At 32.8% G+C, this 72089-nt stretch overlaps 3 protein-coding genes and 1 long non-coding RNA gene across 4 annotated transcripts; 2 read left to right on the top strand and 2 right to left on the bottom strand.

Annotated features, from left to right (window-relative positions):
* The first annotated feature begins 3914 nt into the window (after nt 1–3914).
* LOC148271043 (uncharacterized) lies at nt 3915–9548 on the top strand. Its single transcript, XR_015825218.1, has 4 exons — nt 3915–4304; nt 4820–4882; nt 5106–5195; nt 9286–9548. It is a non-coding gene; the product is annotated as an uncharacterized LOC148271043 (long non-coding RNA).
* Nucleotides 9549–43167: 33619 nt separating this feature from the next.
* On the bottom strand, nt 43168–47931 carry eIF3h (eukaryotic translation initiation factor 3 subunit h). Its single transcript, XM_088241898.1, has 5 exons — nt 47792–47931; nt 47447–47667; nt 45771–45930; nt 44663–44867; nt 43168–43669 (listed from the first exon to the last, which is right to left on the bottom strand). The coding sequence occupies exons 1-5, from the start codon at nt 47867–47869 to the stop codon at nt 43317–43319; spliced, it is 1017 nt and encodes a 338-aa protein (XP_088098024.1). The 5' UTR covers nt 47870–47931; the 3' UTR covers nt 43168–43316.
* A 1264-nt stretch (nt 47932–49195) lies between these two features.
* On the bottom strand, nt 49196–51910 carry LOC148271041 (putative tRNA (uracil-O(2)-)-methyltransferase). Its single transcript, XM_088241901.1, has 4 exons — nt 51256–51910; nt 50991–51175; nt 50388–50636; nt 49196–50301 (listed from the first exon to the last, which is right to left on the bottom strand). Exons 1-4 carry the CDS (start codon nt 51755–51757, stop codon nt 49399–49401), a joined length of 1839 nt encoding a protein of 612 aa, XP_088098027.1. The 5' UTR covers nt 51758–51910; the 3' UTR covers nt 49196–49398.
* Nucleotides 51911–52173: 263 nt separating this feature from the next.
* Oseg4 (intraflagellar transport protein Oseg4) lies at nt 52174–72050 on the top strand. The gene is made up of 21 exons (XM_088241900.1): nt 52174–52267; nt 52793–52904; nt 53536–53675; nt 54216–54318; nt 55273–55433; nt 55847–55994; nt 56086–56216; nt 57327–57530; nt 57693–57807; nt 58058–58171; nt 58255–58474; nt 59244–59469; nt 60977–61146; nt 61887–62090; nt 63737–63880; nt 65987–66122; nt 66876–66992; nt 68684–68774; nt 69126–69343; nt 70231–70343; nt 71687–72050. The coding sequence occupies exons 1-21, from the start codon at nt 52244–52246 to the stop codon at nt 71856–71858; spliced, it is 3063 nt and encodes a 1020-aa protein (XP_088098026.1). The 5' UTR covers nt 52174–52243; the 3' UTR covers nt 71859–72050.
* Nucleotides 72051–72089: the final 39 nt, after the last annotated feature.

Raw genomic sequence — 72089 nt, 5'->3', positions numbered from 1 at the left:
TAGCCGAATGTTCTGGGGAGGTTTTGCAGTCAACGACCTGCCACTTCGCTTTTCATGTTTGTTTGTCCTTCAGCTGCGTTACAGCGACAAATCCATCGTTTAACAGTACTGACATCCACGTTTGCATCACTGTACACATTTTCCAGTCTTTCATGAATGCGAATGGGCGTTCCATCTTCAGCATTCAACATTTCAATCACATAACGCTGCCTAATACGAAGATTGATGTGGGCTATTTTGCAATCTATTGCAGTGCTGCCACGCAGGAAGTTCCTATTGCTGTAGATAGTAGAAAAAGGTTTGAGGAATAGAGTCAAATTCAAACTTTTCACGTAACTAACTTTATTTAAGAAAAAAAAAAGGAGGAACTACTTTTTGACTGACCCTCGTAATTATGCGGAAAACTATGAATGATAGGTGTATAAGGCTGAGGCAAACATTTTCGATACAATCAAGAAAGGAGCGCTGCGATGGTTTGGACATGTAGAGCGAATGAACACAGTGAAAGAACTGCTAATAGGATTTACGATGCGAATATTGATGTATACAAAAAACGAGCAAACCGAGAAAGGCATAGCTTCACCAAATTAAAACATACTTCATAATGGACATTTCAAAAGTCGGAATAATCGGCGTGCGTGCATTGTAAGAAGTGTGAGTGTAGAGGATGCGAGATGTGTATGCAAAAACATTGTTATTTGGCATTTCATCCTCTCTGCCTACCCCACGGGGAAAAGTCGTGATAGATTGTGTAGATATGTTCTCACATCCAGAGATTCGAAGCAAATCCTTAAGGTAGCTCGAATAAACGGGATTTATCACCAATTACAGAATTCTCGCAAAAAGAACTGGTAGCTTATAGGTAATTGATAACTTCAATACCAATAAAATATAATGAAAGCTCCCGATAATTATAAGAAATATATTGTTTTAATAAAAACTATTTATTTAAAAAAATATTGATACCGCAAGGACACGTTAATTGAAAAGTAACTTTCATTTTACTTATTAAAATAAGTGTATTAAATATATTTTTTTACTTATAAAAGACAAAACGCCGGGTCATAATAATTACCGAAATTGGATGGTTCTGGGTTTGATTCCCGGTCAGAACAAAAAAAACAAAAAGGGATTTTTTTCAAGCCTGGGTGTTTTGTACTGTAATTCACCACTATATGGGGCCTCCTAGCCTGTTGTGGTACAAAAAAAATAAATTAAGAAGCTGATGATAAATACGTTTTTATTTATTTAATTAATCGGTTTCCTCTTTCTCCTTTTTTTATTTTCTAATCCTTCCCTGTGTTTTTACCTTTTTTAGCTCCTGGTAATTTTGTATGACAGTGTCGGTTCAATTAAATTATGTAAAAAGGAGTTTTTTAATGTGAATAAAACCACATAAAATGTTCAACGTATACGGTATTTTAGCCTCCCTTTTGCACAGCAAAGGATGCGGTAAGATGTAACGTGACGAGAACCTTTAGATAAAATTACAATCTCTAAATCTCAATGAGTTCCGATCATAACAAGCTAATGAATGAATTTTGATGAGCACTTTAACGAATTTACAACCGTGCGTGTCCTGAGACAGTAAAACTCACCCCGGCTTTTGTTTTTTTCCATCTTAAGGTCTGATTCCCGTTAAGAGTAAGGTGCTATAAAGTTTCATTTGTTTATTTATTGTCTGCCTCGTGCAGAAGTGGTAAGCGTATTTGATTTCCATGCATGAGGTTCCGAGATCGAGTTCTGTGTCTTTTTTTATTTGTTAATAGACTATTAAGCTAAGCCGAAATTTTGTTTTTATTAATTTTTATATATCGTATTATCAGTTCTATGATTGTTTAAAGTTTTGTATTTCTAAAATAACTCCGCGTGTGACGTCATCTGTCAGTTCTCCCGATTTGTTCTTTACGGTAAGCTAACCGGATATCTTTACAGCTCTCATTTCATTGGTTGGTTCATATGAACCAGTGACATCATTCAAAGAAGTGCGTGTAATATTTTTAATATTTTTTTCGTACATTTTCAAGAAACTTTGCCGAAGAATTTAATGCTTTATTTTTTACAGCTCGCAAGAAAACATTTTTTGTATCCAATTTCCTGTAGTGCTGATGTTCCCCATTCTACCGTGTTTAATACTTTAACCCCAGATATCTCTTGTTTTTGTTTTTGTCAGAAAACACATTTATTCACTTATGTCTTCAATTGCATTATATTGTATTGACTTCTTCACATATTTTTAATTGTGAAAAAATATTTTTTTACAAATAAATAAAAAAAAATTACAAAATTATTAATCTTATGGAGATAATTTTTTTTTATAAAATATTTACAAAAATAATATAAATACTAAAAGTCCTGCTGAATTGCAATTTGTCAGAAAGTATATTTATACACATTTTACATAATTTACAATACAAACTTTACAATATTAATTTAGGTAAGTACGTTATTTTATTATGGTTCACAAATAATTTTTAAAAATACATACGACATTGGTATAATAATCACATTTTGTTCTTTTTAAATATTGTTCATCAATTATATGAGAACACAACATGCACAAATAAGTTTTTTTTTAATTTTTAATACATATATTTTTTTAATTGACTTGTTTAATTAAATTCTATTAATATTATGAAAGTTATGACGACAAATTATACTAACAGGTTATTACAAATTATTTTACCTAACTAACATCAGGGAATGTTTTACTTTGTACATTGCGTTACAGTTCTCCTATAATTATTTCATGTATCGTAAAATATATCAAAATTTGCATTACTTTCTACATAATTATATAATCAATGTTATGTACAATATACTGCCACATGCAAATATAAGGTAAAGGAATTAAATAATATGAACCGAGTCGTGGTGCTGTGGCTAGTGTCACGAAACTCACAAATGGTTCGAGGTTCAAACCCCACTCTACCACAACTTTATTCCCGCTTTCTTTTTTTTATAAAAAAGAGTTCTTAGGTTCTTGTGATTTACCCAAATATTTCAATTTTGGGGGGCATTTTTAAAGAGTTGTAAATAATTCACTTTTAGAAAATGGGAATCGTTGTGGTAGAGTGGGGTTCGAACCACGGACCTTGATCCGAGTCCGAGACACTATCCACGAGACCACAACCCGGTTAAACTAATAGTGAGTTATTTACAACTAGTTGGAAATGGCGCTTAAAATTTAAATATTTTGGTACGTCATAAGAAAGCAAATTATTTTTTTTTAAATAATAAAAAAAAAAAACCTTTAATTTTCTTGATTTTATATAGACAAAAATTAACATATTTTGCCTGAAATTACTATTGTTATTTTGAAAGCATCGCTGAATTTTTAACAAAAATACACATGCTTTTTAAAGTTTTTTTTTTCTCTTGACCATTGACATATTATTAATAAATAGACATGCTTTTTAAAATAAAATATTTTAAAAAGTAGTTATACGAAAACGTACCCATAGTTACTATGTTTGTTCGTTTATACCAGGGATGCATTGAAATATCATGCATGTTGTACCAACAATTTGAGGATAATGGAGAAATTTTAACGTTAACAATCAACATTCGTTTTTGGTGGATCCCAATCAGATTCTTTCCTAAAATTCTTTATAATTTCGACCCGTTTATTTCTTTTCATTGGATTTTGGGGAATGCAAAAAGAATATTAATTTTTAATTTAATGTAATGTACAAATGTTTATTTTTAAAAACAGATTCATAATAGTGCAACCCAGTGACTGAGAAGAGCTTCGCAATTGCGCCGCTAGGCGTAGATTGACGTTTACAAAAAATAATATTTATATTTGAATATTAATTGTTTTAAGCCTTGTTAATCACTCCAGGCAGTTTTCAGCCAATACAAGACTTTCTAGTCATTCTTCCGATGCCGCACAAGCCACTTGCTAGTAAATCAATACAGTTTGTGGCGCAACTGTCGGCGGCGTGTGCCCAGCCACGCCGTGCCGGCCGGCGTTCTTCTAGACGAACCGCCAATTTATCCGTTTCCATTCGAAATCGCTGTCACACTGCTCTCTGTGTTTTTGCACTTTTCCTTCGAAATACCGAGTTGTTGCGTACCGAATCGTAATTCTACGAAAAAACTACATCGTTTTCCGAAACGATATCCACATTTATTTAAAGAACGGATCAATCGTGTTCAAAGTCCCAAATTTATGAATTTATCCGATGACAAGATTAATCGACGTTGTTTTGTATGCATTAAACACTTCAACGCATTCAACTTTAGCCAATACAATGACATCCAGCTTTTATTGTGCTCTGTGCCTACCATTGGATTGCCAGGTAAATTACATGATATTTCATACATAATTATTTCAAGAATTTGTCTCATGTTGCACGTTTATTCGTCCCGTTTGCCTGCCCTGCAAATTTATAACTCATAGGGAAAGCATACTTTTATTAATCTGGACCCATTTTACAATTAAAGTTATTAGTATTTCTGCAAGAAAAATATATGTACGACTTAGGTTAGCTTTCCACTGTAATTGCACCTTATTTATCTGTCTTGTGTCTATACAATTGCAAGTCTGCTTTTGGAATGTGGTGTTTGTGATTTGTCTTACAGTTTTGCTATATCGTTCCATATTTTTTGTCTCAATCGGAGTTTATATTGTTTTTACAGTTGATTAATCGGGTTATAATGTATGTACAAAGTTGGCGTAGTGCCTTTTCCTGCAACTTCCGACATTTTTATTTGGTCATTATTTACAAACAATTACTAGGGTGGCATGGTGTGTATACAATTGTAAGGATGTGCTTTTACAATGTGGTGTTGGTAATTTGTATTTTTTTTACAGGGTTTAACAAGTCACCATCCAAAGAAAATAGTTTTCATTATTTACTTGGTGAACAGAGTTCGGGTATGTATTTCTATAATTTTCACATTTCCTTACACCCCTTCTTTCAGACTTATGTTCTATCTCAGTTATTATATTATCGTTAATGCTTTCTACACGTCCTAACCATCTCAGCTTATTCTTTTCTATTCGTTCAAGCCTTACTCGATCTTTCAAGGTTTTTCCTGAAATTCTTGCATTATGTTATCTGGTATGATGTTCATTTTATTTTTATTGTGAATTACAGTCGGCGTAGCTGTTACTGAAGAACTCCCCTGTGCACTCCCGGAAGGCGTTGCCAGTTGCAGTGGTACGACTTTCATCCAACCTATTTCTGGTTTGTAGTAATATTTTTTTATTTTTGTAATAAAAATTTACAGACATACATATTTATATATAAGAGAAAGAGAAACATCTTTGTTTCTTTGTTAAAAAGAAAAAAATAAGAAAAAATACATATAAATTCAGGAGAGTTCAGCGTGTGTAAGAGTTAATGGGAGATTTACATCTTGGTTTGCGATCTCAAAAGGCATGAAACAGGGATGTGTAATGTCACTATGGTTGTTTAATCTATACATGGACAACTGTATGAAAGAGATAGAATGTATGGGTATTGGAGCAAAAACTGATAATTTTTCAGTCAGCTGCTTGTTGTATGTTGATGATGCAGTTCTGTTAGCAAGCAGCAACGAGGATTTGCAACAAATAGTCTCTAGAATGTATGATGTATGCCTGGAGAGCCAATTGGCGATGAACCAAACTAAGTCAAAAGTGATGATATTTGAACGTAGTTATACAGAAAGCAGCCAGCCATAGAAAAGTGAAACTGAGATAATAGCCATTTTGTGAAAAGGGTGAATTATAAAATCTACACAACAGTTGGAATGTTTTTGACTAACAAATGATAACAATGAATACATAAGTTTTTTTAAATATTACAAACAAGAATCTTATTATGTATTTGACAAGTTTAAATGATTTTTATAGTACCATAAGATTTTTCTAGTTTTGTGGGTGTTTTCTGCAAATTTACAAATGCCGTTTTTGTGATCGACAAAGACTACAGCGTCTGAGCGTGGGCCATTCCTTTTTTAATTATTAAAAAGTTTATAGCACATTTATATCGTATGACATGACCATGAAAGTGACCCTCTCAGTTGAAACAAATTTCTGACCCATAATTTTCTCCAGCAAATCGGCATATTAAAGCTGTTTGTATTTTCGAAGAACTTAAAATGTATACATACAGTTACTTGTCCGACTCATTGACACATTGTCACATATTACTAATTAATAATGTTTTTAGATATCAACGCTGATGACATATCAGGCCCACTGCGTATTTCTGGTCTGAGTGCACTCCAGCAGAGTAATGTAGTCCAGTAGTCAATGTTAATATTTAGATTTTTCAATCACTTATATGATATTTGAGGAAAATAATTGTATTCTGTGCTTTCCCCGCTATTATACCCGACCCAGTGATTACGAAAATATTGATGTACTTCGTTGAATAACTAATTGAATATTTTAACTTTAATATAATAACTCCTATCTAGTGAGGTCCCAATATCACCGGAAAACCCCTTAATTAAGAATATAAACAAATAAGTAAAGAGCCATAAAACATAAAAATAATTTACCATGGAACCTAATGTTTGTCAATTAGGATGTTTGAATATTAAAAAAATAATTTGTTAATTTATTATAATGGGTACCCACAGTAATGGGAAATTAAAATGTTTTAGCTGTTCATTAGGTATTAATTATTACTCTACAAAAAAAACGTAATTATTATTATACAAACTCTATTCTACAAACTATTCTACAAACAAAACGTAATTGTGGTAAATGAGGTATATCAGCTCGATATTGATCCAAGAATACTTCAGAAAAAGTTTCTTCGATTTCTTCCTTAAGAGTCATATAAACTATCATCACATCACTTAGAAGTTGATCGTTATTGTCTAATTCACTTTCGGAATAGGTTGAGCTGCTAAGTCTCCAAGTTTCTCGGTGAGGTACTATTATTTCTATATCACTTTCACTATCCGTTATCATTTTGAATGATATATTTTGTAAATTTATTCACAATAAAAAGGACGCTTTGCAGAGTTAAATTGTTTGTTAGAGTAACAAAGTAAGATTAAATATATACATATATAAATGTAAAAAATATGTAATTTACCACAGCTGTTTGTAATTTCGGCAACTGTTGTCTATCTCGCTCAATCCATTATGCGTGAACTAGCTATTAGTGAAACGGAATATTTTTCTTGGAAGAAATATCAATTTGTGAGACAGTTGCACAAAAACTTTTTTTATTTTTTATTATATTATTACAACTACCAAGAAATAACATAACTTCTTAGTACATTTACCAGTTATCTTTAAGTTTCAATCTAAATAACTCCCTACAAACATTTGGACATACTCTTAAAATATTGTTGATTAAAAAACTTGCATAAAAAAATTAAAGTGTTTTTAAACATTACCTAGGAGGTGAAATAATTTATCTAGATGAAACTCACCGACATCAATAAAGGTTTGATGCCGCCCGTCAATTAAAAAATGCGTTTGTAGTGTCTAGAGGCGATTATTGTAATGGTATCTATGCAGGTCTACCAATGAACAAAATGACTCGCCTACAATCTGTATTGAATACCGCAGCGAGACTTATTTTCGGAATCTCTAAGTTCAGTCATATCACTCCACTACTTCAGGAACTACACTGGCTACGTTTTCCACAGAGGGTGGAATACAAACTCTGTTGGCTTATGTATATGTCACTGCACAACTCTGCTGTAAATAAAATAAATATCCTGAAACAGGAAACCTGTGAATTGTACCTTCGGGGTGGTACTGAATATAAAGTTCACGGGTTTGAAATTGAAGGCCATGAAATCGTACAAATGTTTGATGTGCCACATCTTTTGAAGGGATTTAGAAATAATATGCTAGTAAAAGATGTACATTTTATTCAAAATTCTGTATCAAAAATAGCAAAGTGGTCCCATATTGTACAATCATACACATACGATCAAGCAAGAGGGGAAGACTTTTTCCAAATGCACAAATTAACAGATTGTCATATTTTCCCTGATAAACTTAGAAAAATGAAGGTCAAGGTTGGTGTTCAGCAGGACAGTAGGAACTACCATGAAATCTTTGGCAGATACTGTGGATGATATTGACGATGGGGCATCGCAGACTGCTGATCTTGTCTTATTTATAAATAAACTTATCGACAGTTTAAATGGCAGTTCTCTCAATGCTGATAGTATTATTTGTAAATACCGTTGTGGAGTCAGATTAACATCTCCCTACTGGAAATTTTGGCAGGAAGCTATTTCCATCTTAAAATCAGTAAAATTTGTAGATTCCTAAAACCAAAAAATATCAATACCACCTACAGTGCGTAACTGGATTACAACTCTGGAAGCAATATCATATTTGAGTAATAAATTACTTACATGTTATAAATTTACTTTTGTGCTTCCACGTAACCTTAACCAAGACCCCATTGAAAACTTTTTTGGCATGGCAAGAAGTCAGGGTGCACGTAACATTAACCCCTCTAGTTCAAATTTTATAGATGCTTTTAAGTCGCTTCTCATATCAAACTTATCTCATACTCGCTCCATTGGAGCAAATTGTGAAAATGATGACGGTGAAATTTTAGATTCATTAAAACTTTTTTTAACATCGGACATCGAAGTCACTCCTTACCAACAAGTTCTTCAAGACAGAAAAGTAGTCAATATGTTGCGGTTTGTAAATATATAGCTGGTTATGTGGCAAAACGGGCTCTATCTAAATTTGGATCTTGTTGTGAATGTAGACTGGATCTTAAATCTAAAATACAGTTACCGGGGCATAGTTTAATAACTTCTAGGGCATGTGGTCCAAATACTTTAATCCACCCAACAATCAAAATCTATAAAGTTTTTAATACCATTGTCAATCACTGCAAAAATAATTTACCGATTATTTGCCATAAGTTTCATGTTATGTCGAGTTTGAAGGAAATAGTACTATCTAAATTAAATCCAGCATGTTTATCTTCCAGCACATAGAGGCCATCTTTTTGATTTTATTGTTAACTTAGTATTACGATTATATATTTTTTCTTGGTGTAAACAAATGAACTTTCTATTAACTGGGCGAAAAAAATTAGAGTCTTGCATTGTTGATCCTCTCAAATTACAAGCTAGAAAGTCTTATAATAAAAGACTTAAGAATAAGAAGCGCAGACAATAAAGTAGATACATGCATACCCTTTTCTTCTTACCTGCCATATAAGCACTTCATTTCATTACTTAATAAGCTTATAAGTGCTTCCTTCTTGTTTTATTCCTAAGCAGCAGCCTAGAAATGTCAATGTGAAATAAAATAAATTATCCACCATTAATAATATTCTTTTGTTTCAGAATGGTGATTGTTGATGCCATGGCTCTTAATCTGCACGAAGAAAATATTTTTCATCCAGGAATAGCAGGGATCCAATGCTGATCACAATGCTGCACAATTTTTAAATAATACTCAATTGTAATTTTTGATAATCCAATATACTAACCACACATGTATATAATATTATTTTACAAGTGTCAGTTTTCTTTCTCGATTCTTTCTGACGTATATAATAGAATCGAGCGATTTATTTTAACAGTAAAATAAAACTATTAAAAATGTTTTTAAAATTTTTTATTTATGTATTCCTATTCCATAATAAATTTATTGTGCAATATCAATATAAAATTGTTTTTTTTAAATACAAGACAGAAAGATTAAATTGCGTGCTAATACTTGTATTTAATTAAGCAATTTTGTATTGATATTGTACAATAAATATCAATATATAATGCAACGCAGTGATTTGAATTTTCGCGCCATCGTCAAGCTTCTTGTATGCCACACTAGAAAGCGCTGCGATCGACGCCAAAAGTACTTAGATATAGTACCATAGTTTCCTGTCTAAATATATCTGTAGTCTGTGAATCACTCAAGAACAAATTGTGGCGGGTCGACAACGACGGCACGAGCCGAACATTGCCGAACGCCGACGTAGAGCGTACGAACGGGCCAAACCGGCCGAGAGAAAACTACCGGATTCCGACCTCACCGCACGCGTCTTCGAGGCACAAAATTACCGCCAATTTAGATTTACCAACTTCATTTTATTTTGCCTAATATAGTTATTAGAATCCTTCTTTCAATGTGTTAGCTTCAGTAGTTTAGTTTCGTGAATAAATCTTTGTGTAAAACGTAAGTACCCTGTTTTACTTGCTCTCATTCTGTGCACCCACATAACTTTGTACATCACAAAATTAGGCCACCAACTAGGTGCCTACATAAAGGTGGTAACAACACCACTAAAGTGGTATACCCCGACGTTTGAACACGAAAACACAACATTAAACAATCAATCACGGTGACCCCATTCAAATTCCATAAAAATTGCGCAAAATTTCAGACAGAAATATCTTCGCTTGACAAAATTGTACAACAATTACTTTTTTTCGGTCGGTACATGAAAAATTTAAAATTTCATTTTTAATTTGATTGCACTTTTAATTTATTTGTAATTAATCAAGGTTAATCTATTTCAAGGTTAACTTATTGTAAGGTTAATTAATTTAGTATAATAGAATTATATTATAATAATTATAATATATAATAGAATTAGATTTTTCAAAGACCGAGCGAATCGAGTGAATTTTTCTGTCGGTAACAATCTTCAATGTAAATGTAACTAATGTAAATGTAATTAATGTAACTAGTGAATTGATTAAACTGTGATTAATTTCTTAACAATATTACTCGGCCGGGATTAATTCAAACAGGTGATTCATAATTTAACTAAAATTATTATAAACAAACATAATATAATACGTTCGAGCGACTCGCTCACCAAAAATCGCACGCCGAGTAATACATTCCTACAACACATATAAATTTTATTTTTTTTATTTTTCTTGAGTCGAACACACAAACAATTCACACGAACATTTACATAGGGTGCCAGATTGAGTAGAGGTACTTACAGGGTACCGGAAAATAATTGTTATTTATAGTTCTTAAATTTTGTTTTTTTTTTTTTTTTTTCAAAAATCCGGTACATAATTATTTTTGACAAATATTATATGGCGAGACAAGCGTGACGTAGGCATCCGAAAGTTTTCTCCTTGTGAACGCACTGCGGGAGTAAGTTTTTTTTTTACCAGCGAAATCTATCGGAAATATTTTTCAGCTGGCGCAGTCGTTCACAATACTTGCAATTGGTAAAATTTTATTTTTGTAAACAACTTGAAACTATCAAACAAACAGATATTCGGGCGGCTAAGCCGACGAATGTTTAACTTAGTACGTGGACATTAGTATCCATACTTTTTTTCTATATACATTATATTGTGTGACTGTACTATATATGTTTATATTTTTAACCTAGGCTATGCATGTTATTATGTGTTACAGATTTGAAGTTTTACCATAAACATTTTTAAACTTGATATATTGTACAACGGACAATCAAAAGGAATATTAATATTGAGGGGACCACTCAGGCTTGGAGAATACAAATACCTAATAGTTGGAAAATGTGTTCCGCCGTATGGTAAAATAATTATTTAAATTTTCTGTTTTTAATTTTCTTTTCTATAACTTGCACAGTACATACATAACAAATAGTGACTCTGACATTTAAAAAATAAATATTTTTGTTTGAAATTTAAATTTAAATTTAAATTTAAATCTAATAATTTAAACTTAACTTTTTAATACAACTACACTCATTATTGAATACTTTTATTTCAATATTTTAACTTATACTGTAATCATTATTACATACATTTTTCTGAATTTTTTTTTAAAAACGAATATTTTTAAACTGTAAACAATGGCTAACAAGGACAACACTGACTTGACAAATATCAACACAGCAAACAACATGTTCCACACGGATAGGATTAGCGTTAAACTACCACAGCTATGGGTGAACAACATCGAACTTTGGTTTAAACAGATAGAAGCACAATTCGAGTTGGCAAACATAGTTTCAGAAGACGCACGTTATAGTCACTTAGTGTCAAAACTTGAACAAACGCACATAGAACAAGTTTCAGATATTTTACTCATGGAACCGAACCGAGCAAAATATACGAGGCTGAAGGAAGCTATAATCCAACGCATGGGCTGTCCACAGGACAGAAGGAGAGAAAAACTGTTTTCTTCCTTACAGCTTGGGGATCGAAACCCATCCAGCCTACTTAGAGAGATGCGGACGCTAGCAATAGGTTTACAAATAGACGAAACGACGTTGCAATACTTGTGGATACAACAACTGCCCAAGACGATCCAAGCACATTTAGCCATAAGCGAAGATGACTGGGATAGGCAAGCGACGATAGCAGATCGCCTAATACGGGTGTACACACAGGATAATGTAGCGGTAGTAGGTACCAACAATAAAAATAACATTTGTAGTTTAGAACAGTCCGTACAAGCTCTAACCCATAAGGTAGAGAGTTTATTTCACACAATCAACAAACAGCATAGTCACAACAACAATAACAATAGATTCAAACACACAACAAGTAACAGCAGTAACAATTTCAATAACAACAAATACAACAACAATTTCAACAAAACAAGCTATAGGGCCAACGGAAATAACAAGAAAACTATTCTTTGTTACTTCCACACAAAATTTGGCGATCAAGCTAAGAAATGCGTCACACCATGTGAATTTAAACCGCATCTAGCTTCAAAAAACTAGATGGTCGAATCATAGCGGAGGCGGCTGATTCAACCAACACAACACGTCTCTTTGTTAAAGATCGTGATACCGGTGTGTCATACCTCGTTGACTCCGGATCGGAAATATCATTAATTCCTAGATCTTTACACAAACGCCATGGAGAAAAGTCTAAGCTAATTCTCTATGCAGCGAACGGGACTACGATCCAGAATTTCGGAGTTACCACGGTAACACTGAATCTGGGATGTAAACAAATGTTTACATGGAAGTTTATAATAGCGGATACGACACGCCCTATTATAGGAGCAGATTTTCTCCACAACTTCCACCTGTTAGTAGATGTTAGGAACAAACGGTTAGTAGACAATACAAACGGCAAGATAGTCAGAGCATTTGACATCTCCACAAACAACAACATAACATGTTCCATATCATTAACAGACAAAACCAACATTTACCACTCACTCATATTGAAGTATCCACAACTAGTAGATATCAATAAACCATACGCAGGGCTGGATAAACACAACACAATCCACCATATAGATACCCGTGGCAAACCCGTTATGTGTAAGACTCGTCGGCTGTCCCCAGAACTACTGAGGCAGGCGAAGCAAGAGTTCGATCACATGGTGGCTCAAGGTATTTGTAGACCCTCCAAGAGTGAGTGGGCCTCTCCATTGCATATGGTGAAGAAGAGCGATGGTACTTATCGCCCTTGTGGCGATTACCGTAGCTTAAACGCACAGACGGTACCTGATCGTTATTCCTTGCCACATATCCACGATATATGCAATGACTTATTTAACTGTAAAATTTTTTCCAAAATTGACTTACAACGAGCATATCACCAAATTCCAATTAATGAAACTGACATTAAAAAGACAGCTATAACCACACCATTCGGGTTATTTGAATTTGTAAGAATGCCATTCGGACTATCATGCGCTGCACAAACATTCCAACGTCACATCAACGAAGTCACAAGAGGTCTAGAAGGAGTACACGCATATATCGACGATATATTGATCGCTTCACCAGACGAAGAAACACATGTGGAACACTTAAAAGCTTTGTTCCAGCGACTTCAAGATCATGGAATGGTGGTAAACCCATCTAAATGCGAGTTTGCCAAGAAAACACTGTTATTTCTTGGTTATGAAATTTCGGCTGAAGGCATCGGACCCTCGCCAACAAAAGTGGAAGCCATCACGAACCTCAACAAGCCAGAAACCATTAAGCAGTTGAGAAGATTCTTGGCCATGGGAAACTTCTACCGAAGATTCATACCACGAGCAGCACACAAATTGATACGACTACACGATTACCTCAAGGGAGCAAAAAAGAATGACAACAGAAAAGTAGAGTGGAACGAAGTCACTACACACGATTTCGAAGAGGTCAAGAACTCGCTGATCAACGCCACTAAGCTTAGCTACCCAGAGGAAAGCAGCAAGATGTCAGTGTGGACAGACGCCTCAGATTACGCAATCGGAGGCGTGCTACAACAAACCACAGACGGCAGCAACTACAAACCGATAAGTTTCTTCTCAAAAAAGTTGAACAAGGCTCAGTGTTCATATAGTACGTACGACAGGGAACTACTAGCCATTTTTGAGACTGTAAGGTACTTTCAACATTATCTGGAGGGCAGAGAATTCTGTATATACACGGACCATAAACCACTACAATTCGTGTTTAGAAGGAAAAGTCACGACAAAGAAAGCCCCAGACAACTCAGATATCTAGACTACATCTCACAGTTCAGCACGGACATCAAATACATAAAAGGAGAAGACAACGTCGTCGCCGATACCTTATCAAGAATCGACATGATCGAACAAGAGGCAAACATATCGTTCGAAAAGATCCATAAAGAACAAAGGCAGGACAACGAACTACTCGCACTCTTGGACGACAAGAACACTGCTCTGAACCTGATCAAAACCAACATGCAGGGACAAGAAATCGTCTTCGATCTCAACAAAGGCAACATGCGACCGTACATCCCAAAAACGCTACAGAGATCTTTCTTCAACCAAGTGCATAACCTCAACCATGCAGGAGCCGACGCCACGACCAAGACCATCAGTCAAAGAGGCGTCTGGAAAAATATGAAAGCAGACTGCGCAGCTTGGACGAAGGCCTGCATACCCTGTCAGAAGAGCAAAGTCAACAAACACACGAGGACACCGATCATCAAGATCGACATGCCGAGACAGAAATTCTGCGTGGTCCATGTCGACCTCATCGGACCTTTTCCACCATCAGAGGGACTGAGGTACTGCCTCACATGTATCGACCGATACACTCGAGGGGCGGAAGTAATCCCTATCGCAGATATCCAGACCCACACAATCATCAGAGCCATCTGGGACAACTGGATTGCGAGATACGGCGTACCGGAGAAAATTATAACTGATCAGGGTAGGCAATTCATGTCTACGGACTTTAACTTGTTTTGTTCCAGATCAGGCATAGCACACTCCAACACGACGCCTTACCATCCACAAAGTAATGGCATGATCGAGCGATTTCATAGAACGCTGAAGACGGCCATTAAAGCTCACCACCCTGTTCCGTGGACAAAATCGATCAGCACCATACTACTCGGACTGAGGGCCACACTGCGCACGAATGCAGAGCACTCAGTAGCAGAGATGCTGTATGGGTGCAAACTAAAGTTACCAGCAGACATCCTGGAGCAGACGAACGACTACATTGACCCGGACTCCTACACTAGGCAACTGGTAAATTTCATGCAAAACGTCAAACCAAGGCCAGTCGAGCACCACAATAAAGGTAACGTTTTCATCCACCCGGAACTAAAGAGAGCCACACACTTGTTTCTGAGGGACGACAGAGTGTACAAACCCCTGATGCCGAACTACAAGGGGCCCTACAAGGTCATCACCAGGGCGGAAAAGACGGTAACACTGGACGTGGATGGCGAACATAAAAAGGTTTCGCTGGACAGGTGCAAGCCGGCGTTCCAGACAGCGGAAGAACGAGCCAGTCCAGCAGAAACGGAAACACCAACAGAACAACCGGCATACACAACGCGTAGCGGCAGGAGGGTGATACAGCGTCAGTTTTGAAAAACAGATTTCAAAACTTGGAAGGGGGCTGTGTGGCGGGTCGACAACGACGGCACGAGCCGAACATTGCCGAACGCCGACGTAGAGCGTACGAACGGGCCAAACCGGCCGAGAGAAAACTACCGGATTCCGACCTCACCGCACGCGTCTTCGAGGCACAAAATTACCGCCAATTTAGATTTACCAACTTCATTTTATTTTGCCTAATATAGTTATTAGAATCCTTCTTTCAATGTGTTAGCTTCAGTAGTTTAGTTTCGTGAATAAATCTTTGTGTAAAACGTAAGTACCCTGTTTTACTTGCTCTCATTCTGTGCACCCACATAACTTTGTACATCACAAAATTAGGCCACCAACTAGGTGCCTACATAAAGGTGGTAACAACACCACTAAAAAATATTTACAAATGAAAATGAAAAGTTACGCAATCCTTTAACGTTTATCCGAAAGGTTTGTACACGATTTTATGACACAAGCGGGCATTTTGGTTTCGTTTCTAAACGTCACGCCTGGCTGGTCGTCGAAAAACGACTAAATACGCGTGGGGATGACTAAGCGTTTGGGCATGAGTTAAGTGTCATCATTTTTGAGGGCTCAGGTAAGTCCATGTTTGTTAATACGTAAATGCCCTTAACATTAATTTTCCGATGCACATGTTTTTTGCTAAATATGTATTATTTTGCTTTTTGTCGTTCAATATCATTAATGTATAAATCTGTATATAAATTATCAGTTAGGACTCTACTTTGGAACAACTTAATTTGTCAGCATGCGTCACATTCCGAGTATAAAAACAAATTGGTACATGATTACAACGCCAAAATTACTAGTATGGAAAAGCTAGCTGCTCCTAGATATTATAATAAATATGGCAAAAGGACACTGCAATACAGTACTCATACTTAAAATATTAAACATGTTACCAAACAATATAAAAAAAAGTGAGTTTAAAACCGGAGTTAGGCGTATGCTCAAATTATGGCAAATGGAAAAAGTTTTTTGTATTAATGATAGTTTTTAATCTTTATTAATGTAATATAATAAAATAGCATAATTTGTAATGTTTTTCAAATAAAATTATAATAATGTAGGTTAATTATAAAAAATCGAAGCAACATATAAGAACCTGCTGACGAGTTGGATGCTTACAACTCAGCAAGACTTTAATTTAAAGACTTTTTTTGTAAATATATTTTTTTTTAATATAATAATTAAATATACATTTTTTAACAGTTATCGTATGATCATTGATTATGGTGAGCGTCACTATCATTTCTTTCACTCCGAATTTCCCGTTTGTGTCGAATTTTTATATGCATCAGGTGAGCCGTGCATTAATTATCGGCAGGCTATGTAATGGCTTCCAGGACGGCATTTAATCAACGTTAAAATTAACTTAACTGGCCGGGATAATTGTGGAAAGTGAGATAAATATCTCCAACACGATACTATGGGAGCTCCGGCCGCCCTCCGAAAGAATTCGCGCCATCTCAACTGACAGCTCTTCAAAATTGGAACGGTGTTTTCGTACTAATGAAACTTATGCTGAATAAAATTAATGTTCGAAACACAAAAACATTTAAGAACTCGCATTAGTGTTGCCAGTTGCCACCCAACGCGTAGGTAGGTACATAAATTATTGTTGATTTATTTTTAAAGTTCTGGAATGCTTGCATCAAGTAGGCATGTGAGATACGGACTCGATGTGGTCATTTCGTTAAAAAAAATGCCCATAAAAAAGGTTTTTTTTTTTTATTCGGGATGCAGGACAAAAATAATAATATGATTAAAATATAAAGAAATAATGGTATCTAAACAAAATTATGAGAATTTCTTACCATTTCTATGTATTACGGGCTACTGAATTAAAAGGGTAGGCGGTTTAAACGGCTGTTCGATTGAACTACTCATAAGTAAGTAGGTTTACGTTTTGACCCATTAGTTTATTTGTAGACGTCGCTCAGTACGCAACTCCTGATTTGAATTCAACTATGCCGTATTGCGTCTTTTTTAAGTGTAGAAATACTGCTACGATCTTAAAGAAACATAATACAATCACATTTTATGTGTAATTAGCAAATAAATGTGTATATAACAAATGCATTACTTAAAAATTGAATTATTTTTCCATCTGTCAAATTGTCGAAGAAGCAAAATGGAAATTACGTTATAGTTGCTAGGGTAGTAATTTTTTTTACCCAACTTTGCTCATCTAATGAAAGAATTGATGAAAATTGGATCTCGGATTAAACAACTCTGTGGTGGACATTTGACTGGCATTATCTTCAAAACATAAAATATTATTGAACATGATATAAAAATATCCGTTTCATGTAAAATAAAATTTGTTTTATTAATAATAAAAATAATCAACCAACTTTGGTCAAAATTGTGGTTTGTCACAAACACACTCGATATGTAGATAACAAGACAAAATGTTGTACAATATATTACTATTAGCTCTAGGAATATATAAATTTACCTCTAAATGGGTTGTAGTTGTGAGTATCAAAAAAATAAAGCATAATTACATAGCAATGAAATATATATTAACAGTAAAAATAGTAAACAAAAATCCCACAAAGGTATGGCCTGTTTGTGAGTATACAAGAAAATGTTAATAAATTTTTATTCCTATAATAAATAATGGACAGTTGTAATATTTTTTTGTAACATAAGAAAGAGAAAATAAAATATTCTGTTAAAGATTGTATGGTATTTTTTTGAAGTAATTAAAAAAGGAAAATAATAAAATAAAAAAAAAAACATTAAAATATTATTTATTATAGAAAAAAAGAGTTCATATCTTTAGTTTGAATCCAGGATAGTGCGTGTTTTTTAAAAGAAGGAAAATTTGGAATTAATGAATTGAATCGCTACTTCTTGTATCGAGAGGACATTTTTATTTACAAATTTCTAATTTGAATGCATAGAGAATCGATACAGATTGATACATAATTGTGTTACAGAATGTAAGAATTTTTCCAGTGAGGGCTGCTTCGCCGCCTTCTGTAACGACTTAATTTCGTCAAACCTTCAATGCCTTTACTAAGAAATGGGGTCTTTGTTACCCCAATTGGATGAAGCCGACCTTTTTAATCATTGTCGTGGATTACTCCGTGTATATTTTAGGAATTATTTTTAAGGTAAAATCTAGCGTACACCAGGGTTGACCACCAATATCATCCCTCGTTAAAACATGCTGAATTTTTACTTCTAAAAATATCCAAACACATTGGCAATCTTGGTACATTTGTAAATATGAACATAATTAAGTATCAAACAATTATAGCAAATATGTGTACATAATGTTAGCTTCTAATATGTTCATGTGTCCTACCAGCACGTCAGTTTTATATTTTTGTGAAATTTCTATTAAGGTGTTTAGTGGGATTTGTAATTTAGTACAGCTAGTGTCCCGACGTAGTGACGGGTACGTCTCGAAACCGGTAGACAAAGAAAAATCGGTAAGTGGTTATGTGTAAACAAATGTTTACAGACATTTATAGAAATTTTTGACCCCAAAGTTATTTCTTTGAATTTTAATAATAATTAAATATTTTTCACGAAAACGTAATTTTTACAAAGTTTACATGACAATTCTTTTAACGATTTGCATTTTTTTTTACTCTGAAAATCTATAAAAAAATAATAAAAATTTAACATCTTTTTAAATATTCCGAATGGCACGTCAAATTTTTTTTTCACGTTTTGACATGTATTTTTTTATTCCAAATATCATTAATTTTATGTTATTCTTACATATTCGCAATATGTTTTTGTTCGTTTACGTTTTGTTATTTATTTTCCTTTCTGTTTTTGTTGTTTATATATTTATTATAATTTGTAAATGTATGTAATTTGTTTTCGGCCGATGTTATTGTGTTTTAGTAAAGTAAAAGGCCAGTAAAAGGGCCAAATAAAGAAGATTTTTTTTATTATGTACTCATAATTTTAAATTAATTACCTACGATGCCAATGAGTCTAAATCATATTTAATAATATATATAATATAATAATTAAGATATGTTATTTTTTTCTCGATTAGACGTTGAAATGAAAACACTATCTTACATATGGTTGAGCCGATAATTTGTTTCGGTGTATTTTAGCCAGAATAATCATATGTAAGGAGATACTGGCTAATTTTGGTTTTGTAAGGTTGCTATGCCTTACGGGACATTTTGGTTTGGCTACACTGTTTGGCCGGCGCGCTCTCTCTTCGCTTTTTTGACTGAATGTTAGGCACGCTATTTTGAATCGACAAAAGTATTTTGCTATTTTTGCCGTGAAAGTTATTATAACTTCGCCTAAACTCGCACAACGCCGCAAACATTTCATCATCCATCGCCGTTCTCCATCATACGCCGCCTCCAGACAAAATTGTGTGCCTGAAGTGTTCTGATCACAAATTTCCTTGATGGATGGCGTGAGTTGATTGCCAAGAAAAAGGAAGTATCAACACCGGGTTAGTCAGTGTTTATTACATGTTGATTTTTTCCGGTTCGAGTACATCTTCAATAAATTGTTGGCTGCATAATCCACTAGCTCACATTGTCAGTTTGGAGAAATTCATTTGATTGTCCATAAATTTATTTTTTAAAACTTAAAAAAAAGGTGAATCTATTTACACGATTCACCAACATATCCACTTACAATAACATAAATAAAAAATCTAACAGAAACGAAAATATACACATAATGGTAATAACAATATTTTGAGTTTGTCCAAATTTTTGTAGACAAGGACTGGATTCAACTCCCTGGGGAGCTGTTTATATTAACATACTACAACAGAGATGAAGAACATTTAAGATAAGGTAATATGAAAGTCTAGGTATCTACAGGGCTTATAGTGTGTAAAGTGGCCACTTAAACCAGCCATTGACAGATCATAAGCCATGTAGATGCCCGGACTTCTATATTACCTTCTCTTAAATGTTCTTAATTTCTGTTGTAGTATGTTAATGGTAATAACTTAAAAAAAATATCGTAAATACTTTGAACAATTATTTTATTATATTTTACATTTAAATATTTATGAGAGAGAGCCTTAACACTTAACTTGAGAGCCTTAACCACGATTGCCTACTTTACAAGGCATCAGGTTCTCGACATCCTGGACGTCCACTGCTGACTGTTTCTCGGCAGTTCATGTCAGAACTACGAGACGCGAACCTGACTTGGGAGGATGCGCAGGAGCTGGCAGCCGACAGAGGTACTTGGAGGATCTTTGTGGACACCATATGCTCCAACTAGGGAGCGGACATGGAATGATGATGATGATTTATTATTATAATACAGAAGTAATATTGATTTTTATTCGAAAAAATCATTTTTAAAACTGTTTATTTTCGGAAACTATTAAAAATTTATCGGACTTGGCTTTTGATTGTTAAAAAATGTTTGATTTCTTTTTTAATGAGAATAATTCTGTTTTTGAATGTTATTTAATGCAATATATTCACAAAATAAATCAATACAGAAACAGCATTTAAAACATTACATACTTAAAACGGTACATTAAATATCAAAAACTAAACTGACAGACAAACGACGTATCCTTATTTTACCAAACAAAAAATAAATATGTAATAACAAATCAAAACTAATTCAAATTAAAGAAAAATACGCAAACGTTGAAAAATATTTTTTAATGTAACTAACAATGAGGAACTTCAGCCCTACGGGAAATTGGATAAAAAAAAATTTCTTACGCGGGGTCAAAATTAGAGCAAAGTTTCTTGAAAATGTACAGAAAAAATAATAAAAAATATTTTAATAAAAATGCACTATTTTTAATGACGTCACTGGTTCATGTGAATCAACCTATGATCTGAGAGCTATGGAAGATTTCCGGTCTGCTTGTCGCTTCTGGACCAATGGGAAGAACTGAATGAGAATAAGCGGAAATGAATCTCTGACGTTACACGCGGAGTTATTTCATAAATACAAAACTTTGAAAAATCGTAGCGCCGATAATACGATAAATAGAAATTTAAAAAAAAAATTTTTTTACTTAGTTTAACAGTCTATTAACAATTATTTTTTTTTTTTAAACCACTGAACTTCCTCATTGGTAAGCTTTTAACATAACGTTTCTTATTGATCAGAAGTAAACGTAAATTCCTTTTTTACTGTAAATATATCCACGTTAAAAGAAATTACGATACTCAAAAAAAGTACCTATCACATCGATGAAATATTTTGAACCACCAATTTTATTTAGGTAATTTTTCAGTAAACAAGCATTTTAAAATTAATATTTATTTATTTTATGTTCATCCTCGACACTCTACACAAGGCAAATAAGAAGAGGTACTGATTCCCCGAGAAATAAAAAAGTATCTCCAAGTTCCTTCTAAGAAGTTGCCATTAGATGACTCCGCTTTTCCACGCGACACAATAGCGGTAGACGAGTCTATTAGCACTAGCAACTAGGAACGCTGTCATGTTAATAAGGTGGATAGATACCGCGTGTGTATGGCTAGTATAGCGACATGTATCATAAATAATGTGTATAATAGCTACTACGTACGGTTAAGTACTGGTACTTACCATAAACAATATACACATAAAGCTTTTCAAGTTAAGTGAAGAGAAATAAAAACGTCTCTTTGAAAAAAATAATAATATAGGCAATGCCTGTTATATATTCCAACAAAATATTGTTATATTTATAGGTTCGTTCATTTTGTCTGTGTCCGGGCTAATAAAGAATAACAAGAATCCTGGGCGAGTGTTTCCGACTCGATGGCTACTCATCAGAAAAAATCGAGTGGCCTTGTTTTGTAGTGGTTAGTGCATTAGCTTACCATGCTTGAGGTCCTGGGTTCAATTCCTGGTAAGGTTGGCATGAAATATTATTTTTTAAAGTGGTTTTGAAATATTTCAGTGTCCCCTAATTGACACCTGCGGTGATATTCTGAACGCGATCGCGGGCGCATAACGCTTTTTAGCGCGTATTTACGTACTAAAAAAAAAAGGAAAAATGTTATTAGAAACATAATTCACCAATTCGGTAGTGTTAACATAAGTTGTATTCGTTTTTAACCAAATTAAGAGAACAAGAAGAGACAAAAAAATTACAACAAAGTCGATAACGTATTGTTTCACAGCATCATCAATACCGCGAGCAGCTATGGCAGCTTTATTCCCTCGATCGAACGTGAACATAAGAGGGTGTCGAAAATGCTCACTTTCGTCTACTTGACGTTCCATTTTGAAGGTTTGTAATCAAATAAAATAATATATTTAGCCTGAAAGCAAACACAATATCTTGTAGAAGAGAAAATTTCTTTTGAATGCCGTATAATCTTTACCATTTTATTTTACATTTGGTGCTGAATTTTTAATTTGATAAAAAACGGACACAATTTATATCAACACCTAATCAAGTGAACACGAAGAGCAATAAATTAGAATTAGATTCAAAATAAACAGCAAAGACATTGATGTAAGGCAATAATTATAGAATAACAATTTATATAACGAGACCGATAATAACATCTATAAAAAGTTGAGCACTGTTTGATTGAACGAGCTTTAGTAAGACGATAGGTAGGAACTGAACGGGTTCTTAATAGAAGCGCTACATGACGTCATAATAGGCAATCTGTCCTCCGCGAAGGGAGCACTAGATTTATTTATTTTTTTACTTTGAGAGGCTTGACTTACTATTGTTGGCTGTAAACGCGTCGCTTGTTGCATAAAACACGCTCTGTCGCGCAATAAACCTTATTTTTCACACAAATAATTATTCAGTAAAAAGCGGTACTTATAAAATAATGCCTTATTACGGAAGTTCCATTATAAGGAAAGTTAGTAGAGAAACTAAGATCGCGATTAAGTTTTCATTACTTTATTGACGCCGGGTAGTGTTCCGAAGTAAAGGTTATGCATTAGAAGCGAGGATATGGAATACATAGTTATTATGAAAAATCTACGGTTTTTATTAAAAATATCTTGAACTTTTACCAACGTCATACTCTCATTTAAACCTGATGATGTACGGATACGTGATAAACATACCATTTTACATAGGCAACTGGATTAGCTTAAAATTACACAGCGAAGAGACTATTACACCCTCTGACTTCTGTTAACTTTACTTCATACTCCAAATGCACCAATGTTTTCAATGGTTATATATTTAAATCTTCAAGTACAAAAAACCAAACATATTTATTTATTTACTAATGTATTTATTTATTTATTTGACGGACTTATGCAGTTCATTCTAACAATGGTAAATACAATTTCTTGTAATAAATACAGGCACTAATAAAATAAAATACAATTAAATCAAATTAAAGCTAGGACAAAAAAAAATACTACCTCAAGACAAGATCCGGTCTATCTTAGTGAATGTTTAAATCCATAAAGACTTACACAAAAAAGTCCAGATCTTGTCTCGAGTTTACAATACGACACAATCGGGACATTGGTTCATGTAAACCATAGATTGTGCTGTGTTGATCGAGGAACAGCACATTATTATTTCGCAACCGGCGGATCGGAACATTGAATGCCACTTGTTCCAGCAACGATGGTACATCAATAAAGCCATTTAGCAAATTAAACATAAATATGGAGTCAATGTTATTTATACTTTTTTGTAGACTTGAGATTTTTAACATTGACTCCATTTCTCCGTAAGTGTAGTCTCCCCTCTCGAGGCCAATCATCCATGCTACTTTTCTTGGCAAACGATGTTGTATCAAAAGATACATGAAAAAAGCCCAATTAATTAAAAATAACACCTTTTTTATTGGGAAGAGACAAGTCTTGCACAAATAAACTTAATAAAAACACATTAGGTTATTCATACCAAAGGATGAGGAATGTGAAATCAAGTTTGGAAGAAAACAGGAAGAGGATCCGTAAAAGATAAGAAATAAACTATTTATTTTTTATAACAATAAAAGTTAGGGTTCTGGGGATATATAGTAATGTTTCAGGCGTTTCTTGAAGGCGGCCAGAGAAAGTGCGATTTTCACGTGAAGAGGTAGCTCATTTTAAAGTCCCTGAACATAAAATCAGTTCATCACACCTCTTCGTTCCTTCTCTCAAAGCATTCAAAGAATTTCCCTATACAACATGTACTGTTGCTTGAGTGCATGGCAATGCAATGGCTATCTTCATCGGTATATATACTGAGACGGTATTAACTAATACCGATATTTATGTACGAAAGTGTGTATATTTGCCTGAAAATTCAAAGAGTCTTCTTCGGTGACCGGTAATTGAACATGTTTAGAAAAAAAAACATGTAAACGTATTCTATTTTCCATACTTTACTTTGTAGATAAAATTGAAGATAAATTTTAACTTACTATCATAATCGAGGCCCACCAGTATTTTGGCACTCAAAAACGACTCAACACTAAATCGGTAGTTGCATTCTAAGCGCCGCCGTCTACAGAGTAACTAATGACCAAAACGTAAAACTGCTCATTTATGAGTAGTTTTGTCAGCTTCAGTTTGATGTGCGTACCCGGTTTCTGGACTATTATAATTCTATGTATACAAATATGACAAATGTTTTTTTAAAACGGAAAAGGTACCGATACATAAAATTTTATTCTTTTACTCTTTTTTAAAAAAAAAAACAAAATCGGTTCCGTAAGGCATAATCAGTCCGACACCGCGTATTATTTTACGCCTCACCCTCTTTTCGGTGAGACTGTTTTTTCTCCAAGGAAGCTAAGAATAATCTTAGACCAGATACTAACTTGGAACTTCAACTTTCAACATGTAACCAGAAAGGTACTGGGCATTGGCTGCCGCATAATGAGTTAAAAAAATACTTGCATTTTGTGGTTGCCTACCGAAAGTACTCGTATTATGTGGGACTTGTTGCCCATTATTTATGCAATATGTACAAATTAAATTTTGAATTAAAATGCTTTATTCAGAATAAGGTTTTGAAACTTACTATACTTATTAAAAATACAATCAAAACATTATAACTGACCTAAGAAAAATATTTTTAATAATACTTTTAAGGTTTCGAAAGTAGGTATAAATAATTTTCAATTGTTTTATAGTCAATCCTCTTACAAAGTTCTCTCCTATACCCTTTTTAATATAAATACACGTTTTAAATTACGTTTTTTTTACGTACGCACCCACACACACACGCAAAAAAAACTTACCCTCACACATGAATACAAACGTCGCACACATACAATTATTTTATTTATTTATTTAATTTTACAATACGCGCAAGGGGCATTTTTCAAAATATATACAGGTAAGTACAAACAAAGTAAGTAAAAATTTAAAAGATAAACAACGTTTTTTGTATACATGTAGAAACAATAAAAAGCATACTGCTATGCAAAATAAAAATTGAAACTTTACATAGTAAAAAAGAAAAAAAAATATGGATATACGAAAGGCAATTGAATTAAAAAGCAAATTGTAAATAACTTGTAAAGAATTTAAACAAAAAAATATACACATTTAGATATATTTATACGTATAAAAAGTGGTATTAACAAATTATTGTTGAAAACAAAAAATTAAAATTTGTTTACCGTAAGTATATATAAGATAATAACATAATATCTGGTACACAAAAATATTTGATACATTAATTTTAGTATTTCAGTATTTTTATGTATACTCTTTTCTTATGTATTGCGTATTATTAAAGTAACTGTGGATTTTTAATTGACTCTAGTATTGTTGATATATTTCTGCTTGTGTTTCCTGTAATAGCTGTAAAAATCGCGAATAAATCAAATAAATAAACACGTACTTACACACATAAAAAAACAAAATACGTATGGGCCAGTAATTCTTAATAATTGTCCTCAGCAAACTAGTTACAAAAATCATAAGGATGTTTTTACATAAAGCATGAATATCATGCAAAAATATTGAGATACTTAAAAATATTAACAAAATGAAAGCAAATGGGCGGTTATATTCGGTTTATTGAAAGATTAGAAGTCACTTTTGGAATTTCTGGGCTCACTAAGGCATGGATCTAATCTTATCTTTCGGAACAAACGCAATCAGTTCAAGTTGTGGGTAAAAAGTCTTCATTTACCCTTCTTAAATCTGGCGTCCCACAAGGTTCCGTGCTTGGTCCAATGCTCTTCACACTGCTCATTAACGATGTGTCCAAAATTATTCACTCATTCGGATTACTTTCTCACTGTTATGCGGATGACCAACAAATCTATTTCTACTGCTCTCCTCAAGATATAAACAATTTAAAAAATCGTGTGTCTCAATGCATCCAAACCGTCAACAACTGGATGTCATCAAACAGACTCAAACTCAATCCATCTAAAACTGAGCTTCTATTGACAGCTACAAAAAAGCGACAACGCCTTTTTGACCCATCTCCAATTTCAATCACAGGTTGTGATCTTACCCCTAGTACAAATGTTAAACTACTGGGTGTTCATTTAGATTCAAATCTTCCTCTTCATTCTCAGGTCAATAAAACGGTAAGTGCTGGTTTCTTCCATCTCCGGCAGATCAAATCCGTGCGGAGAAATATTCCTATAGATGCAACTAAAACTCTTGTAAATGCTTATGTCGTTTCGCGTCTAGATTACTGTAATGGAATATACGCAAATCTCCCAAAATATCAAACTAATAAACTTCAATCTGTTTTCAATGCAGCAGCAAGGCTCATTACGGGAGTAAAAAATATTCTCACATCTCACAACATCTTCGAGATTTGCACTGGTTAAAAAGCCTAGAGAGAATAAAATACAAGCTGTGCTGGACAGTATTCAAATCCCTTCATGAAATGACTCCAAAATACCTATCGGACCTTGGTATTAGGGAAAATACATGTCAAAGAAAATCTACTCTTAGGTCAGCATTTGATTCAGGAAGAGGAAAACTTGCTGAAATCCGGCGCTCCCTAAACACTAGATTTGGAGATCGTGCTTTTGCCGCCGCCGGCCCCTCTGCCTGGAACCAATTGCCTTCAAACTTACGAATCATCGACAGTCCCAGCCAGTTCAGATCCCAACTAAAATCCCACTTCTTTAAACTATCATACCCTCAATTTTAAATCTGGAAATATAATGTATCACTTAAGTTTAGTTAGAATGTAAGTTTAGATATACAATTGTAAAGCGCCCTTTAGGTGTTTTTTTACAAAAATGGCGCTATATAAATCAGCCAAATATTATTATATTATTATTATTATTTTTATTATATTATATATACATGGTCTCTGTCAAAATATCGTGAAAAATAAACAATTAGATATGTTAAAGTTAATTTATCTTTTGTATACGACATACCTATAATAATATGTAGTTAAAAGTTCCAATCCAAGGTACAAATATATGAAATGGATATTGGTCTTCCGGTACAAAGAATGCCTTAACAAACGTGACACTTTTTATTGCACCTCCTGCTTCAGTAGGAAATGTCGGAAATGTACTAATGAACCTTTATCGAAGTATCAAAATGTGAAGTATGATCAAAGAATTTATTATTGACAGAAAGATTGCTGTGATTACTGTTACCTGAGCCTGGGTACAGCTGTCTATTCTTCGTGTTCATTTATTAATTTGTTATATAAATTTATTTTTAAACGCTTTTATAAGAATATGGACTGAATTGAATAAAAAAATGTACGTAAGTATATCTTTTAGTTTTGTGTGCTGGAAAAATTGTGTGATGCTATGATTTTTTATGCGATGGTTTTTGATTGGGGTGAAAAACTCACACTGACGTTTAATATATTGACACGTTATTTGTAAACTATCTCCATCTTAGATATAGAAAATAGTGATAATAAATAAGGACAATTTGAAAAAAAGAGATAAAAAATCCCAATTATTTTTTTTAAGCCAAAAAGTAATTTCACCTGTTTAGTTAAAACAAAATTATTAGTTGTTCCTACACTAAAAAAGACAACATATTGAGTAATAAAATAATATAATAAACCCATAATTTAAGAAATCAAACACTGATTTATGTCTACTGAACACTTTATTTTATTTTTACAAATCGGGTTGTGGTCCTGTGGCTAGTGTCTCGGACTCACGGACCAAAGGTCCGTGGTTCGAATCCTACTCTACCCCAACTTGATTCCCATTTTCTTATAGTGAGACAACAACAATTCGTTGAAAATGGCCCTCAAAATTAAATATTTGGGTAAATCATAAAAACGCAAATATTTATTTTTATTTTAAAAAAATATATATATACATAACAAAAATTTCGTTACAGTTGTTTCGCCTTGTTAGGGCATTTTCAAACAAATATGAAGATTAGATGGATTGAATGTCCTTATAAAGTTATATAATTCAAGAAACTTAAGTAAAAAATAAAAATAATCTTATGAACTATAGCACGTACATTGATCATAATTGAGGGAAACACCAATAGTTTTATATCTTTTGATAATTCTTGGGGAAAAAATATTAATAATATTACAATTGATTTGTGTTCTATTTAATTTTAATACATGATTGAAATATTATGAAAAAATTTATACAAACATAAATGTATTATTATAAAATATTTATATTTTAAGGAATTTCTAAACATTTTGTATAAATGCAATTGTAAAATGATTCATCTATTAATTACGCATCGTGCAAGCGTAACTATTACCTTAACCCTTAACTATTGGTTTTTCCCTCAATTATGGTTAATGTACATGCTATAGTTCATATTATTATTATTATTTTCATAGTTATTTTTATTTTCACTTAAGTTTCTTGAATTATATAACTATACAAGGACATTCAATCCATCTAATCTTCACATTCGTTTGAAAATGCCCTAACAAGGCGAAACAATTGTAACGAAATTTTTGTTTTTATTTATTTATTAAATCAGTGTTTGATTTTTTATATTTTAAGTTTAAATATGGAGTTCTACAAAATAAATACCAAATCAATAAGAACAAAAACTAATACATACTTAAGAATATGTTTGTGTGCCCTATTTCAAGATTAAAAATATTTTTTAAAATTATAAATAATATACTCTGAAATATTTTTAGTGAAAATTGTTCTTTTACAACTCGAGATATGATGTTATTTTTGGTTTAGTAAGTAGATGAAAAATCTGCCATCAATTCATAAAGTAACCCTTTTTTTCATAATTTGTTGGTCATTTCAGAACTAAAGCAAGATGTATTTACGCAATAATAAACTAATGTTATCAAAGATTAAAGGAAAAATTCAAAACACGAGTATTTCATTTTGTGATTCAGACCCTTTCGCAAAAAGTATGATAGGTAACAAATCCGGTTACAATAAACTCTTGTATCGACGCGTCTTCAATCACTAATTACAGTATCTCGCAAATTCTGCTCGACGAATTAATGATACACACGCAACATCACATGTAACAGGAATGCAGAACATAATATCATAAAGAACATTACGATGAAGACAAACTTCCAACGTTGGAGAATGAAGCATACTTGTTTAGCGTCTCAACTCGCAAAAGCGAATAATGTCAAGTTGCGTGGTAATGAAAAATTTACAAATGTCGTACTAAAATAATACGTATTAAAATATTTTTACACCGTCTGGTACACTTTGAGAAATTAATTCATGATTTTCAAGTTAATTTTAATGAAAATTGTTTGCATATTCAAATTCAACATCATTATCATTACCTACTATCCTAAATACAATTTTAGTCCTGTAAGTTTTTTAAAAATGTTTCAAAAAACTTTTCTAAATATTAACAAATTACAACAGGGATGGAGAATACCTTAAATAAGGAAATATAGAAGTCTAGGCATTTACAGGGCTTATGACCTGTTATTGGCTGGTTTAAGTGGCCACTTTACACACTGTAACATTCACCATTCGGCCCATGTTTAAACATCCAAATTTACTCAACTCTTCCATCTGTTGACTTTTGTGAAGTAAAGGAGCTGAAACCTTTATCATGTTGGTGAGATTCATCCAGCTGAACCAAATCACCTACTAGGCAACGCCTGAAAACCATTTTCCAGTTTTTATACGTCTTCTTTTACCTGGTAGTTAATTTAAGCCAGCTATTTACAGGTCATAAGCCCTGTAAATGTCTAGACTTCCATATCCCTTCTAAAAAAAAAATCCCCTCTCTATTGAAACATATTTAGATATGAATAGCTCCCTAAGGGAGGAAATCCATCCGGTCTGCAAGCATTTGAACATACTTAAAGATTGTTTAAAAAAGCAAAAAATAAATGAAATAAAAACAGCCACTCATAATTACATTTCGACTGGCAGATTATTTATCAATTTTAATTTAGTTGCATAAAACTTTTGATTATATCTAAAATTATTGTTTTTCTTGGAAAAATAATAGCGTTATTATAATTTTCCCAAATATTTCAATTTTGGTGGCCATCTTCAACGAATTGTAAATAACTTACTATTAGAAAATGTAAATCAAGTTGGGGTAGGGGGGGTTCGGACCTCTGATACGTGAGTCCAACTAGCCACGGGACCACAACCCGGTTCAATTTAATAGAACAGTGTTCATTTATGTTAATATTAATTTAAAATTGAAGTATTTTTAAAGAAAGGTGTTTTAAAATGGAAAAATCTTTTTATCAGGCTTACAGCCTTAAAAGGATCCGCGGTCTGACTAGTCTTCATACAAACATATTCCTGTATGTTCTCCCTATATCATAGCGCCAGAATGATGCTTTTTGTACACACTAAAGCTAACAATTATTTGCGTGTCTCTATCATTCTGTTTTTCTGATAAATTGTTTATTATGGGAACTAGAACTACTCTTAAAAGCGCCTAGTTTTATCTGCCGTCTTCGGACGAACGATATGCAAACATGATAGCTTTTTTGAAAAACGCAAAACACAGATACAGAAAACTTCATTTTGATCTAAAAAAACAATAAAATGGGTTAAGTTTTGAGAAGTGGAAAACGGGACGACAAAACGACAATTTTAGTTGGGCATAATCAGTTTGATATGCAGTTGACTTTTTTGCAAATTATCGGGACGGCATTTGCGAGAGAGTTATAGAAAAACGATGTTAAAGGACCTCAAAAATATTTTGAGTTTGTCCAAATTTTTGTTGACAAGGACTGGATTTAACTCCCTGGGGAGCTGTTAATATTAACATATTACAACAGAGATAAAGAACATTTAAGAGTTTCGAAAGTCATTTTTGAGAACATTTGATAAATCCACCTGGTCCACGAAGAAAAATAGAAATTGAAAAAGTAACATTTTCAGGCGTTGCCTAGTATGTAGGTGAAATAATTCAATTACATGAAGCTTACCCGCATAAATAAAGGTTTCAGCTCATTAACTTTACAAACATCCACAGATTAAAGAATTGAAGGGATATAGATGTTCAAATATGGGCAGAATGGTGAATGTTACACAGTGTGTGCCACTTAAACCAGCCAATTACAGGTCATAAGCCCTGATGCCTAGACCTCAATATTACTTTCTCTAAAATGTTCTTCATCTCTGTTGTAATATTTAAAAATATCTTTTCATGAAAATTTTTTGGCACCGCGAATCGCCTTAAGACAATAAACCCGCAATACAATAGTTTATTTAAGTTAGTACGAGAGTATAAAAAACTATTTTGTACCTATGTATGAAAAGCGTTCAATTAAAATAAAATAACAAAAAAAAAACTTTTTTTTAATGTTTGAAATCGAGGTAAAGTTAAGCTTGTTCAGAAAGGAAATAACAACCAGCAAATTCATCTAATTTTCTGAACAGAACGACACGTTCCTGTAAATATTATTTTGTGTCGTTTTGTATTACGTGATGTGTTGTACGCCTTTTATTTATTTTTATGTGTTATGTTATAGGCTTTTAAACACATGAAACTGTATTGGACTCATTGAAAAAAACGCGGCCAATAGGGTATAATTTAAACACAACATTAAATGGGTAGTTAATAATTTATATGGCATTAAGTGTATAATTTAAACACGCACATATTAAGTCCATTGTGATCAATCTCTGGCGTCCTTTCCTTTCCCTAATCGTATTACCAGCGGGGGCTCTAACCGCGTCCCATATAAAATGATTAAATACTAATTTCGTATTCCATCCGCGGTCCAAATGATCAGCCGATCGAGCATTAACATTGCTACTAATTAATATGGATTCTCATTTCATTCGAAACGGGAGTGAAGCGGCGGACGGTGATCGAGATCAGTTGAGGCTCGGTTACGTTGGCACCCCGTGGCCCGCGATACAGCCTCCGCTCCTCTACGAAGGAGTATCTATTTTACGCAGTGCCGTAGATGTAAGTAGAAAAAAACACATGAAAAATTCGCGAAATGACAAAGGCTGTTTAATAAATTAATAATCATCCCCTATCCACATCCAATCGTGCATTAAGCACTGAACATGAACTTAAAACCGTCAACTTCTGAGTTTTGAGACTAAGTACTTAAGGAAAATTTTAGATATAATATGGTTTGGTTTCATTACAAATCAGAGAAAAGACGCTGCAGCCTTAAATAACGAGCGTTTTGAGGGTGCGGCATTGAGCTGGCATGGGCACGTGCTGCGGATGCTTGAGGAGAGCTTTAACCCAAGTTGCTTGTCCTTTACACTTGCGGGCTCCCGCCGTCCTGGAAGGCCGTCGATAACGATTTTTCGGCTTTATTTGGCGAAACTTAGAGATGCGGAATAGATGTGGGACAAGGGGATAGTGCTGGCTGATAATCTTAGAATTTTTTTTAAATGTATTTTTTATTATTTCAAAATACAAAAATGTACAAAACATAATTGTATTCCCATGAGTTAGCAAACTCATCCTGGGATAGATACAATTAAAGATTATCAGATAAAAATAACATAATCAAAACAAAATCTCGGAAACCTTTTTAAAAACAAATTATAATTTATTATTTAACATTAACCTACATAGGTCAAGGGTTATCGAGAAATAATTTAAGGAAATGATTTTTTATTGTAATTTGATTTCCATTCGTAGACTAGTATGAAATTGATTTAAGGTGAATGAGCAGGAGGTTATATTGAGTAGAGGCAATGTAGAGGAGTGACCTCAATCCGAATTTGGAGGATTGTACAGTGTACAGGGGGTAAATGTAGACAGTTATGAGATCGTGTGCGATGGTTATGTATATCACCGTTGAATGTAAGCGTTAAATTTGAGTTTAATTTATGTTGCAATATTTGTAAAAAAAAAAGTGTTGGTTATTTCATATGAAGGTAAAATACTAAGTGGAATAATATTTTTATCAGAATATATTTCTTTTACGTTTTCATCTCTTGGAAAACAAAATACATTTCTTATTGCTATATTTTGTAGAACCTGTATTTCCGCAATCCTCTTTTTCGTCGCAAATCCCCAGACACAAGTAAGATAGGATAGATGAGAGTGAAGTATGGCAAAATATACGGCCCGAAGAAGTTTTGTTGGAAGCGTGTTCTAAAGTCTATACAGGATTCCAGCAATTGGCGCAATTTTAGATTTAACATGGTCAAAATTATCATTTCAAGTTAGTTTTGAATCTATGGTTAGGCCTAAATAATTAGTAACATATTTTTTTCCAATTGAGACTCTCTGAAGAGTACCGTGCCTTTTTTGGTCTTCTTAATTTTCTTTCTACGTTAATTTACATTTGCATAGTAAAATCCTTCAAACTTATCTTTCGCAGTCTGTTTTCTCTGCATGTCCCAACCATCGCATCACCTTTCTTTACCTGCCCGTTTCTGTGACGTAACCGGCGTGGCGAGGCGTTATAAATCGCACTTAATTCATTCATATCTCAGTAACTACTAACAATATTACAAAGTTTTTTTTCAATCTCCAAGTAAACCTTAACACACAATAAAACAATTATATCACATATTTAGGAATGTCACATAATTTTTAATTAAATATTTTCTCCATCAGGATCTCCGAAAATGAAATATCGAGTACCCTGCGACAAATATATGAAACATGCATTAGAGAGAAAGAAATATAATCTCATTAGATTAGTAAACGAGATAAAAATAGACAGTGATTATCAGGTGACTATTTCCTAACTTCAGGATACCACGCAGTGACACGAGAGAGTTTTTTCACACAGTACTTTAAAGGTTAATTTGATCTCAACATTCCTTGCTTTATTTTCTTTCAGACGTTTTAAATTATTTTATGAACATGTTCCTAATACCACTGATACATTTCAATAATGTCTAAAATCCATGCGCACACAGCTATGGAGGGGCCTTCTTTTAAATCACTTTCATGCGTGTGCCTTTTAACATCTGAATCAATAAACATCAACGATTTAAAATTTAAATCAAAGTTTATTATGCGTTTGACAGATCAAGTCGTCTTTATTGCTTTATAATAAACTGGAATATTATCTCAGTTTCGCGCAAAGAAAAAGATTGTTTCTCTGAAATACGTCACGCTGGGCAACTTGTGAGTTTGACTTGAATATTTCAATAGCAAATCCCATGTAACTCTTACGAAAAAATGTATCATTTGGTAATTTTCTTATCAGATAACATATTATATAATATTTAAGTGCTAAAACAAGCACTCCCGAACCAACAAAATATATTTACTCATGATATTATTGATATCACATTTCCTTATTTGAGCATTCAAATTTATATAAGTTCCATATTCCTTATGGAACAACAAAACGGGTCCTAGCTATAGTTTTTTTTAAATATGTGAGTTGCATTATTCTTTTACCTTGCTTGTAATGTACAATGTTTTTATTTACTTCAAAGCAATAGTTATTTATTTGTTTACCTCAAAAAAAAGAATTTATTCTATTAAATTTACTTCAATGAAAATCTTTGTTTAGTTATTTTATGGAAGGATCGGTGGGATGTTTCGGCTGTGACCTGTTTCAGGAACTTCTCCGCATTTGCTCCAGTGACGAGGAAACCACAGAAAACTCGTCAAGAGAAGGCGGACCGTTGAAATTCGTCAACAGATCTTCCGATCCACCTGAAGAGTTTTCGGCATTTGGTGTCCTGCCATCATTGATACATTTTATTGCCTTTACTATATCTATCATGTATAATGTTACCTCTCTCGACAAGTCCTTATGACTAATTACTACATGAACATCGTGTAAATCCTCATTTAGACTTCTGCATCGCGCCTCCAGTTGCATTCTCTGCAGACTAAAAAAGGGGCAATGCATCAATAGATGGAAGACATCTTGGATAGAAACATCATCGCATGGGCAAGTGTTGATCTCAGATGTATTACTATTTTATTGAGGCGTATTACCCCATACTACAATAAAAAAACATCATGCTCTAAATTAAACAATCAAAGGTCTCATGGGCTGCCGGTCGCAAAGCCAGTCAACCTTGCCGGAAATCGACCCCGGGACCTCGGGCATTCTAGATTGATTTAAAAGACAGTTTTTACTGCAAATATTTCATTTTTCCTGGACTGCCATCTCAGGCGTTAGACGGTTGACCTTACCTTCGTGTCAAAAATTAATGATCATAATTCGCTGCATTTGGAGTACCAATCAATTCCTTATGCACCGTTTAATGCAGGTAATGAAATGACGGTGATGGTGGAACCTACGTATTTTTTGTACATGTATCTATTAGGTTTTATTATGAGTTGTGACCGTTTTTTTTTCCAAAATGAGAGAACAAGAGGGCCCAACAAAAAAAAATAAAACAAATTAGTCAATAATTCATGGCGTTTTCACTGTACACTGCGCATATTTCGCAAGCATCTTTGGCAGCTTTATTGCCTCGATTGAACCCGAACAGAAGGAATTGTTGAAAATTGAAAATTTCCGTCTTCTTGATATTTAATCAAATTAAGACATTTTAAAATATTTTTTGTTACCAAATTACAACAGGGATAGAGAATACCTTAAATAAGGGAATATGGAAGTCTAGGCATTTACAGGGCTTATGATCTGTCATTGGCTGGTTTAAGTGGCCACTTTACACACTGTGTAACATTCACTATTTTGCCTATGTTTGAACATCCATATTTATTAATTTCTTCCATTTGTTAATTTTAGTGAAGTTAAAGAGCTGAAACCTTTATTGTTGTGAAGAGATTCATCTGACTGAATAATTTCACATACTAGGCAACGCCTAAAAACAATTTTCCAATTTTTAAACTTCTTCTTAAACCAGTTGGTTTTTATTACAATATTTGAGTTTGTCCAAATGTTTGTAGACAAAAGACTGTATTTTAACCCCTCGGGAGTCATTAAGATTACCAAATTACAACAGGGATGGATAATACCTTAAATAAGGGAATATTAAAGTCTAGGCATTTACAAGGCTTATGATCTGTCACAGGCTGGTTTTAAATGGCCAATTTACACACTGTGTAACATTCACCATTTTGCCTATGTTTGAACTTCCATATTTCTTAATTTCTTCCATTTGTTAATTTTAGTGAAGTTAAAGAGCAAACCTTTATTGTTTTTAAGAGATTGGTCAAACATTTTACTAAATGTTATTAAATATTTGTATGTAACCACTTACCGACTTTTCTATGTCCACCGGTTTCGAGACATACCCGTCTCTTCGTCAGAACACCAATTAAACCAACAACCAACAACCTTCACCATAGTGTTGTTGCACAAAAATATAAAACTAACACGACATGCATTTTAACAAGCACATGCACTGATTAGGACAAACATTCACTGATTAAATTCGCCTGGTGACATTGGTGAAGGTGTACAGTGGGTTTTGTATGTTGGTTTAATTGATGTCCTGACAAAGAGACGGGTACGTCTCGAAACCAGTAGACATAGAAAAGTCGGTAAGTGGTTATATACAAATATTTAATGACATTTAGTAAGAAAATTTTATTTTGAATGATGTACCTATTACCTTTACTATTTCGTTTGACTTTGGGTGCTCTTTTTAAATAAAATATTAAAATACCTCAAAGTAGGTAGGTACTTCTTACTTAATAAAGTTAAGTTTTTTTTTAATTATGAAAAAAATAAAATATGATCAGACTATTCTTCATTCTATGATATTACCTACCTATATGATATTATTTTATCGGATTGCAGAGGATTGTAAGTTAAAATATTAATCTAATTAGAGTTTGTATTAATTTTTAAATTCGGCTACCTTATAAATAATTACGACACTAAAGGGTATCAAGATTCAATTTCAATTACCTACCTTCAACGCAAACAAAAAATATCATCCCTCGGTTTACAGACTTCAATAGTTAATTAAACTAACGCAGGCATATTGAAAACACAATGATTCGAGCGTTTGACGCAATTTCACAGTAGCGATTGGAAAAAAAGCCCAAAAAGGAAGCGATCAATTCGATTTCAGGCTTTTTTTAATCTCGCAAGGGTAGAATAATTATATAATTTGATCTAATTCTTGGAAAATGGGCTGTGGAAAGGGGTAGCGCTCTGTATGCGACCGAAAATAATCGAGATTCACAGAATTCTGTAAGATTTCATGCCACTAACGAAGATAGCTTCTCATTTCTTTCAATAGACATTTTTTATGATGACTCAATCCGTGCACGTTGTGTTGACCCTCGTCCGTGATCTGGCGACGCTAATGCTTTGATTTTTACGCTTTTCGTAGACATTGTGGATTTATTCCAGAGAAAAATGATAACCGCTTTACTTTGAAAAGATATTGCAACCGCCGCGCGACGAAATGGGAATTTCCCTGAAATTTACATGACACGAAATTCGGCGTTTTGGGTATAGGATAAACGCCGAACGGTAAAACGGGCAACGGAACCGATTTATCTAGATTACCCATTTCTATAAATTTATTATCAACTAGATTACAACACGTCCTGCGGCTACAGAGCGCATAGACGGTTGAAATTCTAGACACCATTTAAAAACATAAACAATTTGATGGTTGAGGACATTTACACACGAAAGCTAGGTTGACAAACTTTTTGCAGCTAGGTACTGTATTTTTAAATAAAGGTTATAATATAATTTGATGTTATTAAATTTATAAAAAAATACTGCAGGGGATGCTGGTCTGAGATGGCATGGTAGTCATAATTATGAAAATAAGCACGCGGTCCACATAAGTCCGAATTGGAATATTAGTTGGCCAAATATCTGCTTTCGACATTTTATGTATTTACATAATAGATTTGCCAACGCTCATAACTCCACTTTTTTGTTTTAAAATGCGCCATTTGTGATTTTGTGTGACTAAATAAACGTATTTTTCACCTGTTAATATTTTTTTAATTTTGGCGGCGGCGCCATTGATGTCGGGGTTGTCTTTAAATTGTTCCTTGTCAAAACTTATCTGACGCCAACATGTGAAAAAGATTCGGAGTGAAACCATGTATGTTTGTTCAAAAGTACTTAGTGCTTTCAAAATAATGTGAAATCAAAGTTTAAATCCTTTTGGTAGACAATCAGCGTAAGATATAAGAAAATTGTGAATTTGAGCGTTGAACTAACATAATATATAATGAGTAGTTTAAATGTATTTATTAATGATTAAAATAATATATAAATTATTTTAGACATTATGTACTTACAGGGTGAGATAGCATAAGAAAACAATTCCGTTTATCATCCCCTCTATCAAAAAAAATGGTCAGATTGACTCCGAATATGAAGATCCTGCTTGTATTTATTACTTATAGCCTTTTTATCATTCCATATCAAAAGAATGGTGGCTTAGCTGCCAGATTTGTGGTGTCATTCGAAATGTGTTGGGCTACCAAAAACGGCGAAACGTGTTGTTTACGATATTTGCGCTCCGAAGGCGTAAGTTTGATGTACCAAAGATGTTTTACTAGAATAAAATTTGTTATTATTAAAATGTTCTCAATAATTGCATTTTTTGCCAAAATAAAATAAGTATGCCATGTCATCCATGGGAGTTGGGTGAGATGGTTTTTCAAGAGTTTATTTTAGTTAAAAATAATATTTTCAACCAATTCTTTTATTGTGTTCATGTATATAATATAACAATTTACGATAATCAATGATTATATAGTATAAATTTAATTGAAGTTTTTGAAAATAATGGCGTATCCAAATAGTATGCCATTACGCCGCCATTATGCCAGTGCCAGACAATCTTCCCCTAATGAAAATATACTCTTGCTATACTTGTTATTCCTTCTTTATTTTTTCTTTTTTCTCTGCTGCGTTGGCATGTTTTTATATTTCTAAACTACTTTTAATTACTTATATTATATATGTTAATAAAATCAATATATTGCTGCTCTTACTATAATGTGTCATTAATTTTGAAGATGTTTTTTAAATTGACCTAAATTTATTGTCTTATATTTCACTTAAAGATTCTTCTCATCATTTCTTTGAATTCCTTAAAATAAATATGTGTATATTTATGTTTTTCCTTTTTAAAAAAAATTTTATTACTATTTTATTTTATTTTTACATCTGAGCATGTTTTTCATTTTTTATTTCCATTCTTAATTTTTAATTACTCTTACAAATTTTCTTCATTTTTAATATTATTTCCATTTGTATTTACACTCACTACAAACTTTAAAATATCTTTTTTTCACTTAAATTTTAATTTTTAAACAACTTTCATTTATGTTTTTCTTTTTCCTTCTCTTTTTTATACTTTCATAATTAACCTTACATATAATATCTTTTTAATATGGAAACTTCACTGGTCCATTAGAATTAAGTCTAATTGTGTAAAATATTAAACTTTGTAACTGTACTGTATGTTTCCTGAATAAAAGAAAATAAAATACTCATTTAACTGAATTTGATACAAGTAAACACAGTTTTTGCTACCATTTGTGTTTACAATATGGTACCAAGGAAGAATGACAATATCCGACAAAGGTCCTCCATATAATTTGACAAACTTACATTAAAAGGGATAGTGAAAATAGTAGAGTTAAATTTAATTAAAATCGCAGTTTATGAAATTGGAAAAAAACCGAAAAATTTTAAAAGTAACTTGATTTATTGACAGAAAAATTACATACTTTATTTTGTAAATGGTGTTTGAGGAGAAAGTGCTTTTACTGAAGGATTTCATTGTCCCATAACAGTCTGATAACACCCCTGTAACAGATGAGATAAGCCGTATTTGATTTAATGCACCATCAGGTGTGGATAAGGGTTTAAAGAGTGTTTTTCATCATCATTATTCCCTTTTCGCACCTAATGGCGCATAGAGCACTACCTTGGTACAACAGTGTGAAAACGCCCTTTAAAATAAATATTTCATGGCAACTATGTCGGGAATCGAACCCGAGACCTCTTCCATGGTAGGCAAACGCGCTGACCATTACACCACAAGGCCGACAAATTAACACAAGACTGAAAATTCACAGAATTCTGTAGGATTTCATGCCACTAACAAAGATGGTTCCTTATGAGTGTTTTTACTTCTTCCATACCATATCCAATTTATTATTATTAGCTTGTTTAATAACAATACGGGATTATTTTTAAGAATCTATTTTTGTAATCTTTAACAAGTCAAATCTGTCAAATCAAACAAGAAACATAACATCGCACAAAGCAGAAAGTTTAAATATAAAAAATATATATCTTCACATAAATTAAAATTATGTATGTATAAAAAATACAATTTCTACATTATAATTAATAATTTATGGGTCTAGACTTGTTTGCCAATTATGCGTAATTTTTTAATTTTATTTATTTAACTATTATAATACTTTCAATTTATATATTCCAGTTGTAATATGTTCGATTCCTGACATGAAATATTTATTTAAAAATATGTTTTTATGCTAAAATATTTCATAACCCCTGGGACTGGCACCTGAAGCGTAAGACTGATCGTCTTACCTTAATGTAACAAAAACGATCAAGATACGCTGGGATTGGTGTGCCAATATAGCGCCCTATGCACCACCAGGTGCGGAAAGGGAATGATTGATTGGTTAAACATATATTTTATATGTTGAATCTTTTATTTGTTCACACAGATGCAAATATTTGTAGTTTATATATGACGAGCTCAACCCGACAATGCTTTACTATTGCTAGATTTGAGTTCATACTCATATATACATATATGAAATAAACAAAATCGAATGCTGTTTACCTCTTAGGTGAATGTGTGGTAAAAATATGTGCGACAGATGCACAAATGTTGAGATCCGTACATTATGTAAGGCTGAGATAAGCATTAACAACAAAATCAAGAAAGGAGCTCTGCGTTGGTTTGGAGATGTAGAGCGAATGGTCAGCGTAAGAACGGCTAAAACTATTTACAATGCTAATATTGATGGATGCAGAAATAGTGGAAGACCGAGAAAGACATGGCATGACCAAATCTAACAAATACATGAAGATGGGCATGTTAAAAGTCGAAATAATCTCTTCCTCGCTTCCTCTTTATTCATAAAAAGATGTATGCATGAACAGGAAGCGAGATTTGTATGCAAAGAAAGAGTGATGTGGCATTCTATCCTCTCTGCTTACTCTTACGGAGAAAATGCGTGATGGTTTGTTTTTTATATCAATTATTGTATTTAGTCCAGATTAGATATGTACATATCCAGTATTATTTTTGTTAGAGGTAATATTGTTACCAATTAGTTTATGCAAACTTCGGAAGAAGGAATTTCTGCAATAGGTGATGTAACATCAGCACCATGGCATACTTGAAGATAGATATGGCAAAAGTCGGAATAATCGACGAGCGTACATGAGGAGATCTATGAATGTAGAGGAAGCGAGATCTGAATGCAAATATAGGGTGATGTGGCGTTCTATCCTCTCTCTCTACCCTTACGGGAAAACGGCGAGATAGTTTGTTGTTGTTGTTATTAAAAAAAAACATTTCTCTAATGCCATAATTCAGAGAGAAAAAATATGTGAATCCGTTTGTATGAAGAAAAGTCGGAGCGCGTTACCTTTTAAGGTTGAACATAATTAAGTACATATATGTACTTACAAAAATTGATCAAAAACCTTTAGTAAAAACCGTTCGGATAAATGTAAATAAATAATTCATTAATTATTTTTAAATTAAGAATTCTTTTAGCGAATGTCAAACTCTGCTCAGGGATGCATTTTAGTCAGCAATGCGATTTTCAAAAATGTATTGAATGTTAGTTGATATTATTTTAGTATAACATAAAATCTAGTAAAAATAAATAAATAGGTAGAAATTATAAGGAATTCAATGAAATAATCTTACTGGGATCCATAAAAAAAAGAATTTTGTTTATAAACATTCAAAAACCGGCTTTTTTTTATGCACAAAAAATAACCTCCGTCCATTTTTTTGGTATCCGCATTATCGGCGAATGCAACCCTGATGATGGATAAAAAAAACATTTACGCTTCTAACTTTTTTTGTACTTAATAAATAGAAGATTTTATGAGCTATAAACCTTCTCGTGGCAAAGATGTATATTTATCTGAAAACCGCACATAGAGTCCATCGAGGACAACCATTCAAACATTGCCTTTTATATATACAGATTGGATAGCGATATGATGGTTTCAAGCATACTAAAAGGTTTTTGAAACTATGTAATGTGAAAAATAAAACATAAAGTACTCAAAATGACAATGTTTATTTTCTATCCGCACATACAAGTGATGGCAATAAATAGGTATTATCATACACATTTGATCTTGAAGTTTTATAATTATAAAAAATGTGTCTTTAAGAACTTGTTAGTGATATGTAATACTTTCAATTGCTTATGGGTTCTGTTTTCCTTCCTTAGCGGCCTGCAAGGCCTGGGTGATGTACAGTTTGGCCAGGCTCTGGGAGCAGAACTGGGAGATGTGCTGGCTGTAGGTGTTGATCTGGCCAGCGACGATCATGGGGTTGAGCCTGGGGGGCACCTGCGGCGGCCTGAACAGCTTGTTGAGGTCCTCCTCGGGGAGAGGGGGCTCGTCCTTGGCTGCCCGAGCGGCGTTCTCCTGAGTCCTCTTCTGGAGGGCGCGGTGTTTGTCCTGCTGCTGCCGGACCACCGTCTGCTGGTAACGGTTGAACTTGATGGCCTCCTGGTTCAGTTCGTCGACGCGGTCCATCAAGCTGCGAAGTTGACCTGGAATAAAGAAGTTTTTAATAAATACATAAATGCCTCGATTGTGCCTATTGATGTTTTAATATAGAAAAAATAATGTATTGTGTATTTGAATTAAATAAATAAATAATTAGAGGTTATAAACTGAGTTTGAAATGTTCTTCAAACAAGATTCAGTATGTATACATTTATCCATTTCTCTAGACTTCTTAATAAATTACAAATATATTTTTAATTAAACAATTTAAATTTTATATTTGAAGCACTAACTTTTTTGTTATTCATTATAATAAAATAAATCAAAACAACTTTGCCACTTTTTTTTAGAACGACCGGTTTCAAAGCTATACAAGCTTCTTTATCAAAATGAAATTATGATGGTTTGCGGATTCAGAAAAATTATTGTTTATTAAGTGTTATTTTACTTTAATATTAAAGTTTTTTCAATTTAGATTAAGTCGCAATAATCACAGTTTAATTGGCATATTATATTTAGGGATATTCCTATTATTAGTAGTTGTGTAGAATGCGGGTTTAATGTTTGATGGTAGGGAATTAGATCGTTATTCTAAACAATTATCCCTAATAGTAAATCTATTGCGACGGGTCCTTATAAATTAGTTCTTGCCCTCCGAGCCCAGGTCTTTCAAGAGCCTGGCTCTGAGTTCGCAATGGGTTAAAAGCAATAGTATAATTTAGCTTATATTGACAAAACGGATACTTTAAAAGGAAAATTTCATGGTACAACAGGATATAACAAATAAAAGTTGTGGGTAGAAATACAGAATATTTTATATTTTGTTGTACTCTTTTATAGATATTTAAAGACAAATATTATAATTTTCTGTATGAGTTTTATAAAAGACAATCGTCTCATGTTTAAAAAGAGAAATCAAATAATGGAAAAATGTGTTTTAAGTCTGTCATACATCAGATTTCATTCCTGCAATGATATTATTGCGCCTGCACAGTACTGTTGTTCAATTACACTGCTAATAGGTATCATAATATTACCTTCTAAAACGGAAGCAGTCCCCAGATCCAAGAACTTGGACCCTTCCTCTTCGGGCACTAACTCCGCCAACTCAGACATCATGATGTTGGTAAGTGGAGAGTTACGAATCACAATAGGAACCTCCACAAATAGACTCTCGTACCCGATCTTCAGATTGCGTAGGGCTTCAGGAGTGAACTCATTATCTTTGTACATAGTGATAGCCTGGAAATTTCAATTCAAAATTATAACAAATTAAAACTGAAAAAAATCATGTATTCTTTGAATCAACCCCTCCAAGTAATGTTGCCAGTCACTGGGTGAATATAATATAGCTGAGCTGTTGATAGAAGACTCATCTAAACTTCAATCGTTTTCACATCTCTGAGGGATTATTTCAAAGCCAGGTTTCCTTGGTCTATGAACACTTTTTTTATATCATGATATAAATTTGTATATTTTTTTATTAAGTGATTTATATAGTTTGTGAGAATTGGAGTCAAATATTTTATGATACATATTTATAAAATAAATTTCAATTAAATGTATCAAGTCCAAAATGCCCACTGCTGGTCGGGACTTGCTTGCCCAATACACATATACAATGAAAATGTGCTCGTTGCTGAACAAAAAAAGCTGCGCGAAAGAGCTCTCTATAATCTGGCGCCCTTGGCATTTAATTGCAGAAAAAAAATCCACAGGCACATAATTATGTACTTTATTGGATTAAGGAGAAGAAGGAAATGAACTCTCACATACAAAAGTTAAATTGAATGGACATGATCAATTTGCTGAAATTATTGCAAAACTTTTTAAGCCTTGATTTTTTTTTGGAAACCACCAAATCTGTATATCTGTAAGGACCAATAAAAGAGCGTCAGATAGTAGTGAGAAGCTACATTTGGTGTCTATAGAGATAGGGAAAGGGACAAAACCACAAAATGTGTTCAGAAGATTAATTATGATATCCATAGCTTAAGTGGGACTGTGAGATGTGAACCCAGCCTAGGTTGGCGCAGAGGAATTGGTAGCGGACAGAGAAGGCTAGAGGTTATTTGTGGACACCGTACGCTCCAATTAAGGAAAGAATGTGGAATGTACATTTGCACAAGGTTACTATTATCTAACCTGAGGAGTGAGCCGGTAAGCCTTGAGTGTGAGGAAGCCCCGAGCAGACTTCTTAGTGTCGTATATGACCACAACACTCTCATCTATTGAAGTCTGGTAATGGTACTGAGACTCCAGCAGGGGAAGACTCAGGAAGTTGCCAACATCTGCACTCTGATACCTGAAACATCCAATAAAACATTTACAAAACTATATTATAGATGTTTTTTTTAAATACTGTTTAACAAATAATATTTTTGAATAATTGAAACAAGCTGTCATAAAAATTGCTATTGAATTGACAGAAGGTCTAAGGTCAGACAACCCTGCTTCATTGCTTTGAGTGAAAAAAAATTTTATAAAAATTTTAATACCAAGGAAAATTATAGAAATTCTAATTTATATTTTAATAAAAAAATAATCGAACTTTAAAAAATGTACTAGATGATTTTTAATTCTATTAACAAATTTAAAAAATGAACCTATGCACACCAGCTATCTACTGTTTAATTTTTTTTAAATTAAATTCTGGCATCAGTTATCTATTTTTTTTTTTTCAGTTTCAGTGCTGCAGATCAGCGTTTATTTTATAATTAAAAAATACATTTAAGAATTTGTTACCCACTAAGTCTAAAGACTTTTCGGTGTGACACATTTAACATAATATATTTTAAATAAAACACTTTGTAAATTTACCACACAAGAGTTTAATATATTATAACACGACTAGTTTCGGGTAATCAGAATTACCTATCCTCGGGTGTAAATATAAACTTTACACCTAAGGATGGGTAATACTGACTACCCGAAACTAGTTGTGTTATAATATATTAAATTCTTGTGTGGTAAATTTATATAGTGTTTTATTTTAAATGAATTCGAAATGTTTTTCCACAAAGTAAATGCTGAAGCAATAAATAATACATCATCTTTGAAATGCTGCAATTATGTGTTTTGTAGGAACAATATATCCGATACATGGGAAGAATAACCATTGCCGATATATAATATGAAACAAAATTAATAATACTTTTTCTGAAGACACTGTAGCTACCTTTACAGATGTTGATTTTTATTGAAAACCATCGACATCCCACGAAATGTTACGATAGACCCAACATCCCTAGCATGAGCATAGAACGGATGGAACTATTGGTTCCCTAAGTTTTACCACAAGAATATTTTTTAAATCATAATGATATTAATAAAAATACATAAGAATTAGGTTATTGAGAACAATGCCATCGTGGCGAGACATTGTTATGCGTGATCGGCGTACATGTGCGATAGGTGTAGACGTGTGATTGGCGTAGATGCGTGATCGGCGTAGATGCGTGATCACGTCGGAATGTCAGCGTGTTTAACTCGCGTCAGGGTCACCACTGTAGAATTTAGGTTTCTGAGGTGATCCCGTACCCCAGTTGGAGTTGGACAGAAGATGCAATGTTGCTGTTTTAAGCAGAACATAAAATTGACCTCCCTGAACTTGATAACGCCAATATATATATTTTTTAAATTGTCTAGCTGCTTTCTGCATAACCACGTTCAATTATAGGTGATTAATTTTTAAAATAATATAGTTGAATTGCACAGTTTTCAATGTGCCAAATATTACTATGCTAGTATAAATAATACAAGAGCAATGATCAGAGTTCTAAAAAGGCTAAGTAATGTTATATTAAAAATTGAACACTCACCATCCCACATGAAAGTGATCAACATTGACCCGGCGAAGTCGCCTCATCATGTCCAATTGATATTCCTCTTCATCCATATTGTCATCACTGTGTTTTGGGAACGGAAAACAGTTCGTAATCTCCAGCCTATTTTCCACAACCAAACCCAAGAGGGCCCCCTGGGCCACTTCCATATTGCTACATGACTCTTCATGGCAATGCTTCACTATTTTCATAACAGCCTAGAAACAATTCAAATGCATCACAAATAGCGGCTCGCAAATGTCAATCGTCAGGCATACGGCATGAATGACAAGTAGAATGCACGTAAAACAAAGTTTTTAAGTGCTTTGTTTGCAAACTTACCAGTCCATCGGCCTGAACATATGCCACAGTAGAATCATTTTCGGCTACGCGCCGTGTGGCAGCATTTCGGCTGGCCATTTTGAGATAAAAAGAAATTGAAAATCTGACAACCGAATTAACCAATAATTTTACACGCGATTATCGGTGTTGCCTTATAAAAATACATATAAAATATAATACCATAGACAATGACATAACCACAGAAACATAGAGCAAAGTAAAGGTAACCATACATCGATTAGGGGCGTTCCTCACACATATTTTTAAAAAGATTTTCGGACGAGTAATATATGTTGAAAAATGGTGTAATAAGGTATATAAAAAAAATATTTAAAAAAATCGAAACATAGCAGGTTTCTGGAAAAATAATATTAAAGTGGAAAATTTCAAACCGCGTTTGATTTGATTGATTTTCACAAAAACGGGTTGCAGGGTTTTTATTTTTTCAACTGGACTCTAGTCATATTTCATCATGGTTTTGAAGGAGACAAATACGTAAGAATTACTTAATACAAATAAAAACGACTCGTGCACAAAAAAGTTTGTTCTAGTATACCAGTAGTATAATCTGAAAGAAAAAAATACTTTGCTATTTTCATTATGTTGTTACACTACATGCTTTTCAAAAATGCTATGAATAGTAAAAATTCGCACACAAAAAGGGTAAAACATTATAAGATGGTTGACAGAACAGATGTATAATTGTAATATACTTTTTAAAGGTATTTGCACATCAATGTTCAACAATTACATCCCAGAACAAAACAGCGTATCACCAGCGCATTGTTGTGTTAAAAATATTGTTACCAGAGGTTCCCACAATTGCTACCGGTGGCAGCACGTCGCGGCTCAAGAATTTAAATTAATTTTAAAATGTGCTTGCGTTAATACTCCGTAATATTTTTTTGTAATTAACAAATTTTATAAAAATAATTCAAACAGCGTGTTGCTGTTGTTTTTTACATCACACATGTTTTTCACATAATCACACCCTTAAACTCCTGCACCAAGTAAATAACAAAACCAGTAATATGAATAATAATTTAGAAATAATAGGAATCCACAAAAATTTAAATTCTGAGAACAAGTTAATTAATAATCACATATTTAATCACCCCTTGCCTTTTTTGACAATCTTCCCTTTGCGACCTCACACACTCCGCTTACCCTGTAGACCAGCGTCTGTTAACACTCTCTTAGCCAAGTGATGTCTTCCCACATATTAAATCTTAAGCTTAATTATTGTAACTTCCACTTATGTGCTAAATTTTAATAAATAAATTCTACTTAACGTTCTTTCCATTGATCATGTTTCCATATCTGTACTTTAGATAACTATCCATATATATGCTAACACCTTAGATAAGTGGAATAAACCCCCCTGCTTAAAGTTTCACTGATTAATTTCTTTATTTTTTGTTTAAATTCTATGGCATCATGAACAATATTCTGTGGAAACTATATTAGTTTTATATCACCTGTCGATGGGAGGAGCGCTCTCCCGAAACTGTAGTAGTGTTCTTGTAAAAGAATAAAAATGTAACACTTATTACAAAGTTTTATTTTCATGATAATTTTAATTAATTATAATTTAATAATGTTTACAATCACATTGAGTGAACAAAACTACAGATTCCTGTTGGTAATGGACAACCATCCGGATGATTATTATAAAACCAACAGGGCTTTTGGTTGAGAGTTATGGTCTTGTGCTGTTTCTTCACTTTATTGGATTTAGCTAACTGTTTAAGAACTTCAGCTTTGGACCGGGGATGTCTCAATTTTACATTTCCTGAAGCGACATCAAATATGTGATGGTTGTTACGAAGTAAGGTTTGTAGCCCACCACACTCTTTTTTTAACATTTTTAATTTTTCAGGAGGAACACATTTTACAATACTACTCAACGGTATGCATCCACCCGAGTTCCATCGTTGGTTGGAGTAATTTTTTTCCATAAGCAAATTTGTTGTAATTGAAGCGATTATCTCGTTGATTACACCCTTTTCTATTTTGGTACAGTTTCGCACCTTTTCAACACCTTCCCTCGGAGTAAAATTGGAAACCCACTGTCCATCGACACTTGACACACCTTCTGTGCTGTTTTCAGTTTTATTACCAACCTTACACCTCTCATTAATGAAGCTTTGTATTTCTAAAACCTTACTTTCATGTTTATCATCAGAATACAATCGATCAGTTCCTACTAAACATATTCTTTTGGTGCTTGGAATCTTAAGTCGGTCAATATCAGTTTTGATACCACATTTATCACAGATTAGTTTGATGTAATCTAAATATTCATTGTATTGGCTCTTAGATGAATCTTTTCGTTGGTACTTCTTGCCATCAAATTCATATGCACAACACGGAAGAAGAAAGAATCTGCATTTATATGAACTTCTAGCGGCCATTACTGGAATCCATGGAGTAAGCTCATCAGAATGATTTCCAATGAGCCAGTCAGTATCCTTGTATAAAAACTGTTCTGAAGGAGTTACAGGTTCTACCTTTAGTAAAAATAACAACTCTCATTAATTAATTACATTCCATGAATAAAACATAATTTTATTACAATTTTTTTTTCATCCCTTACCTGGAGTTGAACAGTATCAGGATATAGATCCCAAATACCTCGTTTCCTAACATCAACTCCTCTTCCAGGATGTCCTTCTGATGATAAAATGTAAACCAGGAGTCCATTTCCACAACCCAAATCAATGAAAGATTGCAATTTTGTACTTTTCAAGCTTTCTCTTTCTTCTTCCCAAAGTAATAAGAGGTATGCAGCTATTGCAACATCTTCAAATACAAACTTTGAAGGATCCGTGTTTTCGGGCCATATCTAAAAAAATAGTTAAAATATACATATCTAATAAATGAAAACTGAAACGAGGCCATCCTTAAATTAATTTTTAAGTTATTAATCACTCGGTGGAAGCTTGACCATAATATTTATTACTAACAAATTGAGAGAAAAAATCAATACGAGTTAATTTAATTAAAAGTACAAACAATTGCCCAATCTGAGAAGCAAAAGTGAAATTAAAAATAAATTTCTGCACATAAACGCTTTATTTTGATGAGAACCTAACATTTCTTCGCATATTGTCCAATAAATACCACCAAGCAGCAAAATATTCGAATTTCCACCACCAGCATATAAAAGATAATTTAAGTACACATATAAATATACTACCGTAACCATTTCCTGACCATATTTAGTCTTTAATTCCTGATATTTAGTATTATATTTTTCCAGGGATATTAAATTCACAGATCCGGTAATACCATTTGGGTTTTCTGCATCTGACAATGCCCACTTAATTATTCGTGGTAGCAATTTGTCTTTCAACCAATAAAGCTTAGATTCATCTGTTTCAACTGCAAAAAAAATCATTATTAAAACACAAAATATCAAAAACAGAGAGAATATTTAACAAAAAATATTGTTGAGGTACTACCTAATAGGCTATCCAAGAATATATATCCACTTTTCAGATTAATAGAATATGGTATAATAGGCGTTAAATCCAAAAGATCACAGATTATGGATTTATTGATAAAAATGGCTTGGTTATTGAAGTTTTCTATCAAACAGATTCGATATGACTCTTTGAATTTAGGGCTGCGCGGAATCAATTTTTGGACACTAATAAAAATGTGCAAATCATGAGAGAAGGACAGTTCATTTTCGAAATCATCATCATTGCAAATATTTACCAATTCTCTTGAATTCGAAAATAAGTGATCAAGAATAAGCTCTTTAGAACATGATTTAAGAACCTCGATGTCGGATGTCTGACATTCTTTTAGTAACGCCTGAAAACAGTCCGCTGAATAACGAAGGGAACAATTCAGTATTTGGAGAATGCCACTCATTCGACGATTTACAACATGAGAATTTTTTAACCAAATTTGTATTGCTTTTAAGTACTGTTCTTTACTGATTTCACTAGATTCCATGTTAGGAAAGATTTATTATTATTCTTATATTTATACTTATATGTTTTATAGCGAAGTAGAACGCAAATGTAAGTAAAGGTAATTTTAAAATTACATATTTATGTACGTCTTATGTCACAGTGACATTTAACTCAATTTCAATTATTCACGTGTGATGACTTGAAAACTCAACCAATGTTACAACTTTACGAAAAATAATCTATACCAGGGGAAATTATAAAGACGTTATTGAAGGTTTGATCATTATCTAAACACATTTAAACAACAAAAATATTTAAAAACAAAAAAAAACTTATTTCTGAAAAGCTTTTTTTCTCCTATCACTGTTTTCTTATTATTTAGCAACATCTTCTTAAATAGTGCTTACTTAAAAATTACCTTTCTTTTCCAAAGTGGTTTGGTTTTTAGTAACTGGCAATAACATTGTATTTATAAATGGCTGCAAAAAGTTTTTGTTTGTCAACGGAAGTTTAAAAAATCTCAAAAATGTTTATTTATATGAGCAAAAAGGTAAACTCCTACGTATCTCAATTCGAAATGAACTGAAAATAAGATTATTTAATAATTTAACTCGATGTTTTTTATACTTTACATTTATGTACAGTTAACCGTTACTATGACAACAACGCGCGAGATATTTACAGTTACTTTTTTATTGCAAATTATTAAAACTGTAATAAAACCAAATTACAGAAACAAACATAGTACTTTTACTGTATTTTATGTATTTATAAAATTAGTTTCTACAAAATACGTTAAAAAATGGATTCTGATTGGAAGAATACACTAAATAAATTTATTTCTAACTTTTAATATAGGTAAATAATATGACTCGTGAAAAAACATTTATGAAGAGAATAAAAACAAAATTCCATTCATATACACTCCCCAGTGCAAAATTCAAACTTAAGGTTAAGACAAATATGTGTTAAACAGTTTATAAATAATGTATATATGCAATATAATTATTAGAGCACACAGGAATATGTTTATGTGTGCCCTACTTCAAAATTCAAAATAAAACAACATTTTTAGATTGCTATTCCAAAACATGCCGGAGTGAGCTGCTTAGCATGGAATCAGCAATCTGGATATATAGCCGTCGGTGGTGATGAAGGAATGCTTAAAGTATTAAAGTTAGAATCCGGTAAGTTAAATTTTCCAGTTGTTCAAACCCATTTATTAGAATTCCGGTGGCATTGAAATTTTGGGCATAATTTTGTGTTTCCCTCATTTTCCTTGGATTGTCTTATAAATTTAAAATAAGAATAATGGTAAAATAGGTACCTCAAGTGCATTCTGCTGAAAGTACCTACCTAATTGATTTTTAAAAATAAAATATTTATTATTTGGTATGAGGATTTAAATTATTTATTAAAAATTATGTACAGAAACAAAATCAGGAATCATTATTGATTGAAATATTAGGGATTCAATGGTGTGTATTGTAGAGAATGTCTATTTTTTCTTCATTTACGCATCTGCTCCTTGGTGGAGCATGTGAATATCACCAGATGCCTTCAGGAAACCCTATCGCTAGCTAGCACTCTCACTTCTTCCCACGTCCCTTAGATCCGCCGAATAAACCCGAAAAATCACAGCCTTCCAGAATGGCAGAAGCCCACAGCTGAAAAGAAGAGGCAACTTGGGTTAAGACTATTGAGCCTAGGTCCACTGCCGCACCCTCAAGACGCTCGTAATAGGAGGCTATAAACTTGTATTTTGGCACTGCAAAACTACAGATGATCATAAAATTAATTTTAAAAATGTTCTCTTAGGGGGAGGGGGGAATTTGTCTATGAACCTCAGTCTGGAAGGACATTCCGGGCAACTTCAAGTGGCTACATGGAACGAAGTTCACCAGAAACTGACCACCAGTGATCAACATGGAGTTATCATCGTTTGGATGCTTTACAAGGTACTTCAAATTATTTATTATTAAATCCAAACTAATTGTGTTTCATTTTTTCTTTTTTTTGTCTCCAAGCAAGAAAAGAAAAATTCATAAATGTTAGGAAATAATAAGCTACATACTATTAGGTTTAACTTCATAAAGAATGAGTAAATAATAGAATAAACTCAGCAAACTCCGATGATAACTGTGAACAAGCGGAGGCGATACGGTTGGCCATATACTACGGATGCCTCCTGAAAGCCTTACTTTACAAGGGCATTCACTGTTGTCTGTCTGTTGGCAGTTCATGACAGAACTATGAAAGAATTCCGCAGAAAAATATTTTAATACATTCTCAACATTGTGGGGTAAGATTATGTAAAAAATGAAATCAATATGTTGATTAATAAAAAAGTTATTGAAAAAAAGATGATACCCGGGGAACCCTAGATACCTCCTCAGACCCGAGATGGTTCAAATGTTGGTAAGTATATTTACTAACATTGGCTATGTATTTATTATCGTGTGTAATGTTTTGAGTACTTAAATAAAATAATATTACAGGGTTCTTGGTATGAAGAAATGATTAACAACAGGAACAAGTCTACAGTCAGTGGAATGGCGTGGAGTAGTGATGGACAGAAAATATGCATAGCTTATGAAGATGGTAATTTGTCTATTTCATATTATAGGTAGTCGTTGACTTACGATTTATACAGCTGTTTAACTTTAAGACCGCAATCCACGGTCAGTTATGCTCCCAGCTAAGTGAGGCTATGTATTGTGTCCAACCATTTTTAAGCCCTTCTGAGTGTCTACAAAAAGAAAAATCTTTGAACTTGCCAAGAAACAAAGAAAGCCTTTAAAAAAAACATAGAGAAATCCGATAAATGACGATATGATATACCGGTTATAGTGAGAGCATAGAAAACAAAGACAAATGTAAAAAAATAATACAGGAAGACTCTGTAGGATCGTGTAAGACGACTTATAACCTGATTATTGAACTGACCGGTCATAAGTTTACGACTTCTTGCATAATTGTTATTATTTCTCTTATTTTAACACATACATGTTAATAACATAAATGTGTCCTCACTGAAATGTCCCAAGCCGAAGATGCTTTTTACTAGTGAATTTTATTTACTTATAAAAACAATAGATAAATGAACATCATAATTATTATGTTTGTACATAAGTGTTTTTTTTCTATTTTGTTAACAAAAAATATGTAAGAATATTATGCACATCATATATTATGTTGTTCACTTTTCTTAAACTGTTATTGAATGTTTGTAAATACTTTTTATTTAGGTTTAATATTATTTAAGTAGATATTATCCAAAATTTCCACTCTCGGCTCGGTAAGATTTTTTTTTCAATACTTTCTATGTGTTATGTGTTATCAGGGGTGCCGACTTGATGTTGGGAAACCCAAGTGCCAACAAATATAAATGTGGTAGTGACTACCAAGTTGAATCTTCCGTGTCATAGTTCCCTGCATGTAAAGTATCCCTTATAATAACGTTCGGGGGCTCAGGCTTCCAGGCTTTATTAAGTCGGTGTCTATGTACCTAAATGTTCTGCATATATTTTCATGTTGTGTTTTTATTTATTTTAGGCGCTGTGATAGTAGGATCGGTAGATGGATCTCGCGTTTGGGGAAAGGATATTAAGGGACCAGGATTAAGCGCAGTCCAGTGGTCTCCTGATAATTCTTTACTACTCTTCGCTCTGTCCACTGGAGAACTGCAGCTCTATGATAACCAGGGAAATTTTGCTGTGAGTTATGAAAATAATAGCACTTTCGTAGTCATATTTTTAGTAATTAGCTCGTTGGATTAGTATGCGTGGATCGTAATATACATATTAATGAATTATTTACAAACTTTACCCTGGACTGGTAGGTACAAAAAGCGTAAAACTGACCTCATCTTTATGTATTTCAAAATTGTTGCAAATGTTGCGACAACATGGGAAAAGAAAAAGCTTTGATTATAGATTTATTGCTCCTTTATTAATGTGTTTTATTACTTCATTACTAGTTCACAATTTAATACTTTATTATTATAGATAAAGAAACCAATAAAACTAAAATGATAATAATTTTACAAATCGCATATTCTCCAGTTTTTTTTCTTCTATTTTGTTAATTGTTGCATTTAGTATCTAATCATTTTATTAAATAATTTTAGATGTCAGTCACAGTACAATGTGCCTCGTTACCAATGCGTATGGTAGGTATGGACTGGTACTCCGGCCATGTTTCTTCGGAAACACCTGCCCTCGCCATATGCTACCAAAATGGTAGAGTTCAACTTATGAAACGCCACAATGATGATAGTAAGTATCCATCGATTGATAGATAACCAAATCAAGATAAATTCAAACTTATTTAATCTCTTATTCTGATGACTATGATTTGCCATTGCAGATGTAGTGATTATAGACAGTGGTCTTACTGCGGTCAGCTGTCACTGGAACCATAACGGATCTGTAGTTGCTATAGCAGGTAAAACTGCAGAGGATTCCAATGCTGTACAATTTTTCACACCATTTGGAGAGGTACTTACTAATAATTTATTTATTTACATATGTTCGTTTATTGCACATTATTTGAGACATAAATCCGAACTCCATGGGACTAGTCCTAGTCCTAAAGTCCTGTGTTGAGATGGAACGAGCAATTAGTTGATACAGACACATGAGTATATCACCACAAATATAGGATCAGAGACACTAAAAATAATTTTAAATAACATGTATATGACACATCAATATGGTAAAGAGTAAACTCAAACATTCGGAAAATCATCAAGGAGTTTCCCACTCAAATCCCTCCCACTAAGGAAAATCCAGTCTTTAACTCCTCTCTTGAAATATAATATAATTAAATAAAATCGGGTTGTGGTCCTGTGGCTAGTGTCTCGGACTCACGGACCAAAGGTCCGTGGTTCGAATCCCACTCTACCCCAACTCGATTCCATTTTCTAATAGTGAGTTATTTACAACTCGTTGAAAATGGCCCTCAAAATTAAATATTTGGGTAAATCATAAGAACGCAAATATTTCTTTTTTTTTTTTTTAAAAAAAAAAGTTTTTTTCATTTTGATGTGACCATTTTTTTTTAAAGATCAAGTAATCTATCATTGCTGATTGCCTAAACAACACTGCGCGCTAATGAGTGCAAGCCATATATTCGAATTTGAATCATCAGCGTTGTGTCTACTATATACAACTTTCTAATGCATAAAATAATTATAATGTCCTAACAAGACGAAATGCGTCACATTATAGACTCTTGTATATATTTTTTTTAAATAATGTAGAATTTAATCCAATAAAAGTATTTTATTTTGGATACCTTGCCAAATTTTAATATGGAATTCATTCAATCAAGGTGATTCTAAACGAAAATATGGAACTTATTATTCATAGATTTAGAATTGTTTATTGAAAAATTCCATTTTTACGTTTGTTTTCAATGGAAATTTTACAAAACTTGGTTTGCGAAAACTTTATACTAAATTGATTGTAACAAATACCATAACAATATAATTTAAATCCTTTTCACAAAACAGTGTCTAAAATAAAAAATAAGATAAATGATTTAGAATCACCAATCACCATTGCATACACAATAAATAACATGAAATAATAATAATATTTTTCCAGCATTTACGTACCCTGAGGGTTCCAGGGGGGAATCTTAAGGCGTGTGTGTGGGAAGGACGCTCTCTCCGTGTTGCCATCGCCGTGGACTCGTACATATATTTTGCCAATGTTAAACCTGACTACAAGAAGGCGTACTTTGGCAACACTCTCGCCTATAATTCTAACCCACACACTGTTACATTTTGGGATACTGTCACCAACCAGGTAGGTACTTACCTTCATTAAAAAATGACAAATACGATGAATTATCTTGTGTGAAGAAGCCAAGACTGTGTAAGGATTGAGTGGTATAGTGTTCTATGAACTCAATATTATTTCAAATATATGGAAATTCATCGAAAACTTATTTATGTTTTTGTTTTTCAGTCATGGCTTAACAACATTCCGAATGTAGTAGACATGAGTGGCGTAAATGATTATTGTGTAGTGGCAACTCCACACTCTTTAGTTGTTTGTAATCAGCAGGGAATTCAGTGTGATGGTAAGGCTCATAATTTTTTTTTTACCTATGTAAAGTATGTAGTCCTGTTTTCGTAGAACGTGTTTTAATCAGATTTTGAGTCATATTAGATTTTTTTTTTTTAATCTCGAAACGTTAAAAAAAATAATTTATTACATACTCAAACAGATGTAAATGTAATTTTGTGAAGTATCTACCCAATTATTATGTGATGAGAGAAAAAAAACTCTTTATGATTTTGTGTTGTGACTGTTTTTATTTTGTGTTTTAGCCAAAATTACCCCGATGGAAATATGTTACGTATGTATGAATAGCAAAAACTCTGTGATAGCTGCTTCTAAAGATTGCTTTATGCTTTGGAGATTTGCTACACCATCTAAAGCAGGTAACATTTTAAAGTTTTGCGAAATTCAAATGAATACATCGATTGAATAAAAATCTGTGTATAATTTTTTTATTTATTTACAGCTTCAAAAGAACAAATATTCTACTCTGACGGCACTCCTTGCCTCGGAGAATTTCAGACTTCCCAAGATCCAATTTGCTGCATTGCCTGCTCTGATAGTCTCCTCCTCATCGGTCGAGAGTCAGGAGATATCCTCTCATACTCCTTACCCGACCTTAGCAGTGAAAAGACATACAAGATGAATAATAGACCACTTAAGTTGGCCATCAACTGTAATTCAACGTAAGTTATCCTGTTGAAAAATATGGAGCACAAGCTGGCTCAAGATGAATATCTATGGAAAAAATGACAAACATTCTCGCAATACTGTAGTTTTTAATAATTCAATATTCAATATAAATAGAGTTTATGTATTCATGTGCTTCAAAATGAATTATTTTATTTCTTACAGTAAAAATTTCATGTTTTAAATAGTATCTACTGTATTCAGATCAAAGGCTTCAAACCACAATTATGGAAAAAATGGTTTTATAATTTTATGTTTAAAACGTAATATTATTAATTGAATCGTGTTCTAAACCAATTAGGTAGTTAAGCCCTACGAGAAATTGAATATAAAACATGCATTAAATTGGATGCTTTGTTTATTCTCTCATGTAAAAATATATTTGAAAAAGTATATTGTTAACTGTCCTCGGCACGGGTAATCTCAGTGAGGTCACATTATTTTTATCATTAATCTTTGTTTATAATGGAAAAAAATTGATCGATAAATAAAAGTATGGCGAAGTTTCTTAAAAATATATGAAAAAATTATATTTTTCACTGATTTTTTAATTTCTAAGTTAGCTAATTTTAATATTTTATTTTCAACATGATGAACTTTTAACCCTTATGTCTTAGTTAAAATTATGATGTTTTCTATCGTATGGTTTGCAAATTCAGAAAATTTTTAACAAAACATATTATAACATTTATATTTTAACTCAGAGTTAGTGCTTCAAGTATAAATTTTGTAATTTGTTATTTCTTATATAACATTTTCTTGCAGCGAGTTCAGCGTAATAGACAGTGGCGGGTGCTTATTCCTGATTAGCGTGGGGACCAGCTCTACGGAGAGCGGGAGCGTGGAAGTGCGCAGAGACGTCTGGGGCGCTGTGTGGGCGGCTGACAACCCGCGCCTTCTCGCCGCTGCGGAGCGCGCACGCCTCTACACCTTCAGGGGCCGCGAGCCACAGGAGCCCCTCCCCATGCACGGATACCTCTGTCACTTCCAGGTATTATTATCACTACAATAAACCGTCATTGAGATAAAACTTTAATTTTATACAGTGCATCAGAATCCTGAAATGGCGGAACGAGTACTTGCTCACAGATAGCAAGGTCCGAATTTACAAAACCTGTGTCAGGCTCATTATGGCATACGGTACTGAAACTAGGGCTGACACAGTTAGGACCAAAAGTCTTCTTCGGACGTCTGAGATGCTAATAGCAGGAAGAACTCTCAGAGAGAAAGACATCGTGAGATGGGCCAAGAAGAGACGGCGGGTACTGGAGAGACCATGCATGTAAAAGGGGGATAGTACAAATGATTGCCTACAACATACCTGGGGGACATTGCCTGCCAGGAAGACAGCCTAAAATATGGAAAGATAGCTAGCGCTCCACTTCCTAAGAGGACAGCTCCCGTTCAAGAACAGATAAATGATCTAGAAAAAGAGTACACCAGACTGCAATAATATGCAAAAATGTATGCTAAAATAAAGAATAATGGTGGATAGGTTTTCTTGTGTAAAAATCGTTTCAGGATATCAAAAAAGAAAATTTCATTATTGTTTATTGTATCTTAATTTTATTTTTAAAAGTTACTTTAAAGTTAAAAGTTACTAAAAATAATTACTCACAATTACTACCATACTCGCTACACCTACTGAGTAGTAAGTACCCTTATCTTAGAAGTAACCTTTATCTTAGAATGAAAAAATATTTTTTACACATTTGATGGTTGAAAAGGTTTCGTAATCCTAAGCAAAAATATTTTTTTCGTTTTAATCAAAGTTTATTATGAATATTGTGATAATGCAATTAAGAATTTAAAATATGGTAAAGCAGTTTTAGCTGAATCCTGTTGTACTCATGTTTTAGTTCATGACAAATGAAATGATATGTATCTTATAGAATTTATAAGTTGACGCTTAAAAGAAAAAAATATGCATTGTCAAAAAAAAGTTAATGTCCAAAAAAATAATTTCATCCCATTATTTGAAACCATGTAAAACGGTAACGGATGTATTCTGCCCCGCTTTGCCTAAAAATCAGAACTGAAAAAAACATTTTGCATTTTCTTTTTTTGTAATAGATATTCCATAGCCTATTCAATATAGCAAGTATAATACAGTTATCTCCTGTAAAATTTGCAATTCAGCAGATACTATTACAGATATTGCTTTTAGCCTTAGCAGGGCAGTATTAGTTACCTAGCGTTTATTTAACACTGTTTATAGTTTATATAACCAGATGAAAAATACCATTTTGTATGTAAAATAAAACCAAAATCCTGAATGAGCGTTTTAAACTCAATGGGTATTCTCAGATAAAAAAATCAGGCTTAGACGAGTCTGCCTCGTAGTTTATTGATTGGCGTGTTCACCCAACTTGCTCGAGATCTTAAATTCGATTCCTGGCAAGGTCGATATTGATAGGTGGATATTCAATAGGTGGTTTTATAATCAATAAGTTCGTTTCAAAATACATTTTGAAATGAACTTATCGTAATTACTACAGGATTTGGAGATAGTGTGTGCCAATTTATCGGAGTTGGGGGAACGAGGGTCAACGGAACATTTGAACAAAATGGAGGTTAAGTCACTTCGGGACACCAGACAGCTTTTGGACAAGGTTGGTCTTCGGGAGGCGGAAGCCTTTATCAAGGACAACCCCCACCCAAAATTATGGTAATTGTAAATTTACTTATATTTTCCACACATATAATATAAACAAACAAACAGTAAATCTATATGTTTACTAACTTTTTGAGGTGCAATTGAGGATATTAGACTATTTTTTTAAAGGACTCACTGACACATTTCTGGTCATGCGTTTACAAGAGGAGATCTCAGCAGAATGCTCGTACGAGGTTTCCTGTAATTTGAATTATTTGATACCAAAAAACACGTACGACTTTCGCTCAGAGAAATTTCTCTTTTATGGCCCCAAGAGTGCTCAGTGTCCTGGATAAACATATTAATTTCTCCAAAACGAAACAACGAAAGCCATTTTCAGGAGAAGTATACAAGTTTGGATTTTGTCTAAGGGAAGAGACCATTGCAGGAGACTGCTGCGAGACATTGCATAGATTTATATATTATTAGGTGTGTTGTCCAGATGATTATTAAAATTTATGTTCATATAATAATTTTTATTTTTATTATTCTTTAATAATGTGCATGCTTCCACTTTCCATTATGTTGTATCCCAACTCAACACAGGGCTCTTGGGCTCATAGAGTTAGGGATACATTTTTTGTAAATGTGATTAATTAAATAAATAGAAAACAAAGACAATCTCAAAAAATAATAAACCATTGGATTCCATAAGCCGACATAAGACCAGACCTACTTACAACGTGTTTATCGGAACTGACTGTAGTTTTAAGTCGATGACTGCCTGCGTTATCATTCTATTAAACTTGTAGGCGGCTCCTTGCGGAAGCAGCTTTGCGTAAACTAGATCTCCTGACAGCGGAGACAGCCTATGTACACTGTGGTGACTATCCGGGCATCCAGTTAGTGAAGAGGTTAGCTGCCTTAAGAGGGACTGCCCTTCGCTCTGCTGAGGTCCTGGCCTGCTTCAAGCAATTTGACGAGGCAGAGAAAATTTACTTACAGGAAGATAGAAGGTAAACCTGATCATTTTTCAATGCAGCCATACTTAGTAAGAGACAAAATAATTAAAGTAGTTAAGATTTAATGTATAAAAAAATATTTTTCATAAATTCTGCATCAGTGAAAACCCAAAATAAAAAATTAATATTATTAATATTTAAAGCATTCACTTTGTGGTCAAACATTTTACTAAATGTTATCAAATATTTGTAAATAATCGCCTACCGACTTTTTAATGTCTACCGGTTTTGAGACGTACCCGTCTCTTCGTCAGGACACCAATGAGGAAGTTCAGTGGTTTTTTAATATTTTTTTATTTGTTGATAGACTATTAAACTAAACCCATATAATTTTTTATAAATCAGCGCTATGATTTTTTAAAGTTTTGTAATTCTGAAATAACTCCGCGTGTGACGTCAGAGGTTCTCTTCCGCTTATTCTCTATCAGTTATTCTGACGGCAAGCAAACCGGAAATCTTCCATAACTCTCTTATCATTGGTTGATTCATATGAACTAGTGACGTCGTTCAAAGTAGTTCATTTTTATTAAAAAAAAAAAAAAATCCTTCATACATTTTCAGGAAGCTTTGCCGTGCTATTTAATGCTCAAATTTTTACCGCGTGCAAGAAAACATTTATTGTATGAAATTTCTCGTAGGGCTGAAGTTTTTTGCTAAACCAACATGCAAAACCCACTATACACCTTCACCATAGTTGTTCCACAAAAATATAAAGCCAACACTAAATGCATTTTAATAAGCAACCGTTACATGCACTGACTAGTTTATGAAAATATTTTATGTTGTGGGAGAAATTAGGGATGAAGGGAGGGGTATGAGTTTGGAGAATGGAACATCGTATAACGGCCTATATTGAAAGGTTGTTTGATTATTAATAATGTTTGATAATATTTTTTAGAAGTATTTAAACTAATCAATAATATATGTAAAATAAACTTATTAATAAAATACGTCAAATAAAATATTTGAATTTGAAATACGGGGAAAGGGTTAAATAAATGTAAAAAACATCACCTACTGCCTCTGCAAAAACGTCGTGAAATAGCGGATATAATTTATTTACTTAAAATTGCCTCTGGTTCAATTGACTGTCCTGAACTACTTTGCAAACTTTCTATCAATGTTCCTTCCAAAGTTTTAAGAAATAACCCTCTTCTTCACATATCTCTTGTTTCATCTAATTATAGGCAAAATTCGTATTTATGGCGAACTTTTAATAATTTTAATGTAATAAATAAATCATTTAACATAGATTTATTTGCAAATAATCTTAATAACGTACGGCGTTTGCTTTCGAAATAACTCGTAGTATTTTTTTCTTTTCTTTTAAATTTACATTTAATTACTATTCATTTTATGTTCGAGAATCTTTTTTAACTTACTGTGATGCTACTTGTGAAAACCTGTAATTGGCTTATTTGTTATTTGTTTTGTTATATAAATATGAGATAATTAAAGCTGTTGGTTATCCAAATAAATAAAATAAAAATAAATAAAATAAATAAATATCTCGTATAAGCTTGTGGAAAAAAGAATTTGAGAATCATGCGTGGTCGCCATAAGGGCGACAATTATTATTATATTTTAATAATTAGCATCCTTTTACTTGACTTATATTATGTGTTTTTTTTTTCTTTTAGGGATCTGGCAATTAATTTGAGACAGAGATTGGGGCACTGGTTTCGAGTTGTTGAATTGCTTAAGATGTCTACTAACACAACAGATGAACAGTTGAAGGAAGCGTACAGGAATATTGGCGATTACTACTGGGATAGACAAAACTGGTACATTCTCAAACCTTATGCATGTACATATCGGGCTATACTGACAGAATGAATTAAGCCAACAGTCTTTATTTATTAAAAATAATCCAATTTTATGCTATGCCTAGAATAAAGATTACTATTTCAAAGCTTTAAAAAAATTTAATAAATGAAAATTGTGGGAAAAATAATGCGTTGAAAGAATAAAAAAGCTTTAAATGCAATTTATTTATTTATTCACACTCTTTATCAAAATACAATTCCATGTTCACTTTGCCCGGCTAACAAGGGTACATACCCCGTTCCAAGCTAGGCAATTACATTTTAATATATTATAATAGTTAACAAATTAATATAGAGCACAGACAAACAAAATATAAACTTATTCGGATACACATTTTGATTCATATACATACAGACATACACATATATACACACATATATATAAATATACACATATATACACATGTAAATACACACACACGTACATACACCCATGCGCATACACATACATACATTCATAAAAACATAGACAATTTATTTATGCGAAACTTCATGGTTGGCATCTATAAATATATTTTTTTTAAATTATTCCTTATTTTTTATATTTTATTTTTGACATCCAGTAAGGTTCTCCAATCCGTGGCATGCATCAACTTTTCTGACTCCCTACGACCAATGTCATGAAAGAGCGAGGTCAACGATTATCTCGGAACTTGTTTTAATGACTTAATGCATTCTGTCAGTAAAGCCTCGGTATTATATTTTTGATATTTTATATATATGCCAGGGGTTTTCAACCTTCATGCTACTACTGAAAAAAAAACTGCGCCTCCCTACCTTGTATATTTTATTTTATTAATTGTTCATTAGGCCATTACATACACACAAGTTATATAAAACAAGAGTTATATAAAACATAAAATTTTAAAAATACAGTGTAAAGAAACAAAAGATAGAACAGTGTTAACCTAGCCGGACCGAAGGGGGGAATTCGAATCCCCTAATACATAAGCATTCGGCAAACTAACGAAAATCAATAAAATACATGAATGAGTAAAATAAGTGTATGCGAAAACATGAATAAATTATTGCACGGTCATAAACACTTCCAGCGTTTTATTCTCCTGACGCCATATACAAGTAGGCGCTGGGGTCGTTTGGTCCCCCCGTTCATTGTCATTTTTGGACGCTTAAAAATTAAAATTTTGATAAACAAATATGCATTCGTGATGTAAAAAAAAACAGTTTGAAGGTTAAAAGCAGGTAAGTACATAATATTATAATACAATGTAAACGTAATATTAATTTCTATTTGTTATAGAACATATACATTGTTTTTTTTTTAATTTGCACATTAAAGACATAGATGTTGTTTATTGTATATTTTATTAAATAGATAGATCTATTTAATAAAAGATACAATAATATAGACACATTTTAAATAACAATAAAATGAAATAAATAGGAAGTTAATGTACCTATGTATAAAAATGAACATAATTCACAAAAAAAAATACTATTACGTTCATCATAATCATTTCCTTTCACCTAATGGTGCATAGGGGGCTGCATTGGTACACCAATCGCAGCGTACCTCGATTATTTTTGTTATACAAAGGTAAGATGATCAGTCTTACACTTCAGGTGCCAGTCCAAGTATTATGAAATATTCTAGGGTAAAAACACCTTTTTTAAAATAAATATTTCATGCCAACCATGTCGGGAATCGAATTTCAGACCTCTTGCATGGTGGATAAACGCTCTGAAAATTTCGCTACGAGGCCGGCGTTACGTTTCTCTATATTACGTTACGATATGCAATTTGATTCATTTGTAGATACCTATAAAGGTATAAAAAAGGTTGGAAACCGCTGTCCTATGCTGTATCTGAAATTTTTATATGGAAATAAGTGTACCGAAAAAAATGATCATTTATCACCATGAAAAATTTATTTAAATAAATATTTTAATTTGATCTTATCAGGAAACAAATCTAGAACCTCGTATATGATATCCCAACATAAACTTTCTATTTTGTGAAAAAAATATTTATTCATTTGTAAGTGGGAAATAATAACAGTTCAACCTTGTTAGATAGGTATGTTTCATTTATATGGTTTTCAGGTCAAGTGCTCGGGAGTATTATACTTTAGCACATCATCAAGATGGAGTTATAAAGTGCCACGTGGCTTTGGAAGATCATGAAGCTTTGGCCAACCTTACAATTTCAAGCCCAAAAAAGTCCACTGCACCTCCTAAGGTAAACTAAAATAATGTTTAATATTTTCTCTTAAGAATTATAATTGACAAAGTTTTTACAAATCTGCCTAGTATGTACAAATATATATGTATATATATTTTTTTTTCATAGAGTCTTTATTCAATAAAATATATACATTATTACAATATTAATACATTATAAAGAAAACAAAGTATTAAAATATGTATATTTTGTCCCGATAAACTATTCAATAATAGTTTGTCATCGGGTGCTCAGACATTAGTTTTAATTAATAACCAAATAAAAAAAGTACAGACATAATACTGTATACATATAAAATAATAAACATAAAAAATGGTTTAAAGAAATATTTTTTTTTTTTTTATGTAAGAAAATAGAGTAAAATAATACAATTAAAATTAAAGAATAGCAATTTACTTGAATATATTTTTAATATAAGAAAAAAAATTAAACACAAATAAATAGTGGGTGCTCATAAATGTAATCAAAACAAGATAAAAAATAAAACAAAGTAAATCCAAAATTTTAATTCATATCTACAGAAAAAATAAAAATCGTAAAAAAATTCAAAGTACCTATTAAAATTAAGATCTAAAAAATGTAAATAAAATAAGAATATGTTTATGTATATAAGGATATGTTTTGCTTTATTTTATGTCAAATGCATCTATTACATTTTGTGATTTATGGTATTGTAATGTATATAATATTTAAATCACTATCTATTTATCTTTCAAAAAAATATTTTTGATTTTGATTAATTTATTTTAGGAAGCCAAAACACGTGTTGAAAATGATGCAATTAATGGCGAACAACCAACACTTGCCGCTGCTCTTCAATTGAAAGAAACGGGACAGTTTTCTCAAGCTGCTTCTGTCATAATGAGGGTGAGTTATCATTCTTTTACAATGTTCATGTCATAGAATTATAATATACCAGAAGGCGCGTAAAACCACGTTTGTATACATTATACTGTGTCCAAAAGTCCCCCCTCTACCCCGACATCCCTCCCTCCGCGTGAAGTGGCCGCGTAATGTTGCCAGACCTTGAACAATACACACAAATATAAGATAATATTGTGTTATGTTATATTTTACCACAAAAACTATTTTACTGACTGGACTATAAAAAAAACACAAAATTTTATTAGGCAAATGTAAAAAATAATTTAATTTTCATTTTGTAATTAAGTAAATTAATACCGTTTAATATTATACTAAGGCGTATTAATCGAAAACCGGATAAAAAATTCAACTACCCTGGCAATACTAACAAAATGTCCGCTTTATTTTATTTAACAATCTGACAGATGGTAAAATAATATTACTTGTGGATTCGATCCCAGCAGTATTTTGACACTTACAAACGACACAACACGGCATAGTTGAATTTAAATAGGTAGTTGCGTACTAAGCGACGTCTACAGAGTACTTAATAGCCAAAAAGTAAAACTACTAATTATGAGTTGTTTAGTCGGCTTCAGTGAGATGCGCGTAAGCAGTTTTTGGACTGTTATAATGCTATGCTTCATGTTTTAAAAATATTGTATCAATTGTTTCAGTAATGAGATTAGTTGGCTGAATGCTGTCATATGTGATAAAACTATGTGGGGATACGTGCATTGTGTAAAGCTGCGGCGATCATTATCAACAAAATCGAGAAAGGAGTACCGTGTCGGTTTGGACATGTAGAGAAAATGGACAGCGAAAGAATGGCTAAAAGGATTTGCAATGTGAATGTTGATGGATGCAAAACCAAGGAAGACATGGCATAACCAAATTCAAGAAATACTTGAAGATGGACATGTCAAAAGCCGGAATAATAGTTGTGCATGCATGATACATATGAATGTAGAGGACGCAAGGTTTTTATGCAAAGACAGAATAAAGTGGCATTCTATCCTGTCTGCCCACACCTATGCGGAACCGGCGTGATAGTTTGTCTGTTAATTATTAAGAGCGCAGCGTCTGACTCAATATATTATACATTAGGACTCCGTTTATCCGAACTCCAGTCATCCGGATTGTCAAATATCCAGATCTTTATCAGGAAATAAAAAAAGGGGAAGTTTTTAATTTGAATTTAATTGTATGATGAGGGAAGGGAGTTCAGTGGTTTTTAAAAATATTTTTTCAAATTAAATAAAGCCAAAAAAATTTTTAGAATTTTTTATGAATTGTATTATTAGTGTTTTGATTATTTTAAGTTTTGTATTTCTGAAATTACTGTGCATGTGACGTCAGTTCTCTTCCGCTTATTCTCAGTCAGTTCTGCCAATTGGTCCATTGACGGTAAGTAAACCGTATATCTTTCACGGCTCTCTTAGTTGATTTATATGAACTAGTGACGTTGTTCAAAGTAGTTTGTTTTCATCAAAATATAAGTTGTTATTTTTTTCATACATTTTCAAGAAACTTAGCAATACATAAAATCTGGCACTCATTAATCCGGATAATCGGAGTTTTACTGTACTATACTTTCGCTTTACCAAGTGCAATGTCTTAAAATGTTGGGAAAAAAGCACTTTTGCTTCAGGGGTCTAATTATTATTGATTATTGTTATATTGCTTTCTTATAGTTGGCTGACTCGGAAGATGTAGACAGAATTTCCCCTGTAAAAATGAAGAAGCTTTATGTATTAGCGGGACATTTATACCAAAGTTCTGGCGGTAAGCATGAATTGAATTATATAATGATAATAATAAATTAACATGCTACAACAGAGATGAAGAACATTTTGAAGAAAGGGATATAGAAATCTTGGCATTTACTGAGCTTATGACCTTCATTGGCTGGTTTGAATGACATGCCATAAGCCCTGTAAATGCGTCTATTTTTTTTTTCCATTTCTGTTGTAATATATTTTAATCTTAATAACTTCCTAGGGATTGAAATCCAGTCCTTGTCTACAAACATTTGAACAATTCCGAATTCTATATTTTCTGGCAAGGCCACTGATTTTTTTTATTTTATAAATAATAAATTTTCCATTTGAAATGGATCCATTTATTTTTTCCCAGACATCACATCAGCATCAAACGCCTTCAGCAAAGCAGGCTCCTGGCACTGGCTGTCTCTAGCCCAAGGGGGCTCCCTTCCCGCAGCCCTGAGGCTCCGCTCTCGGCGCCCCGCGCCGCCCAAGGCGGCTCCCGCCCTCACAGCCCTAGCGCTGAATGCGGCCAATGCGAGAGCCTTCGCAACTTGCTCCGAAGCCTTTGTGCAACTTGAATCTCTGCCGGTAATTTAAATAGATTTATGATGGTGAACTTATTTTCTCAATGTAAAAAAATATATAATAACTATTTTGATACAATTACAAATTCATAAATGTAAATATTAAATTTAACGGAATAAAAAAATATTCTCGTGACTCTTAATTTTGTTAGAAAATAATAAATGTAATCTTGTTAGAGATAATATTTAGTGACGAGGGCAGATATTTAGTAAAAAGAGTGAACACATATCGCATAAAAATTTGAACAACTTTTTAACTTTTCAACTTGTTGTTTTGCATTACCATCTCTCCTCAACGGCGACAAAATACGACGTAAGCATTATATATATATATATATATAGTTGGATAATTTATATAGCGCAATTTTTGTGAAAATCACCTCAAGGGGGCGCTGTACAATAAATAAATATCCCAGCCTGTCTTGCAGCTATAGAGCGCATGGACGGTTGGGATTCTAGTTCCACGTTTCCAATTAAGATAAATTTAAATTATAACAGATAGGAGCTTGATAACAGCACGTCTTGCAGCTACAGAGTACATGGACGGTAAGAAATCTAGCCCCCATTTACACATTTCTAAAATTGTGAAAGAAACTTGGTGTATTAATGAAATTTTAAAAAATAAAATAATAATGATAAAAAGAAGTAAGATTATAACACGTTTTGCAGCTACTAAGCGTATCCTTAATATATGATTTCACTTTTTCTCATGAACTGAAACATGAGTAAAACAGCATTACACCCCGTATCAGCACATGAAAGCTTATACTAGAAGATACTGGAAGAAATCATACAAAGATGGACCTTTTGCATTATTCGTGTAAAACAAAAATATGTACTAGACGGGTCTCTGATTTAGAAGAATAATTTGATTGATAACTCTGTTTTCAGGAAAAAGAAGCATACGAAGAATTAGCTGTGGAAATATTTAACAAGCATTCTCCCGTAGATCCAAAAGTAAACCGCGCAGAATGTACTGCTTGTCATACAATGGTGTCCGAATGGTAATATTTTGATACATTTGTACTTGCACTTGAATGATACATTAAAATATATAAAATCTTTATTAATAAAACTAATTTTTTTAAAGTCCTGTGTGTTTCTAGAAACTTTGAATTTCTAGGAATATAAAAAAAACGCATTTAAACATCGATAGATATTAGACAAAGAACTTTGAAAATTCTAGGTACCACACATTTTATCATGTTGGTAATAGAATAATGTCTATACATACGTAAAAAAGAACTTAATAAATTAATTAAATGAGTGATATTCATGATATTTGCTCAGTAAATTTATTTAAAATGTTACTTTTATTTTTACGCTGAAATGTAAAGGTCCCTTTTTTTTCTATATATTCTCATTCAAATATCCCCCCCAATTAAGGTTTTTGGGTTTTTCACAACCCCGATTTTACGTTGAAAAGTTTTCAAAACTCATTTAATCTGCCAAAAGACATCGAGCCGCACGCTGCCGCGTGAATAGAGAATAAAATCGAGGCAAATAAAAAAATGTGTAAATTATTGTCTCAAACCAAATTCAAAGTAGGTGCAGTGTAATTGTCCGTTTTGTTTAAGTGTCTAAATTTGACATTTCACTCAATTGTGACATGCAGTTGACACATGTTTAGGAAGAATAAAATCTTTACATCAATAAATGACAATGCAGAAAGTTTAAAAATTTGGCAATAGAAATATTATTTGAAGTTATAAACATAATGTGAAAATAAGATATTTAAACAGTTATCATAAAAGTGTGAAACATTTTTGCCAAGATGTAAATGATAGTTGAAATTCTGTGATACCATACTTACAAAAGTGATACCATATAAATAAAATTTCCCAATATTTAAAGGAAAAACCATTGTATGTATTTTATGCAAATGAAAATTTTTATTTTGGCGTTTTATAAATTATAACATGTTTTTTTTTTAAATTCAATAATAAAAACACATTACAGTATTGATTGTAAAAATACAAAATATTTTAAATTAAATTATAGTTAAATATGAATAATCCCCAATTATGGCACTTTTTAGTATTTTTCTGCAGTATTTTTAGTAAAGTATTAGTACAATAAATACATTTTTATGTAATTTAATTTTTCCCATACATTTTTCATTTCCTCAGTTTTACACTTTTTTTGTTGCTCCCTAGAAAAAAGAAAAACGGGGGTTTTATTGTACAACTTAAATGTTAATAATTAAATCATAAACATTCACATTTAAATTAGGATTATCATTAATTTAATTTATTACCACATAGACACATGCAAAAAAATGTAACTGGGCCAGTAATCATATGTAATATATTATCATGAAGAATTTATATAATTTTATTTATTTCAGGTCTACATCGTGTCTGAATTGCGGCGCAGATTTTCCTGGCTGCGTTCTAACTGGTCTCTCGATACGAGACCCTCACTCCGCGTGGACTTGCCGAACTTGTAACTTCACTGTAGCACAGCAAGAAGTAGTGCTGAGGCAAACATGTCCCGTCTGTCATACTTCTGTTAAATAATTATGCAATTATGATGCAGAAACTGAAGGTTTTATATATCATGATTAAGTTCAGCAATATAATGTTAAATTGATCCCATTGCAGGTGGAGTAAATTAACTAACATTTTAAAAGTGAAGTAAACTCATTGCTTATATTGTATTATTTAATTAAAATGTATAACCTACTTCCACTATCTATTAAAACAATTAGTAACGAGAAAATGTTCAAAAAGGCTATAAAAAAATGGATA

This window comes from Micrasema longulum, unplaced genomic scaffold (genome assembly GCF_059751315.1).
Source record: "Micrasema longulum isolate JH-2025_06_02 unplaced genomic scaffold, ASM5975131v1 h1tg003147l, whole genome shotgun sequence".
In the NCBI taxonomy this organism is placed as follows: Eukaryota; Metazoa; Arthropoda; class Insecta; order Trichoptera; family Brachycentridae; genus Micrasema; species Micrasema longulum.
This window is presented reverse-complemented; position numbering and strand designations above follow the sequence as displayed.

Bases quoted from the DNA above. Each gene is read 5' to 3' on its own strand.
- eIF3h (XM_088241898.1), bottom strand. From the start codon at position 47,869: ATGGCCAGCCGAAATGCTGCCACACGGCGCGTAGCCGAAAATGATTCT. The intron at 47,668-47,791 runs GTAAGTTTGCAA...AATTGTTTCTAG, and splicing joins ATGTTCAGGCCGATGGACTG to GCTGTTATGAAAATAGTGAA. The intron at 45,931-47,446 runs GTGAGTGTTCAA...TGGATGTTTCAG, and splicing joins GATCACTTTCATGTGGGATG to GTATCAGAGTGCAGATGTTG.
- Oseg4 (XM_088241900.1), top strand. From the start codon at position 52,244: ATGTTTATTTATATGAGCAAAAAG. The intron at 52,905-53,535 runs GTAAGTTAAATT...ATGTTCTCTTAG, and splicing joins AGTATTAAAGTTAGAATCCG to GGGGAGGGGGGAATTTGTCT. The intron at 61,147-61,886 runs GTAATTGTAAAT...TTAAACTTGTAG, and splicing joins AACCCCCACCCAAAATTATG to GCGGCTCCTTGCGGAAGCAG.
- LOC148271041 (XM_088241901.1), bottom strand. From the start codon at position 51,757: ATGGAATCTAGTGAAATCAGTAAAGAACAGTACTTAAAAGCAATACAA. The intron at 51,176-51,255 runs GTAGTACCTCAA...TTTTTTTTGCAG, and splicing joins ATTCTTGGATAGCCTATTAG to TTGAAACAGATGAATCTAAG. The intron at 50,302-50,387 runs GTAAGGGATGAA...TTTTTACTAAAG, and splicing joins CTGATACTGTTCAACTCCAG to GTAGAACCTGTAACTCCTTC.